Below are 72089 nucleotides of genomic sequence, written 5' to 3' on the forward strand. Positions count from 1 at the left end.
GCTTGTTTGATTGCCTTGCGGAGGGAATAGCTACACTGTTTATATTCGGTCATGTTTCCGGTCTCTTTGCCCTGATTAAAAGCAGTGGTTCGGGCGTTCAGTTTTGCGCGAATGCTGCCATCAATCCACGGTTTCTGGTTGGGGAATGTTTTAATAGAATCTGTTGGTACGACATCACCGATGCACTTATTAATGAACTCGCACACCGAGTCAGCATATTCGTCAATGTTGTTGTTCGCAGCAATGCGGAACATATCCCAGTCCACGTGATCGAAGCAATCTTGAAGGGTGGAATCCGATTGGTCGGACCAGCGTTGTACAGACCTGAGGGCGGGAGCTTCCTGTTTTAGCTTCTGTCTATAGGCTGGGAGCAACAAAATGGAGTCGTGGTCAGCTTTTCCAAAGGGAGGGCCTTATATGCGTCGCGGAAGTTAGAATAACAATGATCCAGGGTTTTACCTGCCCTGGTATCACAACCGATATGCTGATAGAATTTGGAGAGCCTTGTTTTCAGATTAGCCTTGTTAAAATCTCCGGCTGCAATAAATGCAGCCTCAGGATATGTGGTTTCCAGTTTACATAGAGTCCAATGAAGTTCTTTCAGGGCCGTCGATGTGTCTGCTTGGGGGGGGATATACACAGCTGTGATTATACTCGAAGAGAATTCTCTTGGTAGATAATGCGGTCGGCATTTGATAGTGAGGAATTCTAAGTCAGGTGAACAAAATGACTTGAGTTCCTGTATGTTGTTATGATCACACCACGTCTCGTTAATCATAAGGCATACACCCCCACCCTTCTTCTTACCAGAGAGATGCTTGTTTCTGTCGGCGCGATGCGTGAAGAAACCAGGTGGCTGTACCGACTCAGATAGCGTGTCTCGAGTGAGCCATGTTTCCGTGAAACAAAGAACGTTACAGTCTCGGATGTCTCTCTGGAATGCTACCCTTGCTCGGATTTTGTCTACCTTGTTGTCAAGAGACTGGACATTGGCGAGAAGTATGCTCGGGAGCGGTGCGCGATGTGCCTGTCTACGGAGCCTGACCAGAAGACCGCACCGTCTGCCCCTTCTGCGGCGCCGTTGTTTTGCCTCGCCGGCTAGGATCCGATCCATTGTCCTGGGTGGTAGGCCAAACAGAGGATCCACTTCGGGAAAGTCGTATTCCTGGTCGTAATGTTGGTGAGTTGACGTTGCTCTTATATCCAAAAGTTCCTCCCGACTGTATATAGTAAAACCTAAGATTACCTGGAGACATCAAAACTATGAAATAACACATATGGAATCATGTACTAACCAGAAAAGTGTTAAACAAATCTAAATACATTTTAGATTTTAGATTCTTTAAAGTAGCCACCCTTTGCCACAGCTTTGCACACTGCCATTATTTCAACCAGCTTCACCTGGAATGCTTTTCCAACAGTCTTGAAGGAGTTCCCACATATGATAAGCACTTGTTGGCTGCTTTTCCTTCACTCTGCGGTCCAACTCATCCCAAACCATCCCAATTGGGTTGAGGTTGGTTGATTGTGGAGGCTAGGTCATCTGATGCAGCACTCCATCACTGTCCTTCTTCATCAATAGCCCTTACACAGCCCGGAGATGTGTTGGGTCATTGTCCTGTTGTAAAACAAATGATAGTCCCACTAAGCGCAAACCAGATGGGATGGCCTATCGCTGCAGAATGCTTTTGTGCCATGCTGGTTAAGTGTGCCTTGCATTCTAAATAAATCACAGACAGTGTCACCAGCAAAGCACCCCCACACCATCCCACTTCCTTCTCCATGCTTCACAGTGAGAACCACACATGTGGAGATCATCCGTTCACCTACTCTGCATCTCACAAAGACACAGCGGTTAGAACCAAAAATCTCAAATTTGGACTCATCAGACCAAAGGACAGATTTCCACCGTCTAATGTCCATTGCTCGTGTTTCTTGGCCCAAGCAAGTCTCTTCTTCTTATTGGTGTCCTTTAGTAGTGATTTCTTTGCAGCAATTCGACCATGAAGGCCTGAGGTGCAGTTAACTCTAATGAACATTTCCTCTGCAGCAGAGGTAACGCTGGGTCTTCCTTTCCTGTGGTGGTCCTCATGAGAGCCAGTTTCATCATAGCACTTGATGGTTTTTGCGACTGCACTTGATTAAACTTTAAAAGTTCTTGAAATTTTCCAGATTGACTGACCTTCATGTCTTCAAGTAATGATGGACTGTTGCTTCTCTTTGCTTATTTGAGCTGTTCTTGCCATAATATGGACATGGTCTTTTACCAAATAGGGCTATCATCTGTATACCACCCCTACCTTGTCACAACACAACTGATTGGCTTAAACATATTAAGAAGGAAAGAAATTCCGCAAATCCACTTTTAACAAGGCACACCTGTTAATTGAAATGCATTCCAGGTGACTATCTCATGAAGCTGGTTGAGATAATGCCAAGAGTATGAAAATCTGTTATCAAGGCAAAGGGTGGCTACTTTGAAGAATCTCAATGAAAAATATATTTAGGTTGTGTTTAACACCTTTTTGGTTACTATATGATTCCATATGTGTTATTTCATAGTTTTGATGTCTTCACTATTATTCTACAATGAAAATAGTAAAAAAAATAAAGAAAACCCCTTTAATGAATAGGCGTGTCCAAACGTTTGACTGGTATTGTACTTAAGTATCAAAAGTAAAAGTACAAATCATTTCAAATTCCTTATATTAAGCAAACCAGATGGCATTTTCTTTTTTACATTTTTATTCACGGATAGCCAGGGGCACATTCCAACATTCATTTACAAACAAAGCATGTGTGTTTAGGGAGTCCGCCAGATCAGAGGCAGTAGAGATGACCATAGATGTTCTCTTGATAAGCGCATGAATTGGACCATTTACTTCTGGGTGTTAGGGAAAATGTATGTAGTTAAAAGGACATTCTTTTCTTTAGGAATGTAGTGAAGTACAAGTAAAAGTTGTCAAAAGTATAAATAGTACAAAAGTATAAATAGTAAAGTACAGATACCCCAAAAACCTACTTAAGTAGTACTTTGAAGTATTTTTATTTAAGTAATTTACGCACAGCACTTATATCCATATGTACACAAAATCACCCTCCATGAATACAGTATATTAGGGAATAATTACTGACATTTGCATGAAATGGACAAAAGTGCAAGGCTCTGCCACTGAATTAAGTATGATTGATCCACACCCTCTCAGTGCTACCTAAAACCATTCAAAACCATCTTAGACTAGACTGGCCAGTCAGAGTGCAAGAAGTGTAAAATAAGGGGGAGCTGGCATGGCGGGATAAGCACTGAGTAGCACTTATAAAGGTACAGGCCATTAAACCAGAGCTGAGCGCATTGAACGGGAAGCCGATTGATGACATCATGCGCCGCTGGAGAGGAATGGCTTAATTAAAATTTAATCCGACAAATATTCATGTCCATTTAATGATCCCAAATCACTTCATTCCACATGAATGATGAATGTTAATGAACCAAAGGATGGATAAATTGAGTCAGAGGCGAGGGCCAAGGGATGTGACCAGCCACCGGTGTATCGGCACATCAACAGTCACTTCTTCCCAGGGGTTACAGGAGAGGGGACAAATGTAGAGGAACAAAACCCATACGTGACATCACCACAGGCAGGTGGCCTAGTTCTTGGGCTGGCCTGGTCATCACATCTCACTTCTTTAAATGCTCATTCACTCTCATCTCGCACCGCAGTGATATTACCCTTTGGTCTTGTTCTTCACTTCAATCAAAAATAATGCAGGCTCCAAGATATGGGGGCAGAGACCGAAACCAAAGTGGCCAATGTTAATCATGCTAATTGTGTAACATGTTAACATTTCATTTCTCTGGCAAGAAGAGCAATGCCAACATTCCAATCTTTCAATACACTTACTGTAAGTGTCTCCTTAATTATTATAAACATTTAAAATGTCATAGTGCTTGTTATATGCTGTGCATACTAGATTAAGATGAGAGATACAGCTACAGTGAGGGAAAAAAGTATTTGATCCCCTGCTGATTTTGTACGTTTGCCCACTGACAAAGAAATGATCAGTCTATCATTTTAATGGTAGGTTTATTTGAACAGTGAGAGACAGAATAACAACAACAAAAAACAGAAAAACGCATGTCAAAAATGTTATAATTGATTTGCATTTTAATGAGGGAAATAAGTATTTGACCCCTCTGCAAAACATGACTTAGTACTTGGTGGCAAAATCCTTGTTGGCAATCACAGAGGTCAGACGTTTCTTGTAGTTGGCCACCAGGTTTGCACACATCTCAGGAGGGATTTTGTCCCACTCCTCTTTGCAGATCTTCTCCAAGTCATTAAGGTTTCGAGGCTGACGTTTGGCAACTCGAACCTTCAGCTCCCTCCACTGATTTTCTATGGGATTAAGGTCTGGAGACTGGCTAGGCCACTCCAGGACCTTAATGTGCTTCTTCTTGAGCCACTCCTTTGTTGCCTTGGCCGTGTGTTTTGGGTCATTGTCATGCTGGAATATCCATCCACGACCCATTTTCAATGCCCTGGCTGAGGGAAGGAGGTACTCACCCAAGATTTGACGGTACACGGCCCCGTCCATCGTCTCCTTGATGCTGTGAAGTTATCCTGTCCCCTTAGCAGAAATACATCCCCAAAGCATAATGTTTCCACCTCCATGTTTGACGGTGGACATGGTGTTCTTGGGGTCATAGGCAGCATTCCTCCTCCTCCAAACACGGCGAGTTGAGTTGATGCCAAAGAGCTCCATTTTGGTCTCATCTGACCACAACACTTTCACCCAGTTGTCCTCTGAATCATTCACATGTTCATTGGCAAACTTCAGACGGGCATGTATATGTGCTTTCATGAGCAGGGGGCCCTTTCGGACGCTGCAGGATTTCAGTCCTTCACGGCGTAGTGTTACCAATTGTTTTCTTGGTGACTATGGACCCAGCTGCCTTGAGATCATTGACAAGATCCTCCCGTGAAGTTCTGGGCTGATTCCTCACCGTTCTCATGATCATTGCAACTCCACGAGGTGAGATCTTGCATGGAGCCCCAGGCCGAGGGAGATTGACAGTTCTTTTGTGTTTCTTCCATTTGCGAATAATCGCACCAACTGTTGTCACCTTCTCACCAAGCTGCTTGGCGATGGTCTTGTAGCCCATTCCAGCCTTGTGTAGGTCTACAATCTTGTCCCTGACATCCTTGGAAAGTTCTTTGGTCTCTGCCATGGTGGAGAGTTTGGAACCTGATTGATTGCTTCTGTTGACAGGTGTCTTTTATACAGGTAACAAGCTGAGATTAGGAGCACTCCCTTTAAGAGTGTGCTCCTAATCTCAGCTCGGTACCTGTATAAAAGACAACCTGGGAGCCAGAAATCTTTCTGATTGAGAGGGGGTCAAATACTTATTTCCCTCATTAAAATGCAAATCAATTTATAACATTTTTGACATAAGTTTTTCTGGATTTTTTGTTGTTATTCTGTCTCTCACTGTTCAAATAAACCTACCATTAAATTTATAGACTGATCATTTCTTTGTCAGTGGGCAAACGTACAAAATCAGCAGGGGATCAAATACTTTTTTCCCTCACTGTAGGGGCAACATGTCAATTTATCTTACCATAGCGAGACAAGAGATGAGGTATATACTATAGCTGTGGGTGTTTACTAAGTGAATGCATATTGCTTTCAGCAAGCATTGTGTAAATCTAGATGATTATTTACATAGTTAAATATGACATGAGGTCATTCTGAGAATAATTAGTTGAACAGTTTACAATTTACCAAGCTTGTTGCATTTTTTCAACGTTGACACAATGTTGCTGTTCCAATACATTCAATCCCTATCTGCACTCCGTCATTGGTCAGTTCCACTATCTAACGCTGTGTTAAGTACGAATGAGATTGTCTATGAAATAGAATCCAGGTATACCCAGTAAAGATAGACTAAAAAGTCCATATTTCTATTTCTATTAACATTGTTTTCTATTTCTCTTTTTTGCTTTTACAAAGCTCAATAGTAGGCTATGCCCTTGTTACCACAAGCAAATCAAACCAGTGTTCTTCATGAGGATGCAGTCTATCATCGGAACAACACTGCCATCTGCTGCCATTCTGGAGAGAAACCAATGGGTTAACTCCCTGCCACGACAAAAGAATGCTATGCCACTTGAACAGAGAGCAATCCCAATTGGTATTTCATATTATGAATCCGAAATATGACAATATTTAGGTTTCATCCAAAATTCCATGGAAAAACTACTAAACAGATGTATTCGTGAAATAAAAACCTTTGTTTTCTTTCAGCGTCTCTTTGTTTTTTTTCTTACTCAAAGCGACTAGATCAGCTTGTCTGCTTGTTGTTCCCTTCCCCATTTTACTCCAAATTCCGCCTATTTTCTGGTTCTGTGGAACTGCTGTTCCTTAGTGCTCTCCTAAATTCCATTCAATGCTATAAAAAGGGAAAAGGCATCAGGGAGATATATGGGCTAATAGCTATTCTGGGTCCAAAAATAGATTAATGTGCCTTAGTCATCAGAGTGCATTGCTGCACAAGTGTGGTTTTATGGTATAGATTTTTTATCGCCAACTGACAAAGATTTGATGCATTTTAAATCATAAATATTGAATGTGAAAGTGCTGATACATCAAGTGTTAACTACCCTATACTGTACACGACACGTGATGCCCATAACAAACTGGGCTGTAAAAAACTGGATGATTTTAGTATTATACTATATATACTGCTCAAAAAAATAAAGGGAACACATAAACAACACATCCTAGATCTGAATGAAAGAAATAATCTTATTAAATACTTTTTTCTTTACATAGTTGAATGTGCTGACAACAAAATCACACAAAAATAATCAATGGAAATCCAATTTATCAACCCATGGAGGTCTGGATTTGGAGTCACACTCAAAATTAAAGTGGAAAACCACACTACAGGCTGATCCAACTTTGATGTAATGTCCTTAAAACAAGTCAAAATGAGGCTCAGTAGTGTGTGTGGCCTCCACGTGCCTGTATGACCTCCCTACAACGCCTGGGCATGCTCCTGATGAGGTGGCGGATGGTCTCCTGAGGGATCTCCTCCCAGACCTGGACTAAAGCATCCGCCAACTCCTGGACAGTCTGTGGTGCAACGTGGCGTTGGTGGATGGAGCGAGACATGATGTCCCAGATGTGCTCAATTGGATTCAGGTCTGGGGAACGGGCGGGCCAGTCCATAGCATCAATGCTTTCCTCTTGCAGGAACTGCTGACACACTCCAGCCACATGAGGTCTAGCATTGTCTTGCATTAGGAGGAACCCAGGGCCAACCGCACCAGCATATGTTCTCACAAGGGGTCTGAGGATCTCATCTCGGTACCTAATGGCAGTCAGGCTACCTCTGGCGAGCACATGGAGGGCTGTGCGGCCCCCCAAAGAAATGCCACCCCACATCATGACTGACCCACCGCCAAACCGGTCATGCTGGAGGATGTTGCAGGCAACAGAACGTTCGCCATGGCGTCTCCAGACTCTGTCACGTCTGTCACGTGCTCAGTGTGAACCTGCTTTCATCTGTGAAGAGCACAGGGCGCCAGTGGCGAATTTGCCAATCTTGGTGTTCTCTGGCAAATGCCAAACGTCCTGCACGGTGTTGGGCTGTAAGCCCAACCCCCACCTGTGGACGTCGGGCGCTCATACCACCCTCATGGAGTCTGTTTCTGACCGTTTGAGCAGACACATGCACATTTGTGGCCTGCTGGAGGTCATTTTGTAGGGCTCTGGCAGTGCTTCTCCTGCTCCTCCTTGCACAAAGGCGGAGGTAGCGGTCCTGCTGCTGGGTTGTTGCCCTCCTACTGCCTCCTCCACGTCTCCTGATGTACTGGCCTGTCTCCTGGTAGCGCCTCCATGCTCTGGACACTACGCTGACAGACACAGCAAACCTTCTTGCCACAGCTCGCATTGATGTGCCATCCTGGATGAGCTGCATTACCTGAGCCACTTGTGTGGGTTGTAGACTCCGTCTCATGCTACCACTAGAGTGAAAGCACCGCCAGCATTCAAAAGTGACCAAAACATCAGCCAGGAAGCATAGGAACTGAGAAGTGGTCTGTGGTCCCCACCTGCAGAACCACTCCTTTATTGGGGGTGTCTTGCTAATTGCCTATAATTTCCACCTGTTGTCTATTCCATTTGCACAACAGCATGTGAAATGTATTGTCAATCAGTGTTGCTTCCTAAGTGGACAGTTTGATTTCACAGAAGTGTGATTGACTTGGAGTTACATTGTGTTGTTTAAGTGTTCCCTTTATTTTTTTGAGCAGTGTATTTTACTGCCACATTATGAATGACAGCTATAAATCCTGTGAAAATGAATGCTCTAGTGGGGATCCTGTAAATAAGAACAGCCTTCAAAAGAGTCCCATTGATATTCTACTCTTCTATCTTTCCAGTGTAGTCCTTATACCCAGCCACAATCACTATGGGATTTCTCCAGGCATGGGGGAAATTAGACTTTTAATGAAACTAATTAATATAGCAGCCACACACAGTTCAAGTGCCATCTGATTAGGGAGGAAGTCAAGCTTTTCACATGGCTCATTTGACCTCGACACTATAATGATGCTGCCATCCCCACAAGGCCAGGGGCATACCTCGCAGTGTACTTGAGTAAGTGATCCGATCGCATGCACTGGACTGAGGAATGTACATGTCCAGGAAATTCTTATCAGCATGCACATCGACTTCCAAGGGGATGAGGAGACCTGTGGACAGAGTGGGAGGAGGGCACACTATTACAGCATGTCTGAATCATCACCCTCTCTACTCTATAGAGCTGTTAGTAAGGATAGACACTTGCTGCAGGAAATGTCAGCGATCTCCAGATGAAGTTAGGCAACGTGGTCCCATGGCAATTCGCATTCATCAGCATGTAAATCTGTGACACTCCATTTAGTATGATATGTCGCACAATGTCATACGAATTAGAGGATGTATATTGCTCAGTCCCTTCCTGTACTCCCTGTTCACTCATGACTGCACGAGCCAGGCACAACTCCAACACCATCATTAAGTTTGCCGATGACAATGACTAGACAGCCTATAGGGAAGAGTTCAGAGACCTGGCTGTGTGGTGCCAGGACAACAACCTCTCCCTCAACGTGATCAAGACAAGGGAGATGATTGTGGACTACAGTAAAAAGAGGACCGAGCACGACCCCATTCTCATCGACGGGGCTGTAGTGGAGCAGGTTGAGAGCTTCAAGTTCCTTGGTCACATATTTACATTTTACATTTAAGTCATTTAGCAGACGCTCTTATCCAGAGCGACTTACAAATTGGTGCATTCACCTTATGATATCCAGTGGAACAACCACTTTACAATAGTGCATCTAAATCTTTTAAGGGGGGGGGGGTTAGAAGGATTACTTTATCCTATCCCAGGTATTCCTTAAAGAGGTGGGGTTTCAGGTGTCTCCGGAAGGTGGTGATTGACTCCGCTGTCCTGGCGTCGTGAGGGAGCTTGTTCCACCATTGGGGTGCCAGAGCAGTGAACAGTTTTGACTGGGCTGAGCGGGAACTGTGCTTCCTCAGAGGTAGGGAGGTGAGCAGGCCAGAGGTGGATGAACACAGTGCCGTTGTTTGGGTGTAGGGCCTGATCAGAGCCTGAAGGTACGGAGGTGCCGTTCCCCTCACAGGTCACCAACTAACATGGTCCAAGATCACCAAGACAGTTGTGAAGAGGGCACAACAAAACATATTCCACCTCAAGAGACTGAAAAGATTTGGCATTGGTCCTCAGATCCTCAAAAGGTTCTACAGCTGCACCATCGAGAGCATCTTGACTGGTTGCATCACTGCCTGGTATGGCAACTGCTCGGCCTCCGACCACAAGGCACTACAAAGGGTAGTGCGAACGTCCCAGTACATCATTGGGACCAAGCTTCCTGCCATCCAGGACCTCTATACCAGGCGGTGTCAGAGGAAGGCCCAAAAAGTGTCAAAGACTCCAGCAACCCTAGTCATAGACTGTTCTCTTTGCTACCAGAGCGCCAAGTCTAAGTCCAATAGGCTTCTAAACAGCTTCTACCCCCAAGCCATAAGACTCCATATAATCGAATGGCTACCCAGACTATTTGCATTGCCCCCCCCCCCCCCCCCCCCCCCCCCCGCCCTCCCTCTCTTTTACACCAATGCTGCTCTCTGTTGTTATCATCTATGCATAGTCACTTTAATAACTCTACGTACAGTTGAAGTCAGAAGTTTACATACACTTAGGTTGGAGTCATTAAAACTTGTTTTTCAACCACTCCACAAATTTCTTGTTAACAAACAATAGTTTTGGCAAGTCGTTTAGGACATCAACTTTGTGCATGACAAGTAATTTTTCCAACAATTGTTTACAGACAGATTATTTCACTTCTAATTCACTGTATCACAATTCCAGTGGGTCAGAAGTTTACATACACTTAGTTGACTGTGCCTTTAAACAGCTTGGAAAATTCCAGAAAATTATGTCATGGCTTTAGAAGCTTCTGACATCATTTGAGTAAACTGGAGGTGTATCTGTGGATGTATTTCAAGGCCTACCTTCAAAATCAGTGCCTCATGGGAAAATCAAAATAATCAGCCAAGACCTCAGAAAAGAAATTGTAGACCTCCACAAGTCTGGTTCATCCTTGGGAGCAACTTCCAAATGCCTGTAGGTACCACGTTAATCTGTACAAACAATAGTAAGTAAGTATAAACACCATGGAACCACGCAGCCATCATACCACTCAGGAAGGAGACACGTTCTGTCTCCTAGAGATGAACGTACTTTGGTGTGAAAAGTGCAAATCAATCCCAGAACAACAGCAAAGGACCTTGTGAAGATGCTGGAAACAGGTACAAAACTATCTATATCCACAGTAAAACGAGTCTTATATCAACTTAACCAGAAAGGCCGTTCAGCAAGGAAGAAGTCACTGCTCCAAAAGCGCCACAAAAAAGCCAGACTACGGTTTGCAACTGCACATGGGGACAAAGATGGTACTTTTTGGAGAAATGTCCTTTGGTCTGATGAAACAAAAATAAAACTGTTTGACCATCGTTACGTTTGGAGGAAAAAGGGGGAGGCTTGCAAGCCAAAGAACACCAACCCAACCGTGAAGCACGTGGGTGGCAGCATCATGTTGTGGGGGTGCTTTGCAGCAGGAGGGACTGGTGCACTTCACAAAATAGATGGTATCATGAGGTAGGAAAATGATGTGGATATATTGAAGCAACATCTCAAGACATCAGTCAGGAAGTTAAAGCTTGGTCGTAAATGGGTCTTCCAAATGGACAATGACCCCAAGCATACTTCCAAAGTTGTGGCAAAATGGTTTAAGGACAACAAAGTCAAGGTATTAGAGTGGCCATCACAAACCTTGACCTCAATCCTATAGAACATTTGTGGGCAGAACTGAAAAAGCTGGTGCGAGCAAGGAGACATACAAACCTGACTCAGTTCTGTCAGGAGGAATTGGCCAAAATTCACACAATTTATTGTGGGAAGCTTGTGGAAGGCTACCTGAAACCTTTGATCCACGTTAAACAATTTAAAGGCAATGCTACCAAATACTAATTGAGTGTACGTAAACTTCTGACCCACTGGGAATGTGATGAAAGAAATCAAAGCTGAAATAAATCATTCTCTCTACTATTATTCTGACATTTCACATTCTTAAAATAAAGTGGTGATCCTAAGACAGAGAATTTTTACTAGGATTAAATGTCAGGAATTGTGAAAAACTAAGTTTAAATGTGTTTGGCTAAGGTGTATGTAAGCTTCCGACTTCAACTGTACATCCACATATTACTTCCATTAAGCGGTGCCGGTACCCCCCTGTATATAGTCTCGCTATTGTTATTTTACTGCTGCTCTTTAATTACTTGTTACTTTTATTTCTTATCCTTATCTGTATTTTTTTTAACTGCATTGTTGGTTAGGGGCTCGTAAGTAAGCATTTCACTGTAAGGTCTACACCTGTTGTATTCGGCGCAAGTGACTAATACAATTTGATTTGATATTATCATAAGTCTTAACTGGTCGTTCAATAACATACTAATTGGATAATGTTAATGTTTCATACATCTTGGAGGATGTATAGTATTATATGTCTTTCTCTGAGACCAGGTTGCTTGTTGCGTCACAACAAAGGAGAATTAGGAGTAGAATTTAGGTTGGTGGTTAGGTGAACTAACAATAAAGGTTTGGATAACTTATGTGAAAGATTAGGGGATCTAAAACAAATTTGGTTAGGTGAATTACGTAGCAGGTTAGGTGAATTGGGTTACATTTAGAATAAGGGTTAGGAGAATGGTTAGCTAAAATGTTACCGTTGTATTCACTGTAAATTAATTTCTCATGTCACTATTTAAAATATATATATATATATATATATATATATATGCAGAGTTAAGATAAAGATAAATATATATATATATATATCTTTATCTTAACTCTGCATTGTTGGAAAAGGACCCGTACATAAGCATTTCACTGTTGGGCTACCTTTTTTTTACCGCAAATGTGACAAATAAAATTTGATTTGATTCCCCGACACGACTAGAAAACAAAACCTTTAGATTGCTAGAAGGTCCAGATTACGCCCACCCATCCTCCCTGACCAACTTCCCTACTTTCCTTTCTTTATAGACCATTAGTAGGTGTCTTAAGTCTTGGAGCAGTTAAGCTGTCTTAAAGTATATTTCATATGACTCTGAGGCCAGGATGAGTTATCACCAGTGTATTGGTTTCACACCTTGCCCACCGGCACATCGGACAGCTGGGGACAGTCAATCAAATCAATCAATCAATCAATCAATCAATCAATCAAATGTATTTATAAAGCCCTTTTTACATCAGCAGATGTCACAAAGTGCTATACAGATACCCAGCCTAAAACCCCAAAGAGCAAGCAATGCAGATGAAGAAGCACGGTGAAAGGGAAAAACTCCCTAAAAAGGCAGGAACCTAGGAAGACAACCTAGAGAGGAACCAGGCTCTGAGAGGTGGCCAGTCCTCTTCTGGCTGTGCCGGTGGAGATTCTAAGAGTACATGGCCATTAAGGGTAGATCGTTCTTCAAGATGTTCAAATGTTCATAGATGACCAAAGGGGTCAAATAATAATCACAGTGGTTATAGAGGGTGCATCAGGTCAGCACCTAAGGAGTAAATGTCAGTTGGCTTCATAGCCGAGCATTTAGAGGACGAGACAGCAGGTGCGAGAGAGAAAGATCCAGGGAGGCTCAGGAATCCTTGCATGATGTTCAGCGTGTTGTAACATTCAGTAAATACAAACTTGACAGGAAGCTAATGGGGGTGAGGCTCATGTGTACTCAACTAATGACATGTTGTTATTTGCAGTGGGGTAAAGTACTTTACTATTTATATTTTTGACTACTTTTATTTCACTACATTCCTAAAGAAAAGTATGTACCATACATTGTCCCTGACACCCAAAAGTACTAATTTAATTTTCAATTGTTAGCAGGACAGGAAAATGGTCTAATGCACACACTTACCAAGATAATATCCCTGGTTATCCCTACTGTCTCTGATCTGGTGCACTCACTAAACACATGCTTTGTTTTAAAATTATGTCTGACTGTTGGAGAGTGCCCCTGGCTATCTGTAAATAAAAATAAAAACTAGAAAATGGTGCCATCTGGTTTGCTTAATATAAGGAATTTGAAATGATTTATACTTTTACTTTTGATAATTATGTATATTTTAACAATTACATTTACTTTTGATACTTAAGTATATGTAAAACCAAATCTTTTTTTACTTTTACTCAAGTAGGATTTTACTGGGTGACTTTCACTTCAGTTATTTTCAATCTTTACTTTTACTTTAATATGACAATTAGGTAATTTTTCCACCACTGGTTTATTTGATGGCATGCCTTTTTTTTACTGGAGCTCAACGGCATATGTCGCAAAACATGATGGTTATTGCAACTCGAGTTGACGAATGATGGCAGTTTTACTTTACGGTCGTACCACGGATCAACTGTATAAAAATCGCGCATTGTAAATTGTTTACATCCTGATAAAGTGCATTAGATATAATTAAAGCGAGATGGGAGTAGCGGATGAAGCAGACAGGACCCTCTTTGTTGGAAATTTAGATCCAAAAGTGACGGAAGAACTTTTATTCGAGCTCTTTTTACAGGTGCAGTAGCTTTGAACTAACTAGCTCCGATATAGCTAATGTTAGCTAGCTAATGTTAGCTAGCTAAATTAATTGCGATAATTTCTCTAACTTATTCGACAAATAATGATGTGGAAGCTTCTGACCCGTGTAATTATCTAGCTATCCAGATCAATATAGTTCATTCAGCCTTAGCTAACTACCTACTAGTATGCAACAACGACGTTAGTTAGCTATATTAGCGAACACATATCTAGCTCTGGTCCATTGTACGACAACTATAAGTTGCCTCTGATTTGTCGCCTTTCATAGATCCCCAGCGCGCAGTGTTTCGTTTCTCCAAAACACAAAATAAAACACTTGCGCAGGCCCCGGATGCACATGCAGTGCAGATCCGATGCATCCGCGTGGACCAGAGCTAGCACACCAAGTCCGCGAGCACAGTGGCTAACTTATTTTACAGTTCTGTTCTTCATCGTCTGTTTTGTGTTCTCTTTGATGCAGGCAGGACCTATGTTCAAAGTGAAAATCCCAAAAGACAATGATGGAAAACAGAAAGCGTTTGGGTTTGTCTGTTTCAAGCATGAGGTGTCTGTACCCTATGGCATGAACCTGCTCAATGGGGCAACTCTATTCGGAAGAACTCTCAAAATACAGTTCAGAGCAGGTGTAAACCCCATACTAATCATATAAATTGATTTGTTAATGTTTTACTTGGGTCTGCCTGCAATTGAGATGTCATTATTTGGATAAATATTTACAGGAAGCAGTCACATTAACAGCCCAGGGAACTCCCAGAACCAAAGCCCTGTGAATACTCCCAATCCACATGGGGCTGGGGGCAGGTATGTTGTAACATAATGCAAAATCCTCCAACAATGTTAGTATGCATATGAAGGGAATGTATTGTGCATCAATAGCCTCTGTGTTATGTGTTGTCTGTGTTATGGAATGCCATGTTTCTTGTGCAGATATGACAAGAGCCCAGACCTGGGGTCCATCCAGAGGTCTTTCTCCTCTCCTGATAGTCTGCAGAGACAGGCAATGGTGAGCATACCTTCATCCACACTGACCATTACTCTTGTCAAGCCATTCAATTACGCACTATCCTCATCTCCAGTAGTGACACTTATGTCACATTGTTGCGACGTGAACCTGCAAGTAACAATTTCATTTTACTGTGTATCCTGAGCATATGACAAACAGTACTACATGGTGGCCTGTATCATGATCATTTAACCAGTTGACATGGATCAGTAAAAGTGATTTCAACAGATGAACAACATGTGGCAGATGCAGCAGTTCCTGGGCGTGAATGGAGGCTTCCCAGCCGGCGGGATCGGGCTTCTGGGGCAGCCACCACAGCAGCTACAGAGTGGAGGTGGTGGGTCCTGGCAACAGGACAGCTCCTCACCTCGAGGCAACAGGCAGGGGTACCAGCAGGACAGCGGCAGGGAACAACAGCGCTACCCAGGAGGCTCTGAAACCGGCTCCAACCGGCACCACCGCAGCCAGCGAGATGACCAGCGAGGTGAACACTATCACCATGATGACAGGAGCGGGAGCAGCGGAGGCGGCCGTAGCAGAGATGACAGGTGGCGGGACGGCTCCAGAGATGGTCGGTGGAGACGATACTGATGGACTATGGAAACTTTTAAGGACTATTGTGACTATTTTTCACTTTAAATGACCTATATTTTATAATTTTACAGGATGCCACACTCATTGTGTAAATCCTGATCATATTGAGAAAAAAAACACAATTACAAGCTCAGGAGATGCATTGTTTTTAAACAATCTGTTAGTCATATGTTTAGGATAATGACTTTTTTTTTTTTAAATACACTGGACTGTGTCCAAGTAAAAACAATATTTTTTTAAATTACCCATGAGGTTTTCCAATTGTTTTACTGTGACAAATTGTAAAAAATGTATTGGGAGATGAAATATATGTTCATACCATCCCCTGGAGAATTGTTAAATCTATCAAAACTAATCATTATACATACCCCTTAGAAGGGGCGGTTGTCAATTTTTTTTTGTTTGAAAAGCTGAGCCATTTGTCAAGACTTGGTATTTCATTTCTACAAGGTATGGTGCTCAACTGTTTGTGGTCAATTGCTCAGGTATTTGGTACTATTTCAGCTATATAATCTAATTCCACCCGCAGCACTCTATAGGCTGAAATTTACTGTGACATTTGTTTCTTACGTTACAACTTTAAATTGCAAATGTGATTTTTGGATTAGTCTATTTTAAATTTGAGTACTTTACAATTGTAAGATACACAACAGATTCTATGTACATGTGACACTAGATATTTTCATGAAATATTGGCATAAAAATAATTTGTCTACACTTATTTTGTAATTTTTTTTGGTCTTCTGTTTACAGGAAAAGCATTACTCTGAAAACATCCATTGAAATGTTGCTACAACTGGTACTTTTTACAGACGTGCTTAAGATCACAGATGTGAACTATGCAGTTAATCACGCACACATGCCTGACTCGTCTGTCTTTAATGGACCATGTGTAACCAATATGCTTATGCAGTGGGTTAGAAAGTAATCGGCAGGTCGTGCCACACACACCCCTTTATTGACTCAGGAAGATGACCAAGACAACTGATTTGTAGTCTATTCTATTTGGTATGCTCATTCAAGTGAAGGTTTATATCTTTGTCACCTAACTGTTTACATAGAATATATTTCACATTGTGTAACTTGACCATGCAAACTAACTTGTCAAGATGGTATGGTGGGACAATCATATCATTGCTGACATGTCGCATTGAAGTGTCACCTTTTCATCACTTGAGCAACCAAATGAGGTGTTATTTCTGACTTATGGTAGGCTGTAGCTTTAATGCCTGGTCACCTTTGGATATGATTTAAAACAATTGTTCAGCCATGGAATTAGTTCTACTTTGGTCATTGTTTCAGCCCAGGCTTGAAACCTCATGTTACAATTAGTGGCCCTGCTGTATGTGATGCCCTTTGAAAAAGTTTGCTTACAACAAAGTGCCTGCCGAATTCCCTCAATGTCCACGTTGAGGTCATAAATACCCTTCCAAAAGTGCTTAGGCCACTAACAACTGCTCCCGTTGTGTATCAAGATGTACATCCCCAATAAAGCTCTGGGTCCAAAGGTGGAGGTGCATTTGCTCCCACTACACTAAACTCTTTGTCTTGCTTAATCTGGCAAGTGTCAGATTCTGCTCCGATGCTTGGAAGTGGCTCTAATGAAGAGTATCCTCAGTTCCCTGTCACAGGCAGTACTGGAAAGGCTGTAATTACCCCTGCTGGCTGGGGCCTAACTGTTTTAATTGATTGATCTGCTTGGCGTCTCTAGCACTAGAGCAGACGGATTAGAGGCACAGTCAGTGGCCGCTCCTGTGTGGATTTATAGGCGGATGCGTCATGCCCATAGGGGGCACGGGTACGTACTGCCTCAGATTTGTCCTGTTTAACAACAAAACATTTATATTTTTGTTATTGTTCCTCTATAATACTGCCACCTAGCAATTTTATGAAGTTGACTTTAGCCCAGATAGGTTCCCAAGATACCAATAATCCATTTCAGGCTATCAATCCAGTTAGAATAGCTATTTTCAAACTATTTTAGCTGGCATGCCTACTGGCAAGGTTGGTAGACATTAGAAAAACAGGCAATGACTAAATGTACTTAAGACACATTCCTTTCAACCTTTTACCCAGATTTTAGCAGAGAAGCATATCTTGTTTCTTATTTAAAAAATAACCAGTCAAGAGGATATAGACTGCTCAAGAGGTATGCTTAGATATGCAGAAAAAAATTACATATTTTTTTACATGAACTTAATGATTATGGCTCTAGATTGCAGGAAAAAGCTGTTTCGAGTGTTTGAAAAATGCACAATTCTAAAAATGTACAGATTGTGCCGGACCAGACAGCCCAGCCATTCTCACACACTTTGTGCCCCCTCAGATTTTTGGGGTGCATGATGCGCCTTTATATAGAAGCACACCCCTTTTCCTTCCCTCCCTGCAGCCCAGGAGCCTGCTTCCATCAACTCAAATCCTTGCACTCAGGTTGCAGGGTTCATTGGTGCCAAAGTATCCAAACCCCCAATGTACCCAAACCCCACTGACCCCCCGCCCCCCCCCGCCATCCAGTCTCCCAACTTTAAAGACAGCAGCAGCCTCTCACAGTTGTTCTCATCTTTTCCCTTTGATCAAACCATCAAACCCAAAAGAGCTCAATCTTTCCCATGCAGAGCTCCATGTTTTCTTCCCCATAATCCTTCACACTTTGAACATGGCGGCTGTAATCTACATAGGGTCTGCAGTGCACGGGTAAAATCACTGGGGAAGCCAACTGCACCCACCAAAAAAGCAATTTTACAACCTATGTGTTGTGATAATTGCATTGTTTGCTCTATAACCTGTTAATTCCTTGTGACCGTGATAGACAGTGCATTCGGAAAGTATTCAGATCCCTTAACATTTTCCACATTTTGTTACTTTACAGCCTTATTGTAAAATGGATTCAATTATTTAGTTTTTTTCTCATCAATATTCACACAATAAAAAATTGGCGTCGACCTGTGGTAAATTCAATTAATTGGACATGATTTGGAAAGGCACACATCTGTTTCGATCAGGTCCCACAGTTGACAGTGTATGTCAGAGCAAAAACAAAGCCATGAGTTCGAAGGAATTTTCCGTATAGCTCAGAGACAGGATTGTGTCGAGGCACAGATCTGGGGAAGGGTACCAAAACATTTCTGCAGCATTGAAGGTCCCCAAGAACACAGTGGCCTATTTCACCTTTATTTAACCAGGTAGACTAGTTGAGAACAAGTTCTCACTTACAACTGCAACCTGGCCAAGATAAAGCAAAGCAGTGCGACACAAACAACAACACAGAGTTACACATGGAATAAACAAACATACAGTCAATAACACAATAGAAAAAGTCTATATACAGTGTGTGCAAATGAGGTAAGATAAGGGAGGTAAGGCAATAAATAGGCCATAGTGGCGAAATAATTACAATTTAGCAATTAAACACTGGAGTGATAGATGTGCAGAAGATACATTTGCAAGTAGAGATACTGTGGTGCAAAGGTGCAAATCAAGAGGTCAATGAGGCAGTGATCGCTGAGATCCTGGTTGAAGGCAGCAGAGGTTTATTTGGAGGGAAGGTTGGTTAGGATGATATCTATGAGGGTGCCCCATATGTACGGATTTGGGGTTGTACCTGCTAGGTTCATTGATAATTTGTGTGAGATTGAGGGCATCAAGCTTAGATTGTAGGTTGGCCCGGTGTTAAGCATGTCCCAGTTTAGGTCACCTAACAGCACAAGCTCTGAAGATAGATGGGGGGCAATCAATTACATATGGTGTCCAGGGCACAGCTGGGGGCAGAAGGTGGTCTATAGCAAGCGGCAACGGTGAGAGACTTGTTTCTGGAGAGGTGGATTTTTAAAAGTAGAAGCTCAAATTGTTTGGGCACAGACCTGGATAGTAAGACAGAACTCTGCCTTTATGGTAGAGTGGCCAGATGGTAGCCACTCCTCAGTAAAAGGCACATGACAGCCCATTTGGAGTTTCTCTGGTCTGATGAAACCAAGATTAAACCCTTTGTCCTGAATGCCAAGCGTCATGTCTGGAGGAAACCTGGCACCATCCCTATGGTGAAGCACGGCGGTAGCATCATCATGCTGTGGGGATGTTTTTCAGCAGGCAGGGACTGGGAGATTAGTCAGGATCGAAGAAAAGATAAACGGAGCAAAGTGTAGAGAGATCCTTGATGAAAACATGCTCCAGAGAACTCAGGACCTCAAACTGGAGTGAAGGTTCACGTTCCAACAGGACATCGACCCTAAGCACACAGCCAAGACAATGCAGGAGTAGCTTCGGGACAAGTCTCTGAATGTCCTTGAGTGGCCCAGCCAGAGCCCAGACTTGAACCCGATTGAACATCTCTGGAGAGACCTGAAAATAGCTGTGCAGTGATGCTCACCATCCAACCTGACAGTGCTTGAGAGGATCTGCAGAGAAGAATGAGAAAAACTCCCCAAATACAGATGTGCCAAGCTTGTAGCGTCATACTCAATAAGACTTGAGGCTGTAATCTCTGGCAAAGGTGCTTCAACAAAGTATTGAGTAAAGGGTCTGAATACTTATGTAAATGTAATAATTCCGGTTTTTTTCTGCATATAAATTTGCTAACATTTCTAAACCCTATTTTTGCTTTGTCTTTATGGGGTATTGTGTGTAGATTGATGAGGAAAACAAACAATTTAATCAATTTTAGAATATGGCTGTAATGTTACAAAATGTGGAAAAAGTCAAGGGGTCTGAATACTTTCCGCATGCACCGTATAGGCCTAAAGGCAGAGACAATAAGACACAGTGGCAGAATAAATGCAACCACACCTTTGTTTTATCAAAAACCGGATAGCAACCTCTCTCCAGTGAAGTCCACAAAGCATATTGTATGTACAGTAACAGACAGTTACATGAACTACAGCATGATGTACAGCATGGTCAAGCAAGCGGGCAAATCAACAACTATTGATTTAAAACCACAGAGAGTAATGCCAAATCGCAAAGAAAACAGGAGCTGCCTCCACTATTCCAGCACCATTTCAACTTCAACATCCACCTCCCACCATGTCTGCCGTATTCTTTCTCCCTGCTCTTGTTTTCCTTAATAGGATGTCGGTGGGCGGAGCTGTGAGGGTCGTCAGCGAAATGGGAAACGCCGAGAGACTCCACGCAGACAATGTTTTTTGCTGTTGTGGCATTTTGGGACTTCTTTGTGTTAGTTTATTTTGGCACCTCTCAACACCACTCATTATCACCATTTATGCACGCATCCACTCACTTACACACACACCATTTTTATTTGTATATAGGTTACTTTATTTAATACATGTATTTTTGTTATTTATTTATCTCAGCGTTGTCTCTCTCCTTGTTATGGCCTACGAGCAGGTTCGTTACATTAGTCGAATACAGTGACAAAAGATGCAAAAAACTATTTAGTCCAAGCAACATAAGCTAAATATGATGTGGCTGTCCATGGCTCTGATTTGTGTGTGTGCGCGTTCGTGCAAGTAAAACAGATGTTGACTCACCCTACTTGTAGAGAAAAGCCGATGTCATCCTCCTCTCTTTAATGTTGACGAAACGGTCATAGAGTACACGCTTTTATTTTTTATTGGCCTAGGCTACCTGGCTAAAATGTTTGCTCGCTATCCTAACTTCCAATCATCGGCAACGTTAGCTAGTTAACATTCGCTTTCTACATCTAGTTACATATTACACTTCCATCCTCTCAGGCCAGGGGTACAACAATATATGAATTAATGGTTGGATCAGAAGCGCCGTTATAATCATTGGCCAGTACGGAGAAATAACTCAAAATCCTTATCTCCATCCATGTCTAATTTAGGAAAGGGACAATTTTAGCTAGCTGGCTGCTGGCTAGCCACCGGAGAACAAAAACACAACAAGATGTAACAATTCAAGCTTCTCTGTCAATGAGGAGCGAAGCGAAATCCAAACTGGTTTCCCTTGACACTCTTTTTTTGGTACTCCACTACCATTCACAGCTCAGCTCGCTCGGTTTAGCTCAACGCTGATTGGCAAAAGTGTATACTTTTTTTGTCAAGAGAGGCCAGAAGCTCGCTGGCTTTCCTTGCCTTCAATACTACGTGTGGCAACAATGTCATACTCGTTTGGAGCAGACCGCATCAGATAGATGGGCTACACGTAGAGAGACAGAGGGGCGCTGTTTCCCTCGCTCGGATGCTTTCTCCTGTGAGATACATTCAGCCTCTTGGGAATTGAAGGAACATTATGAAACACAGAACCAAAGTTAAACTATTATTCATGTATTTTTTCTTAGTCCATTTTTGGGGTGGAAGCATGGCTTGCCTTGGCATCCATGAATACACGCCACTGGCAGGGAGTTATATTTACCCCCACGTCTTAGGAAAATGACAATAATTTCTGTTCATGCCACCATTTCAAAGTGTAAACTTGACACTATCGTCTGATGTTAGCGCTGCTGTGGTCTTTCTTCTGCTTAAACACAGAATAAAATGAGCCATCTGAAATTTACATAATGTCCTTTGAACTGCACATTGAGTTGGTTATCTGAACCGTTTCAGGAAAGCAATCGGGTGATATATGAGCCTACATTTTCATTTTAGCCTATCTGTAACTTTTAATTACATATGTTGTATTACAATCTCAGTTTATGATACTTCAGCAGGAATACATTTTAAACGTTCCACTGAGAGCAAAGGTGGAGCGCTGGTGAAGTTTCCTCGTCCAACCATAACGAAGCCCCTGAAGGCATATTGGAAAACATACGGAAAATATGCAGCCTCCCAGCTAAGGAATCACACTTGTCAATTGGTGTGTGAGTGATTACTAATTTCCCTTGCAGCTGTAACTAGTAATGAAAATAGGTTATAATGGACTTTTGGGCGTTGATATTAATTAACTCACTTTATGAGTAAGATAATAGGTTATTTTATTGGACATTTTAGCATCGGTTGGAGTATTGTTATCAGTCACGTATAAAACTATTTCTGACATATGCCTAAACTGTTGCAGGGTCATATAAGACCCACCAATAAAATACAATGTATTTCTCTAAGCCTACTGATTTATCAGTGTTCTTGTATACTTTGCCCAATTTTCTGTAATTACTTTCGATGGCCCAGCAGTTGATATATAGCCTACAACTGTTTATTTCCTGGTGAAATCAAGTAAATAATCTAGATTATTTTAGTTAAATTACATTTTCAAGACCCAAAAGTTAAAATGTGAAAGACAGTAGGTCTATATCTTGGCAGTTACCCACAAACACAAACGAATCAGTAATTGCCTAGTCCTCTCCCTGTTTCATTGAAAAATAGATAGGTATTCGCTTTTAGGCAGTTATCCTATAGCCAGTAGGTATTCGACAACACTTGATAGTAATAAAGCCAGAAGTTAAATTGAGGGTAAATAATACATCTTTGAATGACGTCATTTTTCTTTGCAAGTAAAAAAGGAACATAACCTTACTTAAACCGCATCTTTATGTTTGAGTCTTTATGTTTGAAATGTCGGCTGCTTACTTACCTTGAATATATATCCATGCCATAGCTTTTTGGTTTTAACGCCAAATTCGTTGACAAATAGGACTACAAATCGTTGTAACGGCATAATAAACAAATAACCAAACAGTTAACGGCACAATAACAACAATACAATAATAATAATAATAATCTGCTATTACCATTTAAAAAAATACCTTTAGTGTGTTATTGTGTTAGGCTGCGAAAGTAAATTTGGAATAGAAAAGACGATCGTAAAACAAGTGCATAAGAAATTACAAAGGCTAAAAGGTTCTCTTTCAACTCACAACAATTATACTCGCGGTAGTCTGCAATCAGCGTTGTACTGCAAAACATGTTTAGTGTTACTGTTCGTTTATAGTCGTTTATAGTCGTTTTTTTTATCCCTTAATTGCTTTTAAAGAATAGTTACTATAATAATAATAATATGATTTTGATTGATGTGTAAGCCCAAATTGATTAAATACATTCATTCCTACGTAGCCTACATATACATTAATTCATTTTATTCCCACCAGTTAGTATAGTCGTTTATAGTAGTTTTTATTATCCCTTGATTGCTTTTAAAGAATAGCTATTACAATAATAGTAGTATATGTTTTATTTGTGTGTGAGCCCAAATGCATCAAATAGACTACATGCATACGTAGTTTACCTTTACATTCATTGTAATCCCACCAGTTGGGCCTAACATAATAGGCCTGAAGCTTGTGACAAAATATCATGCTTTGGTATGACCAAACATTTCAATTCATTCTATTTAGTAGGCTACACACATCCAGGTAATTTCCGAGATTGAGAGTTGCGTCTCAAAATCAGTAGTCCTATTGATTTTCGTGAAATAATATGAACACAATAATTAGCTGATAAAAGGTTAGGCCTAATACTAAAGCAGATAATAATAATGCAAATTTATAATAATAATAATACCTCCAATGGTCATCTGAGATATTGTATCATATGGCTAATGTTCCTCCTGTAAAGTTGTTAAACTCCTTGTGCAATTAGACTGGATATAGGGAAGACCAAAGGAGCGAGACCGGTTTGGGCTGCGCTGAGAGAGTGAGAGCGGTTGAGGGAGAGAGAGAGTGTGTCTGTAAGTCATAGAGAGATAGTGCCTATTAGACCATACTAGACCATATTAGAGACACATATTTCCCTCAGATTACGCAGATCTACAAAGAATTCGAAAACGAACCCGATTTTGATAAACTCCCATATCTACTGGGTGAAATACCATAGTGTGCCATCACAACAGCAAAAGTTGTGACCTGTTGCCACAAGAAAAGGGCAACCAGTGAAGAACAAACACCAATGTAAATACAAACCATACTTGTGTTGATTTATTTTCCCTTTTGTACATTAATCATTTGCACATCGTCACAACACTGTATATATACATACTATGACATTTGTAATGTCTTTATTCGTTTGGAACTTCCGTGAGAGTAATGTTTACTGTTCATTTTTATTGTTTATTTCACTTTTGTATATTATCTACTTCACTTGCTTTGACAATGTTAGCATGTTTGTTCATGCCAATAAAGCGCCTTGAATTGAATTGAATAGTGGGAGAGAGAGAGGGACAGTGCGAGAGAGGGAGAGAGAGCGAGAGAGACGTTGATTGACATCTGCACTGTCATGCAGTAAAGATGTGTATGGGGAGATCGTTTATATATAGCCGCGCGTCCGGGCACATTGTACTCAGCTCATAATAACCACTCTGAAGCGCACTGCGCGGCTCAAGTTGAAGGCAACTGTAGTTAGTGCTGCTCAGGGATAGAACAAAGCAAGCCTGTTCCGAAAACGGAAAACTAAAATGCACCAATAAATCGCTTGAAGACACCCAACTCTCAAGTTTGAACTGGTTTCATTTTGATATTTTGAGTTAATATTTGGGCACAGTGCGAAAGCCAAGCACATCGGGAAATCATGCACTGTCAAGCCGAGTTAAGACTCTCCTCCCCGGTACAGCTGAAAGCAGCCAGGCGTCGCTACAAGACTTTTATGATTGACGAAATCCTTTCCAAGGAAACTTGTGATTACTTTGAGAAACTTTCTCTTTACTCAGTATGCCCTTCACTCGTCGTTAGGCCTAAACCTCTGCACTCATGTTCGGGTAAGTGAATATGCTTGAACTCTGTCAACTCAAGGGATGCTGATGAATGCATAATGGTGTTAATGGTTTATATATAATATTTCTATGCATGCAGTGAATGCTAATCATCATTGTATTAAAACTACATCTGATTTTGTTTATCATGAACAAAGTGAGTTATAGGCATATTCTTATTATTCTTCTGTAACGTTCAGGCTATCGTCCATCATGTGTCTACTCATATCACGAAATACATAAGGCTAATGATTATATTAGGAGTATTGAGAAAATATCTTACATTCAATTGTCAGTAGAGACCATAACATGACGCAACACACCTGTGCAGAATCTATTACATGTCAAATAACAGCTTTAGAGAAATTGAGCTGCATTTGCATGACTTTATTTTCGATAAATCTACTCTAATATAAGCAAATAAGGAACAGGGACAGGTCCAGAATCACATTAGACGTCATGATTGTCAATGAATGTTTAACAATGCAAGACAACAATGCTATAGACATGGACCATGTGTAAAATGAACTCAGGCGACTGGCCTGACTTGCACTTCTACTCATGGTGGTCCTTTATATTCGTGTTAGGCCTATATAGGTCTATATTGATCAAAGGTCTATATTATGGTGAATACTATTGTGATAGCCTGCTATTTACAGAGATTTTGTCATGTAACTTTAACCTGTGAAATTATGAAATCAAAAACACCAAATAAATGCAACATGTACAGTAGATTTAATTTAGACCCCAGTGTTTTAGTAACTTATTTGTTAGACTTGATAGTTTTAATTTCCTTTTAAAACAGCAGATATGATTGAAGCTTTTTCCAACCCAAAACATTATTTCACAGTTTAACAGTAATTTCCATGTTATTTCATTCACAATTAAAACCTAATGCACTGGGACCTATAACATTTATTTAACAATTCCTCAATATACTGTCTCACAAGCAATCAGCAAATCCCTCCAATCAGTCTAGACTATTAGTCTAATATATTACTCTGACATTCAGATCATTATCAGCATCAGTCTTTTATGTTCATGTTAAAGATACAGGATGAACCAAGTCCCAGTGTTGTAATCAAGGCGGTTTGTAAAGTGAAACCTGGTTCCCCGTTAATTATGTTGACACTGTTAACTTAACATATTCTCTTCTGACAAAAGACACATAAACTCAGAACACACAACAACCAACCCTGCACTTAGTTGAACAGCAGGCTTTTGGTTTCTAGAGCCCTAACCACTAGGCCACTTGTCCTCATTCAGAACGATTAATGTGGGCGCTGTGCTAAACCCAGAGCCTTGCCTAATTACTTTTACTGCTGCCACTTTGCATTTACTGAAGCATGGGCAAGGCCCTCTACCTAACTCTCTTTCTGTGTATATGGGGGTGCAAGATGTGGCCAGAGGTTTGATATTGGTGAGGGCAGGTACATGGTGGTTAGTATGTCATCACTGATGGACATTTGTCTGCCTGACACTACAGTTCATTGTGCAAACACCATGAAAGTTTACAGTATGCTGATAAAGTGTGCAAGTCAGGCCCAATGACCTTTATTCATAGAAGTATGTTGCTTTGTGAAGAGAGATTCATTGCAATTGTCATCTCGTAAATTGCAGCACAACTCATAATTTCATGGGTTACGTGCACTTGATCCAACTGTTTCAGTGAGGAAGACTACCTTCATTCTTCATTCAGTATCTCGAAAGGCCAATCAAAACAAATAATTATTGTATAAAATAATTATTGCATGTTCTTCCTTAATCAATACAAGCAGATTTGAAAAAGCACAAAACAAAACATTGTCACAAAGTGTGAAGACACAGATAATGCTTTGTTTACAAATCATCTAGCAGCACTAGATTTGACCTGTTCACCGGACGTGCTACCTGTTCCAGACCTGCTGTTTTCAACTCTCTAGAGACAGCAGGAGCGGTAGAGAGACTCTCAAAGATCGGCTATGAAAAAGCCAACTGACACTTACTCTTGAGTTGCTGACTTGTTGCACCCTCGACAACTACTATGATTATTATTATTTGACCATGCTGGTAATTTATGAACATTTGAACATCTTGGCCATGTGCTGCTATAATCTCCATCTGGCACAGCCAGAAGAGGACTGGCCACCCCTCATAGCCTGGTTCCTCTCTAGGTTTCTTCCTAGGTTTTGGCCTTTCTAGGGAGTTTTTCCTAGCCACTGTGCTTCTACATCTGCATTGCTTGCTGTTTGGGGTTTTTAGGCTGGGTTTCTGTACAGCACTTTGAGATATCAGTTGATGTAAGAAGGGCTATATAAATACATTTGATTCGATTTGATTTGATTTCTCTAAATCATCATCAACATCAACTCCTTTTTCTTCCCACTTATCACGGCTTACTAACTGTCATTTAAAGACAATTACTGTTGTTCTGCAGTCAGTCATAAAAGCTTTCACCACTGTGTTATAATTATACAGGGGATTGACAAATTCATTTTCCTAAAATGCATTTGGCATGAAAGACTATCACATTTTTGTCCTTCAAATGCAGCAGCATTTCTAAATCCATTCTTAATGGGTTATCCTGCTGTTATGAGTCAAAACAACATTGACTACTGCTTTCTCAAGTAACTATTATGATAATTGCCTAAACTATGAAATAATAGCCGCTGCAATTTGATGATGACAGTGACAAAGGTATAAATAGCAGGCGATGTGTGGTTTAGGTGTGTGCCAGAGGGCACTATAAAGGGTTTTGGCAACCCTGGGATGGATGGATAGAGTAACCAGCCCACCACCACTTATTCGTAGCTGAGGAGGTGTGAGACACAGTATAGTCCCGCACTTCAATGGCTTGTAACGCTCAATATAGAAGCTGGCAGGCTTATAGGCCCAGGGCCAGCGAAAGGCCATTGGCCTGATGTGGTCCCCATCAGTGAAAGTGGACTCTATATTTTTACAGTGTGGAGCTTCTGCTCCAGCAGTTACCAGTAGAGGCTGCTATAGGACAGTGGTGCTGGGCAGGCAACAAACCAGGCTGTGAGGCCTGGAGGGCTTATACCCAAATTAACAGCTGTTTGTTTGTTCTTGATGTAATATGGCATCAACTAGTAGGATGCCACTCAACATGTCAACAAAGCGATTACTCCTCTCTTTGATCCGGCAACCCTCTCTGTTCTGTGATGATTTTGTCTGTCACAGATCACGCCTCTCTGCTCCCTGCTTTACGTTTCACAACGGTCCATTTACCTGTGCCAAGCCAAATGCCCTTACGACAGTGTACACAGTAAAACCAGTTGATGAGCTCAGAGCGTATTCTCTGCTCTCGTTTTGTGCCTTGTAAAACTACAGGAGTGATAGACCTGCTAGACAGACCTGACCTCCAGCAGAACATTACCTTGCAGGGGAGCAGTGAACAGTGTAATGGCAGGTTACAATATTTCATTTGGAGTCTTATCTCTCAGCAGAACCCAAGGCAAGGCTTTTAGTTGGATTTCTGTAAGGAGGTGAGAGAGATAAAGATCAACTCCGGCGTAATCTCACATGACAGCGCGATGAAAAACGGCCAAATAGGAGGGTGTGGACCTCGAGTTGCCCAGGTACTGCAGCATAGTCCTACGCCACCGCTGAGGGTTTAGGGAAGAAGCAGGGAGAGCCAAGGGTTTTCATCCCATTTTAACAGTTAATCCACCACAGACAATAAGGCCTGCTATTAACTATGAGGCTAGCTTGAGGAGTAGGATCATGTCTCTGTTAACACAGTAAGTATTGACCCATGCAACCACCACACACATGCACGCTTACACACACACACACACACACACACACACCACACACACACACACACACACACACACACACACACACACACACCATTTTTACAGTAGATTGCACTGCACGCTGCACTGCACACACAATGCCGTCGTATTGAAAATGAGAAAATAGCATCACAACACTACACATAACATTCTAGAAACATCAAAACATCTCATGAAACCCAAATTTGAGTTGAAATTGGCACTTAACTGGTCTGATCTGTGAGAGTTGAAACAGATTAAAAAGCAGCATACACTGTTGCCCATCCCATCCCTGCAGTGTTTGACTTGGGCTGGCTTGGCAAGATGGCTGTTGAGTGAAGAAATATATGTCTAATGTAACACTTCTCAACCTGTCACCACATGATGTACCCAAAGCAATACATGTTGCTGTAGGTTCATTTGGCCTCTGAGTGCCAAGTCTTGAATCATCATCTTGGAATCCAATTAAACAAAGAGAAAAGGTGCAGAAAATAAGGAGTAAAAAGCAAACAACCAATGAGCTTGTTGCTGGAGATTTCACTGCAAACAGTAAAATGGTGACTCATTCTACTGAGTAACTGCCATTGTCAAAGCCTTCAAATGATAAACAGTACCAGTTAAAAGTTTGCATACACCTACTCATTCAAGGGTTTTTCTTTATTTTTACTATTTTCTACATTGTAGAATAATAGTGAAGACATCAAAACTATGAAATAACACATATGGATCATGTAGTAATGAAAAAAGTGTTAAACAAATCAAAATATATGTTATACTTGAGATTCTTCAAAGTAGCCACCCTTTGCCTTGATGACAGCTTTGCACACTCTTGGCATTCTCTGAATCAGCTTCATGAGGTAGTCACCTGGAATGCATTTCATTTTAACAGGTGTGCCTTCTTAAAAGTTAATAAGTAGAATATCTTTCATTCATAATGCGTTTAAACCAATCAGTTGTGTTGTGACAAGGTACAGTGAGGGAAAAAAGTATTTGATCCCCTGCTGATTTTGTACGTTTGCCCACTGACAAAGAAATGATCAGTCTATAATTTTAATGGTAGGCTTATTTGAACAGTGAGAGACAGAATAACAACAAAAAAATCCAGAAAAACACGTCAAAAATGTTATAAATTGATTTGCATTTTAATGAGGGAAATAAGTATTTGACCCCTCTGCAAAACATGACTTAGTACTTGGTGGCAAAACCCTTGTTGGCAATCACAGAGGTCAGACGTTTCTTGTAGTTGGCCACCAGGTTTGCACACATCTCAGGAGGGATTTTGACCCACTCCTCTTTGCAGATCTTCTCCAAGTCATTAAGGTTTTGAGGCTGACGTTTGGCAATTCGAACCTTCAGCTCCCTCCACAGATTTTCTATGGGATTAAGGTCTGGAGACTGTCTAGGCCACTCCAGGACCTTAATGTGCTTCTTCTTGAGCCACTCCTTTGTTGCCTTGGCCGTGTGTTTTGGGTCATTGTCATGCTGGAATACCCATCCACGACCCATTTTCAATGCCCTGGCTGAGGGAAGGAGGTTCTCACCCAAGATTTGACGGTACATTGCCCCGTCCATCGTCCCTTTGATGCGGTGAAGTTGTCCTGTCCCCTTAGCAGAAAAACACCCCTAAAGCATAATGTTTCCACCTCCATGTTTGACGGTGGGGATGGTGTTCTTGGTGTGATAGGCAGTATTCCTCCTCCTCCAAACACGGCGAGTTGAGTTGATGCCAAAGAGCTCCATTTTGGTCTCATCTGACCACAACACTTTCACCCAGTTGTCCTCTGAATCATTCAGATGTTCATTGGCAAACTTCAGACAGGCATGTATATGTGCTTTCTTGAGCAGGGGTACCTTGCGGGCGCTGCAGGATTTCAGTCCTTCACGGCGTAGTGTGTTACCAATTGTTTTCTTGGTGATTATGGTCCCAGCTGCCTTGAGATCAATGACAAGATCCTCCCATGTAGTTCTGGGCTGATTCCTCACCGTTCTCATGATCATTGCAACTCCACGAGGTGAGATCTTGCATGGAGCCCCAGGCCGAGGGAGATTGACAGTTCTTTTGTGTTTCTTCCATTTGCGAATAATCGCACCAACTGTTGTCACCTTCTCACCAAGCTGCTTGGCGATGGTCTTGTAGCCCCTTCCAGCCTTGTGTAGGTCTACAATCTTGTCCCTGACATCCTGGGAGAGCTCTTTGGTTTTGGCCATGGTGGAGAGTTTGGAATCTGATTGATTGATTGCTTCTGTGGACAGGTGTCTTTTATACAGGTAACAAGCTGAGAGTAGGAGCACTCCCTTTAAGAGTGTGCTCCTAATCTTAGCTCGTTACCTGTATAAAAGACTCCTGGGAGCCAGAAATCTTTCTGATTGAGAGGGGGTCAAATACCTATTTCCCTCATAAAAACGCAAATCTATTTATAACATTTTTGACATGGGTTTTTCTGGATTTTTTTGTTGTTATTCTGTCTCTCACGGTTCAAATAAACCTACCATTAAAATTATAGACTGATCATTTCTTTGTCAGTAGGCAAACGTACAAAATCAGCAGGGGATCAAATACTTTTTTCCCTCACTGTAGGTGGTATACAGAAGACAGCCCTATTTGGTAAACGACCAAGCCCATATTATGGCAAGACCAGCTCAAACAAGCTAAGAGAAACGGCAGTCCATCATTACTTGAAGACATGAAGGTCAGTGTATCTGGAAATTTTCAAGAACTTTGAAAGTTTCTTCAAGTGCAGTCGCAAAAACCATCAAGCACTTTGATGAAACTAACTCTCATGAGGACCGCCACAGGAAAGGAAGACCCAGAGTTACCTCTGCTGCAGAGGAAAAGTTAATTTGAGTTAACTGCACCTCAGAAATTTTAGCCCAAATAAATGCTTCACAGAGTTCAAGTATCTCAACATCAACTGTTCAGAGGAGACTGCGTGAATCAGGCCTTCACGGTTGTATTGATGGAAATAAAACACTACTAATGGACACCAATAATAATAAGAGACTTGCTTGGAAACACATGTAATGGAGATTATACCGGTGGAAATCTGTCATTTGGTCTGATGAGTCCAAATTTGAGATTTTTGGTTCTAACCGCAGTGTCTTTGTGAGACGCAGAGTAATGTGAACGAATGATCTCCGCATGTGTGGTTTCCACCGAGATTCATGGAGAAGCTTTGCTGGTGACATGGTCTGTGATTTATTTAGAATTCAAGACACACTTAACCCGCATGGCTACAACAACATTCTGCAGAGATACGCCATCCCATCTGGTTTGCGCTTAGTGAGACTATCATTCGTTTTTCAACAGGACAATGGCCCAACCCACCTCCAGGCTGTGTAAGGGCTATTTGACCAAGAAGGAAAGTGATGGAGTGCTGCATCAGATGACCTAGCCTCCACAATCATCCGACCTCAACTCAATTGAGATGGTTTGGGATGAGTTGGACCGCAGAGTGAAGGAAAAGCAGCCAACAAGTGCTCAGCATATGTGGGAACTCCTTCAAGACTGTTGGAAAAGCTTTCCAGTTGAAGCTGGTTAAGAGAATGCCAAGAGTGTGCAAAGCTGTCATCAAGGCAAAGGGTGGCTATTTTGAAGAATCTAAAATCTAAAATATATTTAGATTTGTTTAACACTTGTTTGGTTACTACATGATTCCATATGTGTTGTTACATAGTTTTGATCTCTTCACTATTATTCAACAATGTAGATAAGAGGAAAAATAAAGAAAAACCCTTCAATGAGAAGGTGTGTCCAAACTTTTGACTGGTACTGTATATAATGTAATTTAAACTCTAAAAATCTAAATTTTTAAAAACTTCAATAACGATTACATTATCGATACCGCATGATAAACAGGCATGTGTGTATCAAATGTTTCCAGCCTATTCTTGATCTATTATTAGGAAGTATTTATTCTGTAATGACTACCACAAGCACATGTGCCAGTCCGATCATTCCGATTGTGCTTGTCAAGAGTATCAGTGTGCTTTAGCATGGACAGAGTGCGCTCTCCCTGCTACACAAATGGTTTATTTGTAGGCTTTTGACCGGGCATTGGCCCTTGTCAACAATGTGTCAGATCTAGGCTCAGGAAGCCAGCTCAGTTGTCAGTGGAAAGTCATCATGAGGTCTGATTTTTTCCCTTCTGACAAGCATCCAAAAGACACAGCTGTCACAACTCTAAAGACAACCTCAAGCTCTGCATTGACAGGAGATTTCCTGAAGAACGTGAAAGAAATCAAGATGTTTCCGTTCTTGCTTTTCAATCAATCTTCTCATTTAAAGTGACAGGAACAATTCATCACTTGGACTTATTATGTTATGATATTTCTGTGTATTTTGTATTATTCCATAATAATACAAATATATTTCCGAAATATAGATATATGTGTTAAAATGTAACAGAGATAAACATGCCATTTAATAAAAAACAAGTTAGGACATCTGCACAGTTCCCCTCAGTTTGTCACAATTTCAGCATCAAAGACAGAAGTAATATAGGAGAGAAACAGAAAGAGAGCGAAAGAGAACGAAAGAGAGAAAGAGAAAAAGAGAGAGAGCGTTGTGGAGGGAAGGAGGCATCATGTCCAGACAGCAGCAGTAGCAACGATTCTCCGAGGTGAACGATTAGTGATGAGCTCAGTGCCCTGCGATGATGTCTTGCGTGATGTCATATATATAGGGATGAGCCCGAGGTGCTGTCTGAGAGAATGGGGGATGTAGATATGGTAGGGGCAGGCTGCAGCGAGAAATCTCCCCCCCCCCATCCCCTAGTGCCATGCTCAATTACCTCCCAGACCAACCAACCCCACACCAGCTCCTATAACTGCTGAACATTACTGAAAATGTCAGAGAAAGGGGATACAAATTTAAGACAACGGTCTGCCTGGGTGTATCCTCTCAGTTGTGCGTGTTGGGTTTGAATAATATAGCTTGTCTATGTATTGGTGGAGAGATAAGAGAGGCAGATCCACCACAGGCAGTGAGGAACACACAAGGGGAAAGAGTATACTGTGTATGTAATGTGATAGCATAATGTCCTCTCTACTCCGTCATTGTATTTTATCTCTCTCTATATCTTCTTCCTATGCACATCCCTCTCTCCTGCCACATAGCAGACAGAGCATTAGTTTCTATGTCAGTCTTAGTTCAGTCGTAAATTATGCCATGGGGATCTGCTGTTTATTTGAAGCCATAAGGTTTTTTCCACCAGATATTATGTTTATGCTAGAACGTCGTCCTTGGTCTTGGCTCCAGTGGGTGGCCACCCCAGACATTTGTTACTTTTTATTGATTCTGGCGTCTCGCTGCTTCTGTCTGCGTAGATAAAGAGATAGAGAGAGGTGGGGGGTGGGCGGAGAGCAAGACGAGAGAGAGAGAGAGAGGAATCATGGGGGAGAGAGTTAAACGGCGAGGGGCATAGTCACTTTGGATTTACATCCTTGTGTGTGTTTGTGTGTGTGTGTGTGTGTGTGTGTGTGTGTGTGTGTGTGTGTGTGTGTGTGTGTGTGTGTGTGTGTGTGTGTGTGTGTGTGTGTGTGTGTGTGTGTTCAGGGTGGCAAGACACATCATTTATCTGGCCAAGGATTTTTTTTTATTGGTGGGTTCAGAGTAGCAGAGTAAAACACACAGTGCGTCATGAAGATCAAAACCTTCTACATCAAAGAGGTCAAATCACTTTTCGTAAAAAAAGAGCAATTTAAAAGAACCCAGTCTAAATGATTATTACAGGTCTATAAAAACTACCATCTGTGGTGATGCATACAGTACCAAATAAAACCACTACTAAAAATAAGAATATAAAAGTACAATTGTATTTATTGCTCTGCATTTTACCCTGCCTCTGACCTATCTCTCTTTTTGCTTCTTTAGGGTCCTCCTCACTGCGGGCCTACCCCCTCCTCTCAGTCATCACGCGGCAGCCCCCCAACCTGCCCCCTCACCTTTCCCATCCCTCCTCCCCTGGCCGGGTTCCCAACCTGACCCTACTCTCCCCCCAGCACCACTCCCGGGTCTCCGAGCCCTCCCACAGCAAGACACCTGTCAGCATCAGCAGCGAGTCAGACACGGAGCACAGCACCCCCCGGCTGAAGAAGCCTAGACGCAGCCGCACCATCTTCACTGAGCTGCAGCTCATGGGCCTGGAGAAGAAGTTCCAGAAACAGAAGTACCTCTCCACCCCTGATAGGTCAGTATCGTATTGCATCTCACCACTGATAGGCCAAAATGAAAGCAGAGTCTGATTGGTTACTTGAAAGAAGCTACCTCCTGATAGATCAGTGTTATACTACCTCTCAAATGTCATACCGTATTTCATTCGGTGACACTCAAGCTGGTGAAAATGAGAAATTCTGTGAAAGCAACCAAACTTCATAAAACATGAAACAAATGCAATAGCTGACTAGAGGATCAGGATCAACATCATAACATTTTGATGTATGTCCTGGGTAATGTGTCATGTAATGTTAAGTTCTCTAATCCAGGCATTACCTCAGCATTCTAGTTGAGACAAGAGTAACGTTTTAACCATAAGCTTTTGAAAGCCTCAACAAAGAAACACTGCTCTATTCAAGAAAATCGGGGCATCTGCCAACACAAGCAAACAGAAATATACTCCATTGATTGACTGCCAATCATGTAATATATGTGCAGGTGTATATAAATTGCATTTAGCTTTATACACTGTATTTAGATGAGGTAATATTCATGTTAATATCCATGTCGTACGTTCCAGCCCCTGGGTCATTTTCGAGACCTGACATACGGCCATAACACATTTTCCATTTTATTTTAAACCCTACTTTCAGATTTGGCCTACCGGACGTATTTCCATTATAACCCAAGTTAATATTGAGCCATAAACCTCAGATTTTCCTTCGGTCGAGCAACAAGAACACCAGACAGCTAGTAAACCTCAGCAACACATGGTTACAACAGCTTGTTCAGAGCGAGAAGATAAATCATTATTTTACTAAAACTCAACAGCCACAAAATGCTTTGAAAATGGTCAGTTATTTTTTATATTGTTGTAGATTTGTACTAAAAAGGCACCACTGTATTTACTGGAACTTTACTATTTTAAAACCTGCCTGTTCCTTCTGCTTGGCCCTGAAGAATCTGAAAAATAATTGGGAGAGCATGTTTGTTATCAACCCTGTTGGGGATTTATGAGGCAAAACAGGCGGGGTTGGCTTAAATAGTTTACATGCTGTCAACAATCTTTAGTCTCCAATGTTTATTGAAAACATAAATACATTTGTAGGATGAGCACTTGTTGTCTCTAAAACACATCGTTACAGTTGTTGATTAGCTAGCTAGCCATATTAGCATAGACGTGACATCAGTAAAAACACATCAAAACAAAACATGGTATCAAGAACAAGCTGAAACTAGCTGAAACAAGCCAACTACGATTCCCCACATGGCAGCTTCTTGTTATTTTTGCTAGCTATCTGGCCATCCAGAATCACAACAACACACGGCGTTCTGCCACGTTGAAATATGCGCATTATTGTTGTGAAGTTATCAACTAACCTGTTTATACACATCTCATCCTGGGGAAAACTCCCACAATGCATCTCTTCTTCAATGCAAATCACACTTCTCTGTTCTAGCCAATGAGCCACACCACACCTCCCCTGTGAACTCCCAGGCAGGCTGAGGTAGACTACAACAGCCCAGCGGTGATCCAAACGACCCACCCTGCCCTCACTGACAAATCTGTATAATGCCAATAATCAAATTCCCACTGGCTGTGATGAACTAGTTAAACCCACAGCTGGATGGAAAACATAAACAGAGAAAATCCCCTTTCAAAGCCCACATCACAAGTGTGGCGTGCTCCCCAGTTCACTTTGTTATGATCCAAAGATAACTCCTTGTCTCTGCTTTTTTTTCTTTAGCTATTTCTTGGCTTGGAGACACTGTGGTCTTTGACTGAGACAGTGCTCTGAGGAAAACAGCATATAAAAAGCCCCTAACACCACACCACAGACTGTAATGATTTAAATCATTAGGCAATAATGATTTTATTTAATTGAGATTAGTACAATCAGCATCATCATCATTATCATTATGCATTAAGCTGCAACTAAAATCCCTGCTGATACAGGTTAGAGACTTGAACAGCAAACAGAGGACTTGTAAGTGCCTCCAGCACAGAGTCATTCTACAGTACTGTATGGGAGTCTGTTGCTGTAAGTGTGTGGTTTCCCTCCATAGAAGACTAATGACCATAAATAACTGGGGTGCTTTCCCCTCCTGAAATTACTTTCTTTGCCTCCAGTCCCTCCACTGGGCAGTTTGCCTGTATTTTTTGGTGTAGAGTGTTTTTTTTAAAGTATGCACACACACTCTTCTTCTGCACTCAATCATTGAGGCCGTGCGGCTGTCTATACTGTCTACAGTTGTATGGACTGAAGTTCCCTCTATGTAATACTTTCAAATCAGGTCAGATAGACATGGTGAGGGCGGGAAAGAAGGGAGGATGAGAAGATAGGAAGAGGAGACAAGATCAGAGGGTAAGCTGATGGATCAGTAGTAATCTAGTCTCTCTCTCTCTCTCTCTCTCTCTCTCTCTCTCCCTCTCCCTCCCACACCCCTCTCTCTCTCTCTCTCTCTCTCTCTCTCTCTCTTTACATCAAATGAAAGCCAGTTCCACTCATTTGAGTGTGAAGGACTTGAGATTTCAAAAACCAGATAAAGCCCCCTCCCTCTGTAGGCTGATCCGTCTTTCACTGACCCCCTTCCTGGGATATCATGTTACACGCCAACCAATATCCTTATTAGTCATGGATCAGAACATGTGGTGGAAGTGTCCAGGATTCCATACCCCCCTGAACATCCAGATACAGATGCTTTGATTGGATAACTGAACTCCCTTACAGATGTTCAATAAGGGTTATCCTATATGCTGCAGGTGTAAAGTCTCTCTCTGGACCATAAGAGGGTGTATCAAAGAGACTACAGTACTTTGATGCACCATGCCAGAATGTGGTTATAAAGTCATGGTTAGGATGCAAGCTGGTCTCCAAAGGGAACGCTACCTAGATGATACAATATATATGGCTGATGATGGCATGCATTTCAGGGCAGGGTAGTCAACAGGTGATTGGAAAGATAAAGTAACTCATTCATTTTAGTTTGATTACTCCAGCTACACCCTCTCTGTGTAAATCAGTTGTCTATCTCCTGCTGCTTTTCATCTTATAAAGAATGAACTCAAGTTTCAAAAACATGTACACTGAGTTGCTGTGTGTACTGTGTGTCTTTGTTTCCCTGCAGACTAGACCTGGCCCAGTCCCTAGGCCTCACACAACTTCAGGTGAAGACCTGGTACCAGAACAGAAGGATGAAGTGGAAGAAAATGGTGAGAGCGCCACACACCCATAACAACAATGACCCTGGGTCAGTGTAGAGAGAAGGAGTGGTAGGGGTGGAAATGTCTGGGTTTGAGGGATGATGAGGGACTGGGACACCAAAGTCTAGTCTGGTCAGGTCAGCAGCTCAGAGAACAAAAGTCTCAAATCGTTAACTCCCCAAATTAATGACTGTACGTGGGGCAGTTCAGAGCCATACATCTTCCCTTAATTACTATAATAACCATGGTTGCCTTTGACCGCAGCCAGCATTTATCACAACCCCACTGAGCCATGTGTCTGTGTTTGTGTGGGATATGTTGCTCCAGGTGCTGAAGGGAGGACAGGAGGCCCCCACCAAGCCCAAGGGCAGGCCCAAGAAGAACTCCATCCCCACCACCGAGGAGATAGAGGCAGAGGAAAGGCTGGCCAGGCTGGCTGAGGATGAGAGGATGAGGATCGCAGCCGAAGAGGCCTTGGCCCACGGAAAAGCTCCCCAATCGGAACCCCAGAACCTCAGCACGGTCGCCGGGGCAAGAGAGACCCAGAATCCCACGGCGGTGAGCGAGGGTCAAGTTCAGCGAGAGCAGCCACTCCCAATGCAGTCAGAGACACACACCACCAGCTAAATAAGACAATTATTAATATATGAATGAAACAGCTAAAGACTGGTGCTGACTGGAATACAGAAACACTTACTGTAGTGGCTCAAGATCGCTGAAAAAAGCCTGTCTGGTGTAGATTATTCAGTCGTGTTTGAGGTTTTACTGTACTGGATGACATTCATAGGTACGGTAGATCATTTGGGTTTTGCCATATCACTTTTGGCATATACTGGAATAAAACGAGTTTACATATAGTGTCAGGCATATACATAGAAATGAAAAATCCAGAATTGTACAGTGCATTTTGTCCCTGTGTCAACAGTGTCACCTCCCCAGCCTCAAACCTGCTTGTTCTACTGCGAGAGGACTCCTTTAGTCACATGCTATACAGTTTGCCTAAGTATTGTAGTTATAACATAACATAAAATGACCACACTGGTCATGGTGCCTTTTTCTCTCAGAGGATATTTTTATCAGTCTAGAAACACCAAGGTTTATTAATAATAAATTAAGTGTTATTTTACAGTGTTTGACTTTTGCTTATTAAAAATAATACATAATTACTATATGCTCTGGATTACAGTTAACACTGCCGTTGTACCTGTTCTGTACAGCTTTGAACGAAATTGTATTTCTGTCCCAGAGCCACAGCATCGTCTCGTTTAATTATGTTGTGTTCCTTTTGCATTTGATGTTTCCAAAACAATATATTTCAATTTGTATCTATAAAGACATGCACTGTAACATACTGTAGCAATATTCTTGAAAGAAAAATATATGTTAGATAATGATATGCAGTATATGTAAATTATTATATTTTAATTTGGAGAAAAATAGGGTGTATCGAATCCTTTACCTTTCTCTTTTGACTCTGGGGCAGAGTGATTTTACTGCCACGAGGGAAGCCTCTTAAACTGTCAGAGACTGTAGAATTGAATAAATCACAGCCTGTGCCAAAGAAACGAGGAAACTGCCAAACATTTAAAATCTTTTAGAGAGGTTCTCAGCCCGCAGGCCTTTGCATCAACGGAGCACTCCTCCAACTTTGCCTTAGACTCCCCACATAAAACTGTCTTCAGCTGCTTGTCAACACTTTTATTTTCCGCTTTTGCCTCCTGTTGTTTCCTTCCAAAGATGTCTATTTGTAAAGAGTTCCTTTTTTAAAACAAAAAATCTATTTTTAGTTTGATATTAACTAGTACAGTATTTTTCTGATGTAAATAATGCTTGTTGGTAAGCTACTGAATAGTTGTTTTGGCATGGACAACAAAATGCTGATTGTTCTGTATGTTGTTATTTTTACCATGTGTTTTGTGCTTTTATATACACTTAATAAAATGGCAATCATTTCCATATGAATGATGAAAGTCCACCATTATTATTATTATCATATGAATTGCTATTTTAAAAACATTAAATAGCAGACCACAAGCATGGACTCCAAGGTTAGTTGATTTTCAGGAAACCACATTTGTATTTTAACACTATTTGAACCAGAATTAAGTGTACTCCTAGGCTTATTTAATCTTCATCCATAAAAATATCTTTATGCTCTCACTATGCTACAAGGAATCTTTGGTTTGATCTGATGTGAAATGTAACCACATACGCATGAAACCCTCTGCCGACATGCAGCAAGAGGTTCGAGCTGAGTTGACACAAAAGCTTGTCATAGATATGTGTAACAGCTGTCTGAAGAGAGAGTGGACCAAAACGCAGCGGAGTTAGTGTTTGCCATATTTAATACTTCAACGGAACACTATACAATTACAAAAAAAACTAGAAACTGACAGCCAAACAGTCCTGTCAGGTGAAACACACTAACAGAAACAATTACCCACAAAACCCAAAGGAAAAACATGCTCCTTATGTGTGACTCCCAATCAGCAACAACGAGCTTCAGCTGTGCCTGATTGGGAGCCACACACGGCCCAAAACAAAGAAATACAAAAACATAGAAAAAGGAACATAGAACGCCCACCCAATGTAACACCCTGGCCTAACCAAAATAAAGAACAAAAAACCCCTCTCTATGGCCAGGGCGTTACAATATGACAGATCCCCTGCATACGCCAGAAGGCGAGGCCGCGAGGCAATGCATATGAAAGACAACTGTGCCTCATGTCACATAGAAAAATACATATTTCATCTATCCATTGACATCACTGTAGCTAATGAAACGGTTGCTTAAATCACTAATTTGTGCAAATCAAGTAAATTGTTAAACGTACACAACATCATATCATGTGTTTGAAATGTACATTTTTATTTAATAAAAACTATTTCAATACTGCAAAATTGCAGTAAAATTAAACAATTCACAAAGTTTCACTGTGCATGTAATACTTTGAACTGAAGATGTCTGAAGATGCTTGTGTTTCTTGTGTTGGCACAACTGAAGATGTCGTACAACACTGTGTACTACTCCCTTCACAGAACCCGCGCGAAATGGCTTTAACCAGAATAGAAAGAGGAGTGGGAGGCCCCGGTGCACAACTGAGCAAGAGGACAAGTACATTAGAGTGTCTAGTTTGAGAAACAGACACCTCACAAGTCCTCAACTGGCAGCTTCATTAAATAGTAGCCACAAAACACCAGTTTCAATGTCAACAGTGAAGAGGCGACTCCGGGATGCTGGCTTTCTAGGCAGAGTTCCTCTGTCCAGTGTCTGTGTTCTTTTGCCCATCTTAAAATTTTATTTTTACTGGCCAGTCTGAGATATGGCTTTTTCTTTGCAACTCTGCCTAGAAGGCCAGCATCCCGGATTCGCCTCTTCACTGTTGACGTTGAGACTGGTGTTTTGCGGGCACTATTTAATGAAGCTGCCAGTTGAGGTTCACGCTGTTCTGTGAAGGGAGTAGTACACAGTGTAGTACACAGTGTTGTATGAGATCTTCAGTTTCTTGACAATTCCTTGCATGGCTTAGCCTTCCTTTCTCAGAACAAGAATAGACTGACGAGTTTCAGAAGAAAGGTCTTTGTTTCTGGCCATTTTGAGCCTGTAATCGAACCCACAAATGCTGATGCTCCAGATACTCAACTAGTCTAAAGAAGGCCAGTTTTATTGCTTCTTTAATCAGGACAACAGTTTTCAGCTGTGCTAACATAATTGCAAAATGGTTTTCTAATGATCAATTAGCCTTTTAAAATGACTAACTTGGATTAGCTAACACAATGTGCCATTGGAACACAGGAGTGATGGTTGCTGATAATGGGCCTCTGTACTCCAACATAGATATTCCATAAAAAATCTGCCGTTTCCAGCTACAATAGTCATTTACAACATTAACAATGTCTATACTGTATTTCTGATCAATTTGATGTTATTTTAATGGACAAAAAATGTGCTTTTCTTTCAACAACAAGGACATTTCTAAGTGACCCCAATCTTTCGATTGGTAGTGTATATGTTTGACTATTTAAATGTAGTACGCCACTTGCCAGTCAGAGCCAGGTTGATGTGAATGAGCAGTGATTCACTCAACCAAGCCACCTGGTTGAATTAGAACTAGAAAAACAGATAGATTAGAGCAGGTACAGTGGATCTGTTTTAATTGCAGAAACCGAGGGCAACATGTCCCTATTAAAGCCTTGTGAAAACAAAGGCTGTGGTTGACAGCCAGCTAGGCAGGCAGGCCTGTTGTATGAGCTGTGAGCTGAGCCAAGCGGAGCAGCAGGTCTCCACAGGCAGGGAGCTGAGCACTGCTGCTGGGTAATTGTTGTATGGCGAGGTAATGAAGGGTTACAAAAACAGCCCTGGGTAAAACACCAGAGGTCTTATTGAAGAGTTGGTGTTGTCTGTGCCCAATAATGTTTGTACCATGTTTTGTGCTGCTACCATGTTGTGCTGCTGCCATGTTGTGTTGCTACCATGTTGTTGTCATGTTGTGTTGCTATCATGCTGTGTTGTCATGTGTTGCTGCCATGCTATGTTGTTGTCTTAGGTCTCTCTTTATGTAGTGTTGTGGTGTCTCTCTTGTCGTGATGTGTGTTTTGTCCTATATTTTTTTTTAAGGCCTTTTGCCTTTTGGTAGGCCGTCACTGTAAATAAGAATTTGTTCTTAACTGACTTGCCTAGTTAAATAAAGGTAAAAAAATAAATAAACAAAGAGCCTGTAATTTTGTCACAGGTTCAGACTCAGGTCATAAAGAGTGGAGCTGGTGTCAAGCCTAACCCCCCCGGTAAACATCCATCGCGCACCTTCACCTGTCATCTTAACTCATGCTCTGCAGACAATTAGCCCTGTTGATTTGAGGCGTGCACTCAGTGTTTTAGTCCCTTCTCTGTTATGACAGGGGAAGCAATTTCTAAATACCAAGGGTAGGAGGCACAGCAGGCGTACTAAAGTCAATAGAGGGAGATCCTGCCGACAACAGGAACAATCACCCTATTGTTTTCAACAGCAGCAGAGGAGAACATTACCGTGAACAAGTATATAAACATCCATATGGATGACATATGTGTTGGTCCACCCCACTTCATGTCACGTTCTGACCAGTAAAGGGGTTATTTGTTATTGTAGTTTGGTCAGGACGTGGCAGGGGGGTATTTGTTTTACGTGGTTCGGGGTTTGTTAGTATATGTGTTTATGTAGAGGGGTGTTTGGTTAGAGTATTCCGGGGTTTTTGGGTTATGTTCTATATTTCGTATTTCTATGCTCTGTCTATGTTGTGTATTTCTTTGTTGGCCTGGTATGGCTCTCAATCAGGAACAGCTGTACATCGTTGTTGCTGATTGAGAGTCATACTTAGGTAGCCTGTTTTCACCTGTCCCGTTGTGGGAAGTTGTTGTTGCATAGCTGTTTGTGTAGCCTGCAATACTGTTTGTTCGATAGTTTTGTTTCGTTTGTGGTCTAATAAAGTTAAGACGAGCACTCAACCCGCTGCGCCTTGGTCCATTACGTATGACGACCGTTACACTTCAATTCAAGCGTGATTGCGAAATGTTCAGAAAGCTTGGCATTCAAATATCATTTTCATCATCAGTATCAGTTGTATTTGACAGATACTGTTACTAAAAAGGATGAAGTATTTTACAATCAGTTCAAACAGGCTTATTATCATTAGGATGCATTTTTAAATGAGCACAACCTATTTCCTGTTTTCCTCATTAACTAACAGCAAACTTCAAAAACTCAATGAATTTGATTATCTTTGTATCCTTTCCTGTCGTTAAGCAATCACGTTCTTTCATCTAGAGAGGTCAACCTCTTAACATCAACACCTTGGTATAGCCAAATCAATTATTACTCCACTTTACGATCTCTTCTCCAGCTAATGTATATACTATGCTGATTACAGTGCTGTCCGCCGCCCTGTCGTCTTGCTCTAGCTAATTCCCTGGCTGGCTGGCTGGCTGGCTCCCTCCCTCCCTCCCTCCCGGCTCTCAGACTCGTTCTTGCTGCAGGTACAATACCGGTCAAAAGTTTTAGAACAGCTACTTATTCAAGCGTTTTTCTTTATTCTTACTATTTTATACATTGTAGAATAATAGTGAAGACATCAAAACTATGAAATAACACATAAGGAATCATGTAGTAACTAAAAAAGTGTTAAACATCAAAATATATTTTATATTTCATATTCTTCAAACAGCCACCCTTTGCCTTGATGACAGATTTGCACACTCTTAGCATTCTCTCAACCAGCTTCACCTGGAATGCTTTTACAACAGTCTTGAAGGAGTTCCCACATATGCTGAGTATTTGTTGGCTGCTTTCCTTCCCTCTGCGGTCCGACTCATCTCCACAATTGGGGGATTGTGGAGGCCAGGTAATCTGATGCAACACTCCATCACTCTCTTTCTTGGTCAAATAGCCTTTACACAGCCTGGAGGTGTGTTAGGTCATTATTGTGTTGAAAAACAAATGATAGTCCAACTAAACCCAAACCAGATGGGATGGCATATCGCTGCAGAATGCTGTGGTAGACATGCTTGTTAAGTGTGCCTTGAATTCAAAATAAATCACAGACAATGTCACCAGCAAAGCACCCCCACATCATAACACCTCCTGCTCCATGCTTCTCGGTGGGAAATACACATGCGGAGATCATCCTTTCATGCACACCGCTTCTCACAAAGACACGGTGGTTGCAAAAAAAACTTAATTTTGGACTCCAGACCAAAGGACAAATTTCCACCGGTCTAATGTCCATTGCTCGTGTTTCTTGGCCCAAGCAAGTCTCTTCTTCTTATTGGTGTCCTTTAGTAGTAGTTTCTTTGCAGCAATTCGACCATTAAGGCCTGATTCACACAGTCTCCTCTGAACAGTTGATGTTGAGATGCGCCTTTTACTTGAAGTCTATGAGGCATTTATTTGGGCTGCAATTTCTGAGGCTGGTAACTCTAATGAACTTATCCTCTGCAGCGGAGGTAACTCTAGGTTTTCCATTCCTGTGGCGGTCCTCATGAGAGCCAGTTTCATCGTAGCACTTGGTGGTTTTTGCGACTGCACCTGAAGAAACTTTCAAAGTTCTTGACATTTTCTGGATTGATTGATCTTCATGTCTTCAAGTAATGATGGACTGTCATTTCTCTTTGGTTATTTGAGCTGTTCTTGCCATAATATGAACTTGGTATTTTACCAAATAGGGCTATCTTCTATATACCACCCCATACCACAACAGAACTGATTGGCTCAAACGCATTAAGAATGAAAGAAATTCCACAAATCAACTTTTAAGAAGGCTTAATTGAAATGCATTCCAGGTGACTACCTCATGAAGTTGGTTGAAAGAATGCCAAGAGTGTGCAAGGCTGTCATCAATTCAATGGGCACTTTTTTGGTAACTACATGATTCCATATGTGTTATTTCATAGTTTTGATGTTTTCACTGTTATTCTACAATGTAGAAAATAGTAAAAACAAAGAAAAACCCTTGAATGAGTAGGTGTTCTAAAACTTTTGACCGGTGGTGTATATCAAATGGATTGTTAGTGAAGTTGATCATCACTGGCTCAGTGGTATTGGTCCAAAACAATCCCACTTATCCCAGCCCTCCCTCTGGCCAGCCCTGGTGTTAACGACTCGTCTCCCAGGCAGATCGTGCCCTGCAACAATCAAGCAAACTATCATGGCTGGCAGTAAAATTTAAACAACACTAAAAGGGCATGGAGGCTAAAATGGTGGTGGTTACTGTCGTAGTAGACTCAGAGTTTGATCGTAACTCATCCTGAGGCACAGCTGAGTAGGCTGCGGCCCGTTCACACAAAAGCCACCAGGGCCTATGTGATTATTTTTTTATCACGGACTGGTCTGGCCTCTGGGAACTCCCCCCATTGGCTGGTTTAGTCCTCTGGTCAAACCCTCTCAGCAATGGCGCAAGGGGAGACATCTTTCATGGCAACATTAGGCTCCAGCAACAGGGGCTGTGAATACGAGACCATGGCAACATATATTGGTTGCAGTGGCTTTGTTAACTCACAATCCTACTCCCTCGCCCCCTTTTCTCCCTCCCAGTCACCTCCTTCCCTTTGCCAGGATTTCACTCAGGGTTTTCTCTAATGATAAAGAACAGCTCCTAATGCACTTAATTTAGGCAACATGAAAACCAAGCTCAATAGGCTTGTAATCTATATTTTACACCAAGACGCAGGTTTATAAGGGAAGCCGTAGTCAAAGCCAAGGAAATGTCTCTGCGAGAGGGGAAAAAGTGCAACACCGCCGACTGTGTAATGTGGGATCAACTTAGTTTCAGGAATGCTGCGCAATTACGTATTTGTTGAAAGCCCTTTTCATAGTTCCTGAGCCCAATAGAAATTAAATGTGCCGATAGTTTTGTCAGGAGCCGTGCCAGTCAGACAACTCCCTCTCTCCACAGTCAGTCAGGAGCCGTGCCAGTCAGACGACTCCCTCTCTCCACAGTCAGTCAGGAGCCGTGCCAGTCAGACGACTCCCTCTCTCCACAGTCAGTCAGGAGCCGTGCCAGTCAGACGACTCCCTCTCTCCACACTCAGTCAGGAGCCGTGCCAGTCAGACGACTCCCTCTCTCCACAGTCAGTCAGGAGCCGTGCCAGTCAGACGACTCCCTCTCTCCACAGTCAGTCAGGAGCCGTGCCAGTCAGACGACTCCCTCTCTCCACAGTCAGTCAGGAGCCGTGCCAGTCAGACAACTCCCTTCCTCCACAGTCAGTCAGGAGCTGTGTCAGTCAGACAACTCCCTCCCTCCCTCCCTCCCTCCCTCCCTCCCTCCACAGTCAGTCAAGAGCCGTGCCAGTCAGATGACTCCCTCCCTCCACAGTCAGTCAGGAGCTGTGTCAGTCAGACAACTCCCTCCCTCCCTCCCCCGATCCCTCCCTCCCTCCCTCCCTCCACAGTCAGTTAGGAGCAGTGCCAGTCAGACGACTCCCTCTCTCCACAGTCAGTCAGGAGCCGTGCCAGTCAGACGACTCCCTCTCTCCACAGTCAGTCAGGAGCCGTGCCAGTCAGACGACTCCCTCCCTTCACAGTCAGTCAGGTGGCGTGCCAGTCAGACAACTCCCTCCCTCCACAGTCAGTCAGGAGCTGTGTCAGTCAGACGACTCCCTCCCTCCCCCCCTCCCTCCCTCTCTCCCTCCCTCCCTCCCTCCCTCCCTCATTCTCTCCACAGTCTGTCAGGAGCCGTGCCAGTCAGACGACTCCCTCCTTCCACAGTCAGTCAGGAGCCGTACCAGTCAGATGACTCCCTCCCTCCACAGTCAGTCAGGAGCCGTGTCAGTCAGACAACTCCCTCCCTCCCCCGATCCCTCCCTCCCTCCACAGTCAGTCAGGAGCAGTGCCAGTCAGACGACTCCCTCCCTTCACAGTCAGTCAGGTGGCGTGCCAGTCAGACGACTCCCTCCCTCCACAGTCAGTCAGGAGCCGTGCCAGTCAGACAACTCCCTCCCTCCACAGTCAGTCAGGAGTTGTGTCAGTCAGACAACTCCCTCCCTCCACAGTCAGTCAGGAGTTGTGTCAGTCAGACAACTCCCTCCTTCCACAGTCAGTCAGGAGCCGTACCAGTCAGACGACTCCCTCCCTCCCTCCCTCCACAGTCAGTCAGGAGCCGTGGCAGTCAGACAACTCCCTCGCACCACAGTCAGTCAGGAGCCGTACCAGTCAGACGACTCCCTCCCTCCCTCCACAGTCAGTCAGGAGCTGTGTCAGTCAGACAACTCCCTCCCTCTCTCCACACTCAGTCAGGAGCCGTGTCAGTCAGACAACTCCCTCCCTCTCTCCACAGTCAGTCAGGAGCCGTGTCAGTCAGACAACTCCCTCCCTCTCTCCACAGTCAGTCAGGAGCCGTGCCAGTCAGAGGACTCCCTCCCTCCCTCCACAGTCAGTCAGGAGCAGTGCCAGTCAGACGACTCCCTCCCTCCCTCCCTCCACAGTCAGTTAGGAGCCGTGTCAGTCAGACAACTCCCTCCCTCCCTCCACAGTCAGTCAGGACCCGTGGCAGTCAGACGACTCCCTCCCTCCCTCCCTCCACAGTCAGTCAGGAGCCGTGCCAGTCAGACGACTCCCTCCCTCCCTCCACAGTCAGTCAGGAGCCGTGTCAGTCAAACGACTCCCTCCCTCCACAGTCAGTCAGGAGCCATGCCAGTCAGATGACTCCCTCCCTCCCTCCACAGTCAGTCAGGAGTCGTGTCAGTCAGACAACTCCCTCCCTCCCTCCACAGTCAGTGAGGAGCCGTGCCAGTCAGACAACTCCCTCCCTCCCTCCACAGTCAGTCAGGAGCCGTGGCAGTCAGACAACTCCCTCCCTCCCTCCACAGTCAGTCAGGAGCCGTGTCAGTCAGACGAATCCCTCCCTCCACAGTCAGTCAGGAGCCGTGCCAGTCAGATGACTCCCTCCCTCCCTCCCTCCACAGTCAGTCAGGAGCTGTGTCAGTCAGACAACTACCTCCCTCCACAGTCAGTCAGGAGCCATGCCAGTCAGACAACTCCCTCCCTCTCTCCACACTCAGTCAGGAGCCGTGTCAGTCAAACAACTCCCTCCCTCTCTCCACAGTCAGTCAGGAGCCGTGTCAGTCAGACAACTCCCTCCCTCTCTCCACAGTCAGTCAGGAGCCGTGCCAGTCAGACGACTCCCTCCCTCCCTCCACAGTCAGTCAGGAGCAGTGCCAGTCAGACGACTCCCTCCCTCCCTCCACAGTCAGTTAGGAGCCGTGTCAGTCAGACAACTCCCTCCCTCCCTCCACAGTCAGTCAGGACCCGTGGCAGTCAGACGACTCCCTCCCTCCCTCCCTCCACAGTCAGTCAGGAGCCGTGCCAGTCAGACGACTCCCTCCCTCCACAGTCAGTCAGGAGCCGTGTCAGTCAGACGACTCCCTCCCTCCACAGTCAGTCAGGAGCCATGCCAGTCAGATGACTCCCTCCCTCCCTCCACAGTCAGTCAGGAGTCGTGTCAGTCAGACAACTCCCTCCCTCCCTCCACACTCAGTCAGGAGCCGTGTCAGTCAAACAACTCCCTCCCTCTCTCCACAGTCAGTCAGGAGCCGTGTCAGTCAGACAACTCCCTCCCTCTCTCCACAGTCAGTCAGGAGCCGTGCCAGTCAGACGACTCCCTCCCTCCCTCCACAGTCAGTCAGGAGCAGTGCCAGTCAGACGACTCCCTCCCTCCCTCCACAGTCAGTTAGGAGCCGTGTCAGTCAGACAACTCCCTCCCTCCCTCCACAGTCAGTCAGGACCCGTGGCAGTCAGACGACTCCCTCCCTCCCTCCCTCCACAGTCAGTCAGGAGCCGTGCCAGTCAGACGACTCCCTCCCTCCCTCCACAGTCAGTCAGGAGCCGTGTCAGTCAGACGACTCCCTCCCTCCACAGTCAGTCAGGAGCCATGCCAGTCAGATGACTCCCTCCCTCCCTCCACAGTCAGTCAGGAGTCGTGTCAGTCAGACAACTCCCTCCCTCCCTCCACAGTCAGTGAGGAGCCGTGCCAGTCAGACAACTCCCTCCCTCCCTCCACAGTCAGTCAGGAGCCGTGGCAGTCAGACAACTCCCTCCCTCCCTCCACAGTCAGTCAGGAGCCGTGTCAGTCAGACGAATCCCTCCCTCCACAGTCAGTCAGGAGCCGTGCCAGTCAGATGACTCCCTCCCTCCCTCCCTCCACAGTCAGTCAGGAGCCGTGTCAGTCAGACAACTCCCTCCCTCCACAGTCAGTCAGGAGCCATGCCAGTCAGACGACTCCCTCCCTCCCTCCACAGTCAGTCAGGAGCCGTGGCAGTCAGACAACTCCCTCCCTCCACAGTCAGTCAGGAGCCATGCCAGTCAGACGACTCCCTCTCTCCCTCCACAGTCAGTCAGGAGCCGTGTCAGTCAGACGACTCCCTCCCTCCACAGTCAGTCAGGAGCCATGCCAGTCAGACGACTCCCTCCCTCCCTCCCTCCCTCCCTCCACAGTCAGTCAGGAGCCGTGGCAGTCAGACAACTCCCTCCCTCCCTCCAGTCAGGAGCCCTGCCGGTCAGACGACTCCCTCCCTCTAAAGTCAGTCACGTTTTAATCTGGCTCTTGATTGTTCTCTCCTCGTAGAGCTACCAAAGAAAACTTCCCCAAAAGACTGTTTCCTCTCAGTCAAGTTTTCTTTGAATACGGTTATTCTTGTTTTCAGACATGAATCCTCACTCTTGAGTTAGGACACTTTCCTGTGTTGACAGAGTCAATTTTCCCTGGCTAGGGGTGGATGGTTACAGCCTCTTTCCACTTGGAAAGGTGTGTATGGACGGGTTTATTGTCAGCCATTCTGTGTTGTGTTGGGCATTAATGAGCTCAGGTGAGTGATGTGTCTCATGATATTTGCACAGGGGAAAAAAATAAGGGATATTTGTGATTGGCAGGCTGTGAGGAGCGTCTATTCATTTTCACAGCACATTTACCGTCTCCTCTGTCGACTGCTCTGACAGAGACACATGTCAGCGTGGTTGTGAAGGGCTCCTGCTCCTCTATGCTGCCTGGCTGATGTCAGAGAGGAGGCAGGGGTCAGCCATCAGCCAAAGGGTGGTGCCTGGCTGTGTGATTGACAGGTCTTTGAACAGGAAGGTTCTTTCTGTTGAGTGGAGGGATTGTGGTGGTGATCACAATGAAGTATAGAACAATGGTACTGTGTAGGAGATGCGGCGAACACATCAGCTCACAAACAAGTCCAGAGCCACCCATGCCTGTCGCATGCATCACTTAGCACTGAAACAAACAGAGGGTTAACCGCAAACACCCAAAGCACACACAGCACCTGTAGGTGAGCCAGAGTGCAGGAATGATTCATCCCTCCTATTATGCGCATGCCACTACAGATCTCAAACACATTTCTATTAGACCGCCGCCATAATTTACACGTTTGGATTACTAACCATAGAAGTAACATGTTACTTTTTTTCTGTTCGAAAAACACAAGTTTATTTTATGTTATAGACTGTATTTGACTGTACTACAGTTACCTGCTTCATATATTTTTAAGGGACCCTTGGCACAGGCGATGGATGCTGTGGCACCATCAGTAAAACACAAGTTATCCATGTTTAACGAGTCCAGAGGTAGGAGTAATTCAAACTGCCATGTTCCAGCACCACAATAGCCGTGGTGAGGAGGATTTTTTGTGGGAAAAAAACCCATTAAAATTCCATTTTGTTTTACAAGCATTAGTTTCGATTGGAAAGTTATTGCAAGCTTTATTAAACTGCAGCTGCTTCTAGTTACATAATGGAAAATGTAAGCTATGGTCTTGCCAGCTTGAGAAAAGGGTCCAAAGCAATGTTGGACTTGTGACAATGGCAGCAAGTAGGAATAGGATAGCAAATGATGGTGTGGAGGTGTCAGTGATTGTGGCTGATGAGTATATGACTCTAGGCCTGCCTATAGTTATCTGATCATACAGTATGCATATGTATGTACGTGTGTTCTCTCTATGCTCTCCTGCTGCACTCCCCAAACAAAACCTCCATTATCTCGCAGCACAGGGCTCACTCAGGTGAGTCAGATGCCTCTTGAGTAGCTGTCCAAAACATCAGAAACCACAGTACCATGAAGAGAAAGCCTGCCAGCACATCACTCTGCGCCCCAGCCCTCCCCATGTTGTGGTGCTGGTTGCTATAAACATTTGGGTAATTTGCATTAAGCATGCAATACTGTAATGTTTCCTTCAAGATGTTATCTGCTTGGGTCTGGCGTGCCGCCCTGTATTCAGGACTCACAGGAAGAGGAGGAGAAGGAGAGGGAGGAGGAGAGGGAGGAGGCGGCGGCAGTTGGGTCTCATGTGTCCATGCCCTTGTGGACGATTTCATAAGTGCTTAACCCTTGTGTGGTGTTCGGGTCTGTGGGACCCATTTTCAGTGTTTACTAAAAGAAAAAATAATTCAACCTGACACCACCCCCCCCCCCCCGCCACTGGACCCGAGGGTAATAAAAGTGTGGGAAAGTGTGTGTGTAGGTGAAAATAAGTAAAAATTAAACACAAATATTTGCTGTGTGCCTTCACTCTGTCTTCCACCTCCCTGGGCCTGCTGTTTCAACATAGCACCAAGAACCTGTCTGTCTCCCTGCCTGTGTGTCTCCCTGTAAGTCTGCCTGTCTGCCTCTCTGCCTGTCTCCCACTTTTCTTGCACTCTTTACCCTTTGTAGTGTGTGAAACTACACAATGTCTTGCGGGAACCTGCACAATGTTATTACAATACATTTGTTTGATACATTATTTCGATACATTGTAGAAAATGCTGTATTTTCCCTCACTCTACCGCAGCCAGGTGCAAATTGGGGGAGGGACACAACAAATAAATAGCTTTGCATGTGTGGCTCCTTACCACAATCAATCAGTATGGCAAAAATAATCTCTGCTCAGAGGGCCTTAGAAATATTTTTTGCAGAGAGAGAAGCTAGTGTGGAAGGAGCGTCTTCCACTTTTGAAGATGAAGAATTTTCTGAATATTAGGATCATGTCTCTCTCAATTCGGAGTCTGACAGTGAGTTGGAAGAAGGAGATGAGGTTGACCCTCAGCCAGCCCCAGGACCAGCAGCCTGCAGGAGAAGAAATAAGGTGAAATTGAATGGTCTTCTTGCTCATGGAATGAGCCACCTCGCATGGCTGCCAATGTGATGAGGATGCAACCAGGGCCGACGCGGATGGCGGTTACTTATGTGCAGAACATAGTCTTCTTTTGAAGAAGACACCATCCAGAAAACCATTCTGGACTGCACTAAATTGGAGGGAAGGCGTGTTTTTGGAGAGAGATGGAAGGAGATGGACCAAACTCATTTACATGCAGACTTTGGGGTTCCTATCCTTGCTGGTGTTTTCGGATCCAATGGGGAATCCACAGAATCCCTGTGGGATGCAGAAACTGGCAGAGAACTTTTCCATGCAACAATGTCTCTGGAAAACTTTAATTTTTTTTTATCCGCTTCGATAACCAAGACACCAGACCAGCTCAGCGGCAGAGAGACAAGATAGCTGCAATCAGGTCAGTGTGGGACAAGTGGGTGGACCGCACAAGCTGGGACAGGAGCTCCTCAAGAGGAAGCTGACGATGGTTGGAACACTTCGAATAAACAAGCCAGAGCTCCCACCTTAGCTGTTGAATACACAGAACAGGCCAATCAATTCCTCTAAGTTTGTGTTCACTGCCGACATGTCCCTAGTGTCCTATGTGCCAAAGAAAGGCAAAAATGTTGTACTCAGGAGTACGCTGCATAGGGATGGGAGAATCTGTGGCCAGGAACATCAAAAACCAGAAATTAAAATGGATTACTATGCCACAAAAGGAGGGGTGGACAATTTAGACAAGCTGGTGACTGGCTCAACTGCAAAAGAAGAACCCTATGCTGGCCACTTGTGATATTCTTCAGCTTCTTGGACATCTTGGCATACAACGTGTTTGTCACCTGGATGGTGTTGAACCCAGATTGGAACAAAAATAAGCTCCAGAAGAGACGTCTCTTTCTTGAGGAGCTGGGCAAGGCATAGGTAAGACCTCAAATCCAGAGGAAGCAACATATCCCAAGGACCCCAGCTTCTGCAGTCATCGTGAAGAAGATTCAGGAGGAGGATGCTGGTGCCCCATCCACCCAACCCACAGAACATACAACTCCAATAGCGGAAGTAAGTGTGAGTGACGTTGTTGCATGTGTGTGTGTCTGACTCTCCTACCTTGGCCTGCTGTAACTATATATGTGAGTGAGTGAGATGTTAGTAAAATTCATGAACTAAGTGTTTTCATCATTCTAGATTGCAGCCGGTAGCAACAAGAAGAAGCGCTGCAATGTGTGTGGACCCAAGAAGGACAAGAAGACACAGTACACATGCATTAAGCGCAAGAAATACATTTGCAACACACACACAGTTAAACTCTGTGGTGTGTAAACCGGCCTTAATTTGTGTTCAATGTGGCTTATTTATCATTTCCTTAAAATACTATATGTAAAATTTGTCCTTCCAATTTGTTCAGTTCAAAGCATTAAACATCAGTAGTGCTGAAAATTTCGTTTAATTTATATTTGTTCAAGATAAACATGATTTATTCCACCCATGTTTTGATTATAATTGATTTTGGTTTACAAAAATCTCATTTTATTAAAAAAACAAATAGCGCTTTTATTGATGAATGTAATCGAGCGGAGATAAATGGAAAATATTAACCATGTGTGCTGTCTATATTGCTTGTAATTGATATAAGTCAACATCTAAGTACTATGTATTGTTTTAAAAACCCAATAAAGTTGTGGGTCCATCAGACCCACGAACATTAGGTGAATAACAAAAACATGAACACCACACAAGGGTTAAAGGTGATGAAACAAAAGGGCATGGATAAGTTGCTTTGTTGTTGTATGAGTCTGAGTGTGGATGATTTGTGCGCGTCATTTCTTTAACTGACAAAAAAGGCTCTCATCACTGATCATTGAAATGGCACACTGATGAAAATGATAACTATATTATATATTTTTTTAATGGTGAGGAAAGGAAATCATTTTAGCATTTGACAAAAATAGGAAACAAAACATTTAACACATAAATCAATCAGTTAAGTTGCGCTGTCTCTGAACCTAAATAAATCAAAGCACAAGTAACCCACGCTAATGTGAAAAAGCATAGTGACATACACTCTAGTAGCAGCCTGAAAATGCATCAGAGAATGATGATGTTTTTCTTTCCTGTGGTGTGGGTGGTAATGATTTGATTTCCCTAATATGCAGGGACGAGGTTCTTCCTGATTAGACCGTAGGGAACAAAAGAAAGATTAACAAAATGTCCACCCGAATGGCTTTAAGAATGATAGAGGGAGAGAAAGAAAGAGAGAGAGAGAGTGAGAGAGAGAGAAACACTGTGCTAGATGTGATCTCATGGTCATCAAAATAAATAAAGAAAAAGTTTCACTATCTTTCTTCTACCAAAGGAACAGCCCCTATGGGGATTTTCTTCAGTGTTGGGGGGTTAATTGTTTGAAATGAATAGTCCCAATATCACAACTCTTTATAACTCAATCCTAGTGACAGATGGACAAGTCATCTGAGAGGACACTTTCTCTCATCCTCCACCCCCTCATATGCAATGGCATTCTGGGACATCTGGTGTAAAAAAAATAGGATGGGAGAGTGATCCCCAGGCCCTTCAGTGTATCATGTCACACAGATATGTGGACTCTCTGCTCCAGGACCTCCTGATTTCACGGTGGACATGGGAAAGACAACAGAGAGGTGTGGAAGTGTGTTTGTTCAATTTCACTTCTTATCTACCAGTTGAACCAGCGTGAGTGCGAGGTCAGACATCCAGGCGTAGTCTCTCTAAATCTGGCTTTGACCCCTCTCACCTTCACCTGGTCCAGTTTCAGGGATGCTAAAAGGCAACACAACTGCTACTGATTTTCATTCCGAATCTTGGAAATGATATTACTTTTGATTATGTTAATTACTTTGTTATTACACACATTTTTAAAGCTTTTTTTAAAGTGCAAAAACGTATAGAAATTTAAAGCTAATCCCAAATCTTAATAAAAAGGCACCTGGTACAAGTGAATTCATCCACAAACACAAACATAATTTTATATACTGTATCTCTTAAATGATCACGTTTTCATGAATTTGATTAAATAATCTTGAAACCACTCAAAAGATTATAGGACAGTCTACAGAAGTAAAGTGGTCATCAATTTCACAGTAAATTACACTAGTGAGCCTGATAACCGTGCTGTCAAGAATACACTTCGGACTCAAGGCCACCTCTTCTGCTTTCCTTGACTGCCTCACTCAGATGGGTCTACAATAGTTATTTAAACCCCATATCTCTGCATTTCATGGTGCTAAATCACTCAGGTCGTGTCAACACAAGTGCTTTCGTGCTGTCAAAGTGTGAGCTGCTCCTTCCCATCAGCAGTCTGGACGGAGGTTGAAGTGACGAGAGGAAGAGCTGCCATAAATCTGAGTGCTGTGACATGGGAGGCGGGAGAGTTAGTGTTTGTGTGCTGCTCTAATAACAGCCATTGGGGACTCCACTTCCATGACTTAAGTCCGGTTTACTTAGGGCCTGCTGCTGTCAGGGGATTGGTATGGCAGTAGTGAAGACAAGAGACACTGTAGTGTAGGTATAGCAGGCCATCTAAGACGTCCTGCGTAATTTGGAGGGTTGTGGATGACATGGAGTGGGCGTGAGGACATTGTCCTCTTATCATGTACCTCTTGTCAGCAGGCTGTCTTTCCTCCCATTGCATGGCAACCCCTTGATTGACAATAAAGCATGCAAAATACAATGAACAAAATATAAATGCAACATGTAAAGTGTTGGTCCCATGTTTCATAAGCTGAAATAAAAGATCCCAGAAATGTTCTATACACACAAATAGCTTTTTTCTCTCAAAATGTGTGCACAAATTTATTTACATCCCGGTTAGTGAGCATTTCTCCTTTGCCAAGATAATCCATATACCTGGTAGGTGTTGCATATCAAGAATCTGATTAAACATCATGATCATTACACAGGTGCACCTTGTGCTGGGGACAATAAAAGGCCACTCTAAAATGTGTAGTTTTGTCACACAACACAATGCCACAGATGTCTCAAGTTTTGAGGGAGCGTGCTATTGGCATGCTGACTGCAGGAATGTCCTCCAGGGCTGTTGCCAGATAATTGAATGTTGATTTATCTACCATTAGCCACCTCCAAAGTCATTTTAGAGAATTTGGCAGTATGTCCAACCGGCCTGACAATGGCAGACCACGTGTATGGCATTGTGTGGGTGAGCGGATTGATGATGTCAGCATTGTGATCAGAGTGCCCCATGGTAGAGGTGGGGTTATGGTATGGGCAGGCATAAGCTATGGACAACAAACACAATTGCATTTTATCAATGGCAATTTGAACGCACAGAGATCCCGTGATAAGATCCTGAGGCCCATTGTCGTGCCATTCGTCCGCCGCCATTACCTAATCAGCATGATAATGCACAGCCCCATGTCGTAAGGATCTGTATACAATTCCTGAAGGCTGAAAATGTCCCAGTTCTTCCATAGCCTGCATACTCATTTCACCCATTGAGAATGTTAGGGATGCTCAGGATCGATGTGTACGACAACATGTTCCAGTTCCCGCCAAGATCCAGCAACTTCGCACTGCCAAGGAAGAAGAATGGGACAACATTCCACAGGCCACAATCAACAGCCTGATCAACTCAAGGAGACGTGTCACACTGCATGAGGCAAAAGGGTTATCACATCAGATAATGACTGATGTTCTGTTCCACACCCCTAGCTTTTTTTAAAAGGTTTCTGAGACCAACAGATGCAACTGTATTCCCAGATGCATCTGTATTCCCAGTCATGTGAAATCCATAGATTAGATCCTAATGAATGTATGTCAGTTGACTAATTTCCTTATATGAACTGAACTCAGTAAATCTTTGAAATTGTTGTAAAAAATAAGTTACAAACAACGCAGATAAAGAAACAAAAAAACAATCGGTTGGGGGCACGTAAAACGTCTGCCTTCTGCGTACATAACATTTGATTTGATTTGATGTTGCGTTTATATTTTTGTTCAGTATACACACACAAAGTATGTTGGGTATCCTCTAAAATGCTTGCCTAAAAAAAGTGTGATATGAATGACTTTAGATATTCCTATTCCTAACCTCCGTTGAACATCTTGTATTTTGATAGTCTTTTTAATGTTATAGGTGGGTCAGTGACGAAGGGCACAATGGATGATTGTTCACTGACGGCCTTGGAGGCAAAATAATGGTTGATGACTCTTTATCAACAGGCCCAGAGCAAGTCAAAGACCCAGAATAGCAATTGACAAAGTTTTTGCCAGGACTGACACAATGTCAGAAATGATTTGCTTAACGCCAATACCTTGGAAGAAGTAAAACATTTAGTTGAAAGAGACACCTGATAAAGTATACACATTCACCCACACCCGCATCCAAATAGCTAGCTTGCTCATTATGCAACATGTACTTCACTACATTGTCGTGTGTGCAGGGTTAAACAAACAGAGCAGTTGCTAAGATAAACAGTGAATAATACCTGTCCTGTATGTAATACCTGTGCTCTACAGTATGTTAATAACACCTGTTCTCTATGTTAATAATACTTTCCCTCCATACCAGTCCTGCATCAGCCGCTTTTTATAAATGTTCACCTAAAATGATATACCCAAATCTAACTGCCTGTAGCTCAGGCATTGAAGCAATGATATGCATATTCTTGATACCATTTGAAAGCAAACACTTTGAAGTATGTGGAAATGTGAAAATAATGTAGGAGAATGTAACACATTAGATCTGGTAAAAGAAAATACAAAGAAAAAACAAACTTTTTTTGTATTGTTTTTGTACCATAATCTTTGAAATGCAAGAGAAAAGCCACACATTCAGCTAGATGGTGTCCACAAGAGGGAAACAGTGTATGTGCAAAGTTTCAGACTGATAACTTCAAGAATGGGCAAGCTACATGACATTTAGTATGAAGTCACCCAGGTGTCCTTCACGATTTGCCCAAATGTGCCCAAGTGGCCTCCAAGTGGCCGAATTGGTAAATTGGTAAATTGATACAACTATAGAAAACCTACAAAAATGCTATGTTAATAACAATTACAAGTTTGCACACTCCCAGGAATGTCATACATTATGGATTAAAGCTTCCCTAAATAAAATGTACTAACAGGAGACGTGACAAGAATGCTGATCCAATGTCTCCAAACACAGAAGTGAAATATATAAGATAAGGGCCAAGTTAGCAGCAAACACTGATCTTATGTCATAAGTGAACACACCACAAACCACACACAAAGTACAGATATTTTTTTTTACAGTATTTAGAAAACCCCCACACAAGATTGTGCTGCTGGTCCCAAGTCTCTTTCTGCTGTTAAGCACTTACCATCCTCTACTTGTCGGCTGGCTGGGTATTCACACCTCTAGATGGCTGGGCGGGGGTTTGTTGTGGAGCCAGAGAGAGCAGCAGTCAGACTAAGTGGGGGATGGAGGACTTGAATGTTGTCTCTTTGAAGTCAGTCTTTACCACTATTGGAGATAAAGAAATAAAAATCAGTAAGAACTCAAGTTTATTACTTATTTTATTGAATCTTTATTTTAGCAATGCATCAAATAAACAACACACCTATAAACATATATTATATAGAGTGGAGAACACTGTGGTGAAGTGTGTGTACCAATTATTATAAAAAAAAATGTATGAACCTTTTTTTAAACCTCTTAAGGATCCGCACCTATTTTCAATTTTCTTTCTGAAATGACATACTCAAATTTAACTGCCTGTAGCTCAGGCCCTGAAGAAAGGATATGCATTTTCTTGGTACCATTTGAAAGAAAATACTTTGATGTTTGTGGAAATGTGAAAGGAATGTAGGAGAATATAACACATTAGATCTGGTAAAAGATAATACAAAGAAAAAACCAACCGTTCTTTTGTATTTTTTTTGTACCATTATCTTTAAAATGCAAGAGAAAGGCCATAAAGTATTATTCCAGCCCAGGTGCAATATATATTCTGGCCACTAGACGGCAGCAGTGTATGTGCAACGTTTTAGACTGATCCAATGAACCATTGCATTTTTGTTCAAAATTTTGTGTCAAGACTGCCCAAATATGCCTAATTTGTTTATTAAACAAACAGATCAGTTGCTAAGATAAACAGCAAATAATACCTGTCCTCTGTGTTAATAATACCTGTCCTCTATGTTAATAATACCTGTTCTCTGTGTTAATAATGCCTGTTCTCAATGTTAATAATACCCATCCTCTATGTCAATAATATTCATCCTGTATCGGATGACACTGCTCCACCCCATACATTTCTTAATAAAAAAATGGTATTTAACCAGATGAACGAATAAGGCAACATAGAGATTATATACAAATATTATTAGGTTTCTAATTCTTAATTCTATGTTGTAATAATCGGTACACCTCTATGATGTGTTAACGAACCAATGTTTTCTATTGTGCAGAACATCAACAAAGGTTTTCCCAACGATCTAAAATGAAGTCAGTCAATAACTTCCCAAAAATATTATTCGACATTCAAAACATCATCAAATTAAATGCATTTACACAAATCATTCATAAGAGCAGCATTAGGATGAGGTAATTGAGAACAAAGGTCTCTCTGGCATCTCTGGCACAGTATGAACATAATTTATTTTCTCTTAATTTCATTAAAACCTCAAAGTCGGCTGAAGACCTCCCACACCATCCCCATGGAAAAAAATGCTTGTTCATTGTAGATCTCTATCTCAGAAGGTTTTCAATTTCTCAATAGTTATTAGACAAGGATCCTTGTTACAAATTCTTTATTTTATTAAGGCAATAAATCTATCAGCACCACGGCACAGTGGGGAAATAAAAACCTTATTTTCCCCTTGGCAGAGATGTTCTATATAAATAAACAAATATCTTCTTCATCACCCTTCACAATTACTCCTTTTTCCTCTCTTCCTTCTCTTCTGTCCTTCTCAGGTGAAAGGAAACTGTTGTCACATTCAAGTGCTCAGTCAGCCATGATGTACTCACCATCTGACAGTAATCCTGGCTGGGCTCTCAGTGTGTGTGTGTGTGTGTGTGTGTGTGTGTGTGTGTGTGTGTGGGTGCATGTGTGCGCTGAGAGCAACCTGCTGGGTGAGCTCAGAGCGAGTTGCCTTGATGACACTGTAACACATGACAGCAGAGAGCATCCTGCTCCTCAGAAACCAGTCCCCTTTAACTCTTTCCTGCCACTGAGCAAGCTGAACAAGTCAAACCTACTGTGCTCTACACATTCCTCTTTTGTCCAGCAGCAATACTACAATACAAAGGAGGATTGTCTTGAAGATAAGGAAGGAAACAAGATTATATCTACTGTTAATTGATTGAATACTTTTTTTTAAACAAGATGTGTGTAGGTCTCTGTAGGCATGTTTTCAATGTAACATTATGGTGACTGAATAAATTGTGAAAAGAATATTCAGAAACTGCAGTGGACAAAACATAATACACTTTACATACAGTACACTCAAGTGTCGATCTATCTCTAAGGACTGCACACAAACTAAATATGACTAACAGTAGCAAACGTACACCAGCTGTTGTTTTTTTTCAGTAGAAGCCCGGGCTATGGTTCTGGATGCAGACAAAGGTGGATTGCTATAGAGACGTAAAAATAAATCTGTCTGCTTTTCATGCAGGGCCAAATTTGGTTCTGTTGAACTCCCACACAACCAGGGAGGTTTCCACTAGCTCATCTGAAGAACCCAATCCTTCCTAAATTACAGGGAGATTTAGCTGGATTACGCTGCCTCTGAGAATCCCAGGGAGAGCCTGGCTATGATATCCATCAGAGGAGACAGTGGGAGCACCTGTTGCCACACAGTTGCCCAGAACAGGCAGTTTAGCCCCTGATTTGAGCCAGCTCAACAGGCTGTATTTTGGCTCATTCATAAAAAGAAAATAAATACATTACCTTGGTTCTTAATTTATTTTGAAATTAGCCATATGTTTTTTCTTCTCTCTGATAAAGGCAGTTCTGCTTAAAAATAGGTACCTTCTGTAATGTGAAATGTGCTTTGAATTTCACAGTATTACCTCATAACGGGCAAAATATGTCTTTAGCATTCATCATAACATAGTGCAAGCCTTGCTTTATTATCTGTGCAAGCATTTTACTATGTGTATTACATACAGTAATTCAGTTATATGTCATTATCTTGAAATAGCGAGCAATAAAAACGACAATTTCAAGAAAGTTGTGTCATAATAAGTTAGTAAAACAGAAGTAATTGACATGACTAATAGCACAAATTACTCTTAATACAGTGGTGCAGTGTCACCAGTGAAGCATGCAAGAATGATCATTCTTAAGGTAAGTACACATCTTAAAAGCTATTTCACTTGTAGGGATACATTCCGGGAAACAGTAATAGGGTTATTTGACTGTTCAGCATTTGAGGGATCATTCCTTTCTCAAGAATGGCACTGCAGCAAAACAATCAAAAGACTCTTATCTAAATGAATCCACAGTACCTTTTTCCCCAGAGTCAAACAGAATTGCAGAATATTTTTTGGGTACTGTAGAAGCCTACTAGTATAAGACTCCACAGGCATTTCCCATTTTGGAATTTGCAGTGTGTATGTACAGTAGGGGCACAAGGTTGCAAACAAAGATGGTGCGTGAATATTGCTATGGCGGGGCTGATTAAATAGACACCAATTCTCACAAACAATCGCAACATTGTTTCAATAATATATAGAACTTCTTTATCAGCTCTGGCATATAAAGCTTTTTTGAGGCCTTGCTCACAATTCATTCTGTGGCAGCACAATGACCAAACAATATACTGTATTACATTTACATTTACGTCATTTAGCAGACGCTCTTATCCAGAGCGACTTACAAATTGGTGCATTCACCTTATGATATCCAGTGGAACAACCACTTTACAATAGTACATCTATATCTTTTGGGGGGGGAGGGTAGGGGGGGGTAGAAGGATTACTTAATCCTATCCCAGGTATTCCTTAAAGAGGTGGGGTTTCAGTTGTCTCCGGAAGGTGGTGATTGACTCCGCTGTCCTGGTGTCGTGAGGGAGCTTGTTCCACCATTGGGGTGCCAGAGCAGCGAACAGTTTTGACTGGGCTGAGCGGGAACTGTGCTTCCGCAGAGGTAGGGAGGCGAGCAGGCCAGAGGTGGATGAACGCAGTGTCCTTCTTTGGGTGTAGGGACTGATCAGAGCCTGAAGGTACGGAGGTGCCATTCCCCTCACAGCTCCGTAGGCAAGCACCATGGTCTTGTAGCAGATGCGAGCTTCAACTGGAAGCCAGTGGAGTGTGCGGAGGAGCGGGGTGACGTGAGAGAACTTGGGAAGGTTGAACACCAGACGGGCTGCGGCGTTCTGGATCAGTTGTAGGGGTTTGATGGCACAGGCAGGGAGCCTCACCAACAGTGAGTTGCAGTAATCTAGACGGGAGATGACAAGTGCCTGGATTAGGACCTGCGCCGCTTCCTGTGTGAGGCAGGGTCGTACTCTGCGAATGTTGTAGAGCATGAACCTACAGGATCGGGTCACCGCCTTGATGTTAGCGGAGAACGACAGGGTGTTGTCCAGGGTCACGCCAAGGCTCTTAGCACTCTGGGAGGAGGACACAATGGAGTTGTCAACCGTGATGGCGAGATCATGGAACGGGCAGTCCTTCCCCGGGAGGAAGAGCAGCTCCGTCTTGCCGAGGTTCAGCTTGAGGTGGTGATCCGTCATCCACACTGGTATGTCTGCCAGACATGCAGAGATGTGATTCGCCACCTGGTTATCAGAAGGGGGAAAGGAGAAGATTAATTGTGTGTCGTCTGCGTAGCAATGATAGGAGAGACCATGTGAGGATATGACAGAGCCAAGTGACTTGGTGTATAGCGAGAATAGGAGAGGGCCTAGAACTGAGCCCTGGCGGACACCAGTGGTGAGAGCATGTGGTGCGGAGACGGATTCTCGCCATGCCACCTGGTAGGAGCGACCTGTCAGGTAGGACGCAATCCAAGAGTGAGCCGCGCCGGAGATGCCCAACTCGGAGAGGGTGTATGTGAGGCTCTTGATCATATCTTTGATCGTGACACTGGTGAGGAGGACAGAGTCCTTGTTAAACTTTGACACAAAGTAGTCTGTGGTAAATAGCACAGTGTGTTTCATCTGAGTATTGGTTATAGTCAAAATAATCCATACATTATGTAGCGGGTGCGTAATTGGCGGCAGAGAAGTCAGGCTCAGGAGAGCAGAACTAATAACCTGAGATTTATTAAGCAAAACCAACGGCATCCAGAACAACAAGATAAATGGGCACAAAAATAACCCGTTGTGCACTCACGGCGAACATGCACAAGCACTACAATAAACAATCCCACACAAAGACATGGGGGGAACAGAGGGTTAAATACACAACAAGTAACTGAGGGAATTGAAACCAGGTGTGAGGAAAAACAAGACAAAATACATGGAAAATGAAAAATGGATTGATGATGGCTAGAAGACCGGTGACGCCGACCGCCGAGTGCCGCCCGAACAAGGAGAGGACCCGACTGACAGGAACCCCCCCCCCCTTGACGCGCGGCTTCAGCAGTGTGCGGACGCCGGCCTCGGGGACGACCCGGAGGGCGAGGCGCAGGGCGATCCGGACGGGGACGGTGGAACTCCCGCAGCATTGAAGGGTCCAACACGTCCTCCACTGGAACCCAGCACCTCTCCTACGGACCGTACCCCTCCCACTCCACAAGGTACTGAAGGCCCCTCGCCCGACGCCTCGAAACCAGTATAGAGCGAACGGAGTACGCCGGAGCCCCCTCGATGTCCAGAGGGGGCGGAGGAACCTCCCGCACCTCAGACTCCTGGAGTAGGCCAACCACCACCGGCCTGAGGAGAGACACATGGAACGAGGGGTTAATACGGTAATCAGGGGTAAGCTGTAACCTATAACAAAACCTTGTTCACTCTGCTCAGGACTTTAAATAGCCCCACAAACCGTGGACCCAGCTTCCGGCAGAGCAAGCGGAGGGGCAGGTTCCGGGTTGAGAGCCAGACCCGGTCCCGCGGTGTGAACACCGGGGCCTCACTGCGGTGATGGTCCGTGCTGGCTTTCTGGCGCAGCACGGCCCGCTGGAGGTGAACATGGGCGGCGTCCCATGTCTCCTCCGTGCCTGAACCAGTCGTCCACCGCAGGAGCCTCGGTCTGACTCTGATGCCAAGGCGCCAGAACCGGCTGGTACCCCAGAACGCACTGGAAGGTGGAGAGGTTAGTGGAGGAGTGGCGGAGCGAGTTCTGAGTCATCTTGGCCCAGGGCACAAACGCTGCCAACTCCCGCGGCCGATCCTGGCAATACGACCGCAGAAACCTGCCCACATCCTGATTCACTCACTCCACCTGCCCATTACTCCCGGGATGAAACCCCGAGGTAAGGCCGATCGAGACCCCCAGACGTTCCATGAACGCTTCCAGACCGAAGTGAACTGGGGACCTCGATCAGACACTATATCCACAGGCACCCCGTAGTGCCGGAAGACATGCGTAAACAAGGCCTCCGCAGTCTGTAGGGCCGTAGGGAGACCGGGCAGAGGGAGGAGACGGCAGGACTTAGAGGACCGATACACAACGACCAGGATTGTGGTGTTTCCCTGTGAGGGGGGGAGGTCGGTAAGAAAATCCACCGACAGGTGCGACCAAGGCCGCTGTGGAATGGGTAAGGGGCATAGCTTCCCTCTGGGCAGGTGCCTAGGAGCCTTACACTGGGCGCACACCGAGCAGGTGGGATCCATGGGCCGCTCCTCTGTGTCATACAGTCAGGACAGTGTGTCTACCTTCATGTTTTGGGAACCTGGTCTGTAGGAAAGGGAAAAAACAGAACGGGTGAAAAACATGGCCCACCTTGCCTGGCATTCAGTCTCCTCGCTGCCCAGATGTACTCCAGATTGCGGTGGTCAGTCCAGATGAGAAAAGGGTGTTTAGCCCCCTCAAGCCAATGTCTCCATGCCTTCAGAGCATTAACAACAGCCAACAGCTCCCGGTCCCCCACGTCATAGTTTCGCTCCGCCGGGCTGAGCTTCTTCGAGAAGAAGGCACAGGGGAGGAACTTCGGTGGCATACCCGAGTGCTGAGAGAGCACGGCTCCTATCCCAGCCTTGGACGCGTCCACCTCCACTATGAACGCCAAAGAGGGATCCGGATTGGCCAGCATGGGAGCTGAGGTAAACAGAGCCCTCAGGTGACCAAAAGCCCTGTCTGCCTCAGCCGACCACTGCAAACATACCGGGCCCCCCTTCAGCAGTGAGGTAATGGGAGCAGATACCTGTCCAAAACCCCGGATAAACCTCCGGTAGTAATTGGCAAACCCTAGGACCCGCTGCACTTCCTTTACCGTGGTGGGAGTCGGCCAATTACACACGGCTGAAAGGCGGTCACTCTCCATCTCCACCCCCGAGGTGGAAATGCGGTACCCTAGGAAGGAGACAGGCTGCTGGAAGAACAGGCATTTCTCAGCCTTGACGTACAGGTCATACTCCAACAGTCGACCAAGCACCCTGCGCACCAGGAACACATGCTCGGCGCATGTAGCGGAGTATATCAGAATGTCATCAATATACACCACTACACCCTGCCCGTGCAGGTCCCTGAAAATCTTGTCTTCAAAGATTTGGAAGACTGATGGAGCATTCATCAACCCGTACGGCATGACGAGGTACTCATAATGCCCTGAGGTCGTACTGAACGCTGTCTTCCACTCGTCTCCCTCCAGCATATGCACCAGGTTGTAAGCACTCCTGAGATCTAGTTTGGTTAACCTGTTAGGGCTAGGGGGCATATTACTACTGCCCAGAAACTAGAATATGCCTATAATTATTGGCTTTGGATAGAAAACACCCTAAAGTTTCTAAAACTGTTTGAATGGTGTCTGTGAGTATAACAGAACTCATATGGCAGGCAAAAACCTGAGAAGATTCTGTACAGGAAGTGCCCTCTCTGACCATTCCTTGAGCTTCTTGACTCTGTTTATTGAAAACTTAGGATCTTTGCTGTAACGTGACACTTCCTACGGCTCCCATAGGCTCTCAGAACCCGGGAAAAAGCTGAATGATGTAATTCCAGCCCCTGGCTGAAAAACATTAGCGCCTTTGGTAAGTGGTCTATCAGAGGACAATCAGACTGAGGCGCGTGCACGAGGCGACCCCATGTTTTTATTTTCTCTCTCTTTGTACTAAAACACAGATTCCCGGTCAGAATATTATCGCTTTTTTACGAGAAAAATGGCATAAAAATTGATTTTAAACAGCGGTTGACATGCTTCGACATGACATGCTTCAAAGTACCGAAATGGAATATTTAGAATTTTTTTGTCACGAAACGCGTCGGCACCCTTATTTACCCTTCGGATAGTGTCTTGAACGCACGAACAAAACAGAGGATATTTGAACATAACTATGGATTATTTTGAACCAAACCAACATTTGTTATTGAAGTAGAAGCCCTGGGAGTGCATTCTGACGAAGAACAGCAAAGGTAATAACATTTTTCTTATAGTAAATATGACTTTGGTGAGGGCTAAACTTGGTGGGTGTCTAAAAAGCTAGCCCTGTGATGCCGGGCTATCTACTTAGAATATTGCAAAATGTGCTTTCACCGAAAAGCTATTTTAAAATCGGACATAGCGAGTGCATAGAGGAGTTCTGTATCTATAATTCCTAAAATAATTGTTATGTTTTTTGTGAACGTTTATCGTGAGTAATTTAGTAAATTCACCGGAAGTTTGCGGTGGGTATGCTAGTTCTGAACGTCACATGCTAATGTAAAAAGCTGGTTTTTGATATAAATATGAACTTGATTGAACAAAACATGCATGTATTGTATAACATAATGTCCTAGGGGTGTCATCTGATGAAGATCATCAAAGGTTAGTGCTGCATTTAGCTGTGGTTTTGTTTTTTGTGACATTATATGCTAGCTTGAAAAATGGGTGTCTGATTATTTCTGGCTGGGTACTCTGCTGACATAATCTAATGTTTTGCTTTCGTTGTAAAGCCTTTTTGAAATCGGACAGTGTGGTTAGATTAACGAGAGTCTTGTCTTTAAAATGGTGTAAAATAGTCATATGTTTGAGAAATTGAAGTAATAGCATTTCTAAGGTATTTGAATAACGCGCCACAGGATTCCACTGGCTGTTACGTAGGTGGGACGATTTCGTCCCACATATCCTAGAGAGGTTAAGAAGCACGCCCCGTGCATTGACTCAATCGCCATGGCGATAAGAGGTAGCGGGCAACTGTACCTCACCGTGATCTGATTTAGGCATCGATAGTCAATACACGGGCGCAGACCTCCCTCCTTCACAAAAAAGAACTCGAGGAGGCAGGTGAAGTGGAGGACCGAATGTACCCCTGACGCAGGGATTTGGAGACATATGTTGTCTTGTCAAAACAAGACAAAACACATGGAAAATGAAGAATGGATCGATGATGGCTAGAAGACCGGCGACGCCGACCGCCGAGCGCCGCCCAAACAAGGAGAGGACCCGACTTCGGCGGAAGTCGTGACACATTATGCTTTTTTTAAACTCAAAAACGAGTTGTATGAGCTCAGGTCAATGAGGCCTACAGGCCATATATAGCAAATAGAAGTTCAAAACATGTAATGTTCACAAGAACTTAAGTTGATAAAAAGCTCTAACACAACATTAGGAGATAATATATGTATTATTATGGATTTATAATCAGCTATAATGGGGCGGTCATTTTGGACAGGGAACAGGTCTAAGATAAAAAAAATACTCAACCTTTCAAGGACCACACCTCAGTCTTGCAAAACCTTTCTCTCAGAAGATTTGTTCACATGTCCACTGACAGCACTCACAGTCATGCGAAGAATGAGCAAGCATGTACTGTAATAGTTCAGTAATAATGTACTGCTGTTCAATGTGAAATTCCAGAGACAAGTCTGTCAAAGGCAAGTCTGTTTAGCTATTTTTATTAACTAAATTGAAATGATATAAGACTATTACTTCTATGTTCTACATCTTGTAAAAATATCTAATCACAAGGCACAAAGTATCTGAAATACTGCAATTAGTGAAACAGAGCCCCTGTTCCAGCTCCATTTGTAATGTGTATTTAAGGTAGGAGCTAAACACACACTGTCTGTCTACGAAGTGATGGTCTGAGTTGGAGACAAAGGCTTTGTCTACCCCAAGAGAAGATGTAACGCATCTGACCATCCTTAAACTAAATAATACGGGGCAATGAATAAAGCAATAGGATGTACTACGTTTGTCAGAGGGAAAACAAGACAGGTAACAGTACAGGAAAACAACCTGCGGTTGCTAGGGAACAGGCAAAAACAAAGAGAGTGGAGAAAGAGATGTGGTTTGTGTAAATAAGCCTGGAGGGACAAGGGCCCAATCATTGGAGCATAGAAGCCAGTTTCAGAACTAGGCTTGTATCATCCACCGACAGTGAAATACCAGCATCTCTAGTTAGTTATTTTCCAATATTTTTGTTCCTTCTCCTGCTAAGGTTATTGTAAGGCAAACTATGTGCTCAGGACAAGTTATTGACATGTGTCACAGTCAGTTTGGGAACCATGTCATGTTGTCATTCCTGGATTGCCAATGCTGATTTCCACAACACGTCTATCTGGAGAATGAAATAATGGAGCCAGTTAAATAGAAAATAAATTGTCAATCACCATATTCTATCACCTGCTTGTCTTCTTTGTTTAAGACATCTCAGTTGCCTACAATGAATGTTGTCACATGTGCTCCCTCTCCGACCTCTAGGTCACCAGGCTGCTCGTTAAGGTGCACACCTGTCACCACCGTTACGCACTTAGTGCAATATGACACTCACTTGTACTCCATCACCTCCATGAATACCTGGCCTATATATGTAACTCCCCTTGGTTCCTTCCCCAGGCATCATTGTTTCTGTTTCTTATCTGTGCGTTGTTTGTGTTCCTTGTTTTGGATTATGTTACGTTTTTTATTAAAAACACACTCCCTGAACTTGCTTCCCGATGCTCAGCGCACATCGTTACAGAATGACGCCTCACCAAAGGAAAGCATCAGGGAGTTGTTTTTGTGTTGGAGGTGATGTCAGGTCCTGGTGTCAGGACCGAGGCAACTAAGGAGGTCTCAGCCGGCTCATCAGGCTCTCACTCCTCAGCCGGCTCATCAGGCTCTCAATCCTCAGCCGATTAGTCAGATTTCTGCACCTCAGCGGAGGCGACCGGTCCGCTACTGATCCCCAGGATCCTCCCTGTGGTTGGCGTCCTGCGGCTGGAGCCGAACGTGCTGGGGAGAGAGTACTGTCACGTATGCCCTCTCTCCTCGGCGCTCTAGGTCGCCATGCTCCTGCGCCTCAGCTGGATTGACAGGTTCATGTGCCTGAGCAGAGGTGACTGGTCCGCTCTTGATCCCCGAGATCGTCATCTTGGTCGGCATCCTGTGGCTGGAGCCACTCGTCGGGAGGGGGTACTGTCACGTGTGCTCTCTCTCGACCTCTAGGTCACCAGGCTGCTCGTTAAGGTGCACACCTGTCATCATCATTACGCTCATTAGCGCAATATGACACTCACCTGGACTACATCACCTCCATGATTACCTACCCTATATATGTCACTCCCCTTGGTTCCTTCCCCAGGCATCATTGTTTCTGTTTCTGTTTCATGTCTGTGCGTTATTTGTGTTTCTTGTTTTGGATTATGTTGCGTTTTTTTTCTCATTAAAACACTCACTCCCTGAACTTGCTTCCCGACTCTCATCGCACATCGTTACAGATGTACTGTATCTACAGTGCTTTAGGAAAGTATTCAGACCCCTTGACTTTTTCCACATTTTGTTACGCCTTTTTCTAAAATTGATTAAATTATATTTTTCCCTCATAAATCTACACACAATACCCCATAATGACAAAGTAAAAAAAGGTTTTTAGAGATTTTTGCAAAAAAATGAAAAATCACATTTACATAACTATTCAGATCCTTTACTCAGTACTTTGTTGAAGCACCTTTGGCAGTGATTACAGCCTCGAGTCTTCTTGGGAATGATGCTACAAGCTTGGCACACCTGCATTTGGGGAGCTCTACCATTCTTCTCTGCAGATCCTCTCAAGCTCTGTCAGGTTGTATGGGGAGCGTTGCTGCACAGCTATTTCCAGGTCTCTCCAGAAAGGTTTGATCGTGTTCAAGTCCGGGCTCTGGCTGGGCCACTCAAAGACATTCAGAGACCTGTCCCGAAGCCACTCCTGCGTTGTCTTGGCTGTGTGCTTAGGGTCAATGTCCTGTTGGAAGGTAAACCTTCGGTCCTGGGCGCTCTGGAGCAGGTTTTCATCATATGCTCCGTTCATCTTTCCCTTGATCCTGACTAGTCTCCCAGTCCCTGCCCCCTAAAAACATCCCCACATTATGATTCTGCCACCACCATGTCACAGTAGGGATGGTGCCAGGTTTCCTCCAGACATGACGTTTGGCATTCAATTCAAAGAGTTCAATCTTGGTTTCATCAGACCAGAGAATCTTGTTTCTCATGGTCTGAGAGTCCTTTAGTTGCCTTTTGGCAATCTCCAAGCGGGCTGTCATGTGCCTTTTAATGACGAGTGACTTCTGTTTGGCCACTCTACGATAAAGGCCTGATTGGTGGAGTGCTGCAGAGATGGTTGTCCTTCTGGAAGGTTCTCCCATATTCACAGAGGAACTCTGGAGCTCTGTCAGAGTGACCATCGGGTTCTTGGTCACCTCCCTGACCAAGGCCCTTCTCCCCTGATTGCTCAGTTTGGCCGGGCGGACAGCTCTAGGAAGAGTCTTGGTGGTTCTAAACTTCTTCCATTTAAGAATGATGGAGGCCACTGTGTTCTTGGGGACATTCAATGCTGAATACATTTTTTCGTACCCTTCCCCAGATCTGTGCCTCGACACAATCCTGTCTTGGAGCTCTGAGGGCAATTCCTTCGACCTCATGGCTTGGTTTTTGCTCTGACATGCACTG

The 72089-nt window shown here is 43.4% G+C and overlaps 2 protein-coding genes and 1 long non-coding RNA gene across 5 annotated transcripts; 2 read left to right on the forward strand and 1 right to left on the reverse strand.

Moving 5' to 3' along the window:
• Positions 1–13991: 13991 nt before the first annotated feature.
• Positions 13992–16538, forward strand: LOC115206441 (RNA-binding protein 7). Of its 2 annotated transcripts, none has more exons than XM_029773450.1 (5): positions 13992–14197; positions 14681–14843; positions 14940–15021; positions 15148–15223; positions 15470–16538. In XM_029773450.1, exons 1-5 carry the CDS (start codon positions 14105–14107, stop codon positions 15812–15814), a joined length of 759 nt encoding a protein of 252 aa, XP_029629310.1. In that variant the 5' UTR covers positions 13992–14104; the 3' UTR covers positions 15815–16538. The 2 variants fall into 2 exon arrangements, with proteins under 2 accessions (XP_029629310.1, XP_029629309.1); XM_029773449.1 differs by having other exon boundaries at positions 13993–14197; positions 15452–16538.
• Positions 16539–24955: 8417 nt separating this feature from the next.
• Positions 24956–40511, forward strand: LOC115206442 (homeobox protein BarH-like 2). Its single transcript, XM_029773451.1, has 4 exons — positions 24956–25420; positions 35063–35378; positions 38474–38558; positions 38877–40511. Exons 1-4 carry the CDS (start codon positions 25234–25236, stop codon positions 39174–39176), a joined length of 888 nt encoding a protein of 295 aa, XP_029629311.1. The 5' UTR covers positions 24956–25233; the 3' UTR covers positions 39177–40511.
• Positions 40512–57547: 17036 nt separating this feature from the next.
• On the reverse strand, positions 57548–61189 carry LOC115204943 (uncharacterized). Of its 2 annotated transcripts, XR_003880537.1 has the most exons (3): positions 61121–61189; positions 59469–59611; positions 57548–57698 (listed from the first exon to the last, which is right to left on the reverse strand). It is a non-coding gene; the product is annotated as an uncharacterized LOC115204943 (long non-coding RNA). The 2 variants fall into 2 exon arrangements; XR_003880536.1 differs by lacking the exon at positions 57548–57698 and having other exon boundaries at positions 59388–59611.
• Between the last annotated feature and the right edge of the window lie 10900 nt (positions 61190–72089).

Source organism: Salmo trutta, chromosome 13, assembly GCF_901001165.1.
Source record: "Salmo trutta chromosome 13, fSalTru1.1, whole genome shotgun sequence".
In the NCBI taxonomy this organism is placed as follows: domain Eukaryota; kingdom Metazoa; phylum Chordata; class Actinopteri; order Salmoniformes; family Salmonidae; genus Salmo; species Salmo trutta.

Bases quoted from the DNA above. Each gene is read 5' to 3' on its own strand.
- LOC115206441 (XM_029773449.1), top strand. From the start codon at position 14,105: ATGGGAGTAGCGGATGAAGCAGACAGGACCCTCTTTGTTGGAAATTTA. The intron at 14,198-14,680 runs GTGCAGTAGCTT...TCTTTGATGCAG, and splicing joins TATTCGAGCTCTTTTTACAG to GCAGGACCTATGTTCAAAGT. The intron at 15,224-15,451 runs GTGAGCATACCT...TGATTTCAACAG, and splicing joins GTCTGCAGAGACAGGCAATG to ATGAACAACATGTGGCAGAT.
- LOC115206442 (XM_029773451.1), top strand. From the start codon at position 25,234: ATGCACTGTCAAGCCGAGTTAAGACTCTCCTCCCCGGTACAGCTGAAA. The intron at 25,421-35,062 runs GTAAGTGAATAT...TTGCTTCTTTAG, and splicing joins ACCTCTGCACTCATGTTCGG to GGTCCTCCTCACTGCGGGCC. The intron at 38,559-38,876 runs GTGAGAGCGCCA...ATGTTGCTCCAG, and splicing joins GGATGAAGTGGAAGAAAATG to GTGCTGAAGGGAGGACAGGA.